The sequence below is a fragment of the Lates calcarifer genome, linkage group LG9, assembly GCF_001640805.2.
Source record: "Lates calcarifer isolate ASB-BC8 linkage group LG9, TLL_Latcal_v3, whole genome shotgun sequence".
Taxonomy (NCBI): Eukaryota; Metazoa; Chordata; class Actinopteri; family Centropomidae; genus Lates; species Lates calcarifer.
In genome coordinates, this window is record NC_066841.1 from 20055675 (window position 1) to 20120579 (window position 64905).

At 39.7% G+C, this 64905-nt stretch overlaps 3 protein-coding genes across 5 annotated transcripts; 1 reads left to right on the top strand and 2 right to left on the bottom strand.

The window, feature by feature from the left end:
• Window positions 1-3652: 3652 nt before the first annotated feature.
• Window positions 3653-16762, bottom strand: crata (carnitine O-acetyltransferase a). Of its 2 annotated transcripts, none has more exons than XM_018667822.2 (14): window positions 16612-16762; window positions 13753-14049; window positions 13458-13576; window positions 13087-13140; window positions 12421-12586; window positions 11772-11946; window positions 11220-11398; window positions 9968-10068; window positions 9630-9749; window positions 8613-8735; window positions 6929-7064; window positions 6019-6081; window positions 5432-5569; window positions 3653-4954 (listed from the first exon to the last, which is right to left on the bottom strand). In XM_018667822.2, the coding sequence occupies exons 1-14, from the start codon at window positions 16636-16638 to the stop codon at window positions 4739-4741; spliced, it is 1914 nt and encodes a 637-aa protein (XP_018523338.1). In that variant the 5' UTR covers window positions 16639-16762; the 3' UTR covers window positions 3653-4738. The 2 variants fall into 2 exon arrangements, with proteins under 2 accessions (XP_018523338.1, XP_018523339.1); XM_018667823.2 differs by lacking the exon at window positions 16612-16762 and adding an exon at window positions 15861-16141.
• On the top strand, window positions 16713-34003 carry ptpa (protein phosphatase 2 phosphatase activator). 2 transcript variants are annotated; one of them, XM_018667824.2, is made up of 11 exons: window positions 16713-16852; window positions 17222-17315; window positions 18204-18301; window positions 18737-18823; window positions 19006-19131; window positions 19221-19338; window positions 20869-20968; window positions 21190-21314; window positions 22502-22602; window positions 28069-28176; window positions 33080-34003. In XM_018667824.2, the coding sequence occupies exons 2-11, from the start codon at window positions 17291-17293 to the stop codon at window positions 33152-33154; spliced, it is 963 nt and encodes a 320-aa protein (XP_018523340.1). In that variant the 5' UTR covers window positions 16713-16852; window positions 17222-17290; the 3' UTR covers window positions 33155-34003. The 2 variants fall into 2 exon arrangements, with proteins under 2 accessions (XP_018523340.1, XP_050928579.1); XM_051072622.1 differs by lacking the exons at window positions 16713-16852; window positions 17222-17315 and adding an exon at window positions 17326-17348.
• Window positions 34004-41281: 7278 nt separating this feature from the next.
• Window positions 41282-44531, bottom strand: ier5l (immediate early response 5-like). The gene has a single exon (XM_018667848.2). The coding sequence runs from the start codon at window positions 44124-44126 to the stop codon at window positions 43233-43235; it is 894 nt and encodes a 297-aa protein (XP_018523364.1). The 5' UTR covers window positions 44127-44531; the 3' UTR covers window positions 41282-43232.
• Between the last annotated feature and the right edge of the window lie 20374 nt (window positions 44532-64905).

Consider the following 64905-nt stretch of genomic DNA (forward strand, 5'->3'; position numbering starts at 1 on the left):
AGCTCAGATAGTGGCTCCTTGCATGTTCACACATACACCAACAAGGTGGGTGGTATTGCACAGGACGGTTGTACAGTTAAATAGTTAAATATTAAAGTACACAGAGTGAGGCATATTGCACAGTCTATGTCTATGTTGATGGTGGGGGTCGTTGTGTGTGAGAGTTCAGGGTGGTGATGGCTCTCGGGAAGAAACTGTTTTTCAGTCTGTTTGTCCTGGCTTTGATGCACCTGTAGCGCCTGCCAGAGGGCAACAGGTCAAACAGCTGGGAACCAGGATGTGTGCTGTCTTTGACGATGTTCTGAGCGCTGCTGAGGCACCGGGTGGTGTAGATGTGCGTCAGGGAGGGGAGAGGGCAGCCAACGATCCTCTGTGCTGCTTTGACCGTCCTCTGAAGCCTTGCTCTGTCTGCCTCAGTGCAACTTCCGTACCAGATGGAAACACAGTACGTCAGCAGGCTCTCGATGGATGAGCGGTAGAAGGCCAGCAGCAGCTTTCTGTCTAGGTTGCTCTTCCTGAGGACTCTCAGGAAGTGTAGACGCTGCTTTGCTTTCTTTATGACCGCTGAGATGTTGTGCGTCCAGGAGAGGTCATCAGAGAGCTGGAGTCCCAGGAACCTGAATGTGTGGACCCTCTCCACACACTCCCTGTTGATGTAGAGTGGGGGGCAGGTCAGTTCCATTCCTCCTGAAGTCTATGATGGTCTCCTTTGTTTTTGTGGTGTTCAGTGCCAGGTTGTTGTCTGTTGTTAATTTCTGGCCCTCCTCTCTGTAGGCTGTCTCGTCTCCCTTTGAGATCAGTCCTACCACTGTGGTGTCATCAGCGTATTTTACGATGATGTTATTCCTGTGGGCCGGACTGCAATCGTAGGTGTGGAGACAGTACAGGAGGGGCTCAGCACGCAGCCCTGTGGTGAACCGGTGCTCAGTGTGCGGATGGAGGAAAGGTGTGGGCTAAGTCTCACAGTCTGGGGTCTGTTGGTCAGAAAGTCCTTGATCCAGGTACATGTGAGAGGGGGGAGGCCCAAGGTGACCAGCTTGGTGGTCAACCGAGTTCACCACTACGGCAAATAATCAGACCCGACCTAGCAACAGAAATGATTTTCTAGTCCCAGATGAGTGAACTCTGAGCTGACGTTAATGCTTTATCGAGGTCTCGGACTTTACCGAACTAAATCAACAGCCTACTGCACAAATAAATGTTACTTTTATCAACCACGTTATAACAAAGACGCTGCATTTATTTACTTACACAGACGTAGCTTCTGCAACCGCAAACTTTTACATGAGTTTTAAGTTGTATGGAGAAAGCCGAGGTGCTTGCGCCGACGTCCGCAAGCGTCACTGAAGTGCTCATATGACGTAAAAGGACACCCTCGAGTGTAACATTGCGATTATATAACTATTACCAAAAACAGTAAAAATGTATATGGCGGAGTAATATTTTTCGTGATGAGTAAGGTGTGCTGTCATGCTGATTTGAGCACATTCTCTAAATGTCTTGTTGACCAATCAGATTGCTTAGTCGGAACTACTTGTTGTATAATTCACTGTTAAACCTTTCAAATTTTTCAAAATGATTTCATCTGTGTCATCTGGAATTACAGACGGCTGGGCTCACAGTTTTAAAGAAGGTTCTCCTCTGTTCCCTGGAAACCTTTGTTATTCAGAAGTCGGTATTGCAGGCCCTGCAAACCTGTTTTCTCAATGTGACTCTTATTATGAGCAATGGGTTCTGACATGAACACAAAATTTTTCTGTAAGGTTAGAGCAGTGTTGGTTATTTTCCATAGGAGCTTCCTGCAATTCTATTTTGGTCTTTGATTCATTTCATTGATTTGAAGTGGACCAGACTCAGTTGGAAAACTTGAATTTGAAACTCCAATGTTACTTGTACCTCACTTGTAGCCCTGTAATATATCTTTTAAGTGCTTCTGGTTATTTTTAGTCAAATGTTGAAAATACTAACATCCAATGCCATTAAAATAAAGTTACTTTTCAATTAAATTTAGTTCAGTTTATAACATGCAACATGATGTCGTCAGCCAGAATGACTGAAAACAAGTCTGTGGGTGCGCAGCAACTGTAAAGCACCTCATAAGCTATTCACAGATTTAGAGGACCATTATTATTTGCCACTTTTATAAATAATTAACCATTAATCATAGACAAGGCAAAAGGTTATACGATTCAACAATATGTATGATAAAACCTACAATTGGGGAACCGGAAAATAAAATGAGGAGAGTTCCAGAAGAGAGTTGCCAAACTGAAAACACTGACAAATATAGCACTGTACAGAGCCATAGTTTCCTGGAATTCAGGAAACAAGACAATACAGAATAGACCCTAGGTTATAATGTACAGTTTATCCACTTTACATCAAGCGCACTTACCTGTTGAACTGCTATAATTATTACGTTGGGTTTATTCATTGATTTTAGTGGCATAAGGTACTTATATATACTTGTACTGGTACTTGTATACTACTCACCTGTAAAGTAATCTATTACTGGAGCTACTGTATATGTTGTTTTATTTATTTTATTCATTTAACTTTGGTTATTAGTTCTTTGTTTCATCTGTTTTGTGAGTTGGTATTATGGTGTGATGGATTCTGAATCTATGTTATCTGTTAATGTAGTGTGTGACTGGACCACTAGAAGAATAGCCTCTGTTATGATAACACTAATGGGGATTCTACAAAATGAAAGGACACTCTGTCAGCCATCATCCAATAAACAGATGCTCTGTAGTTCTGTGGTTTGTCTAAAAAAACAACCCTGATAAAGTGATCAGGATTACCTCAGTAGAAACTACACATTATTAACAGAAAATCTGTTACAAACAGAAGTCTGAAAGATGTGGGTGCAAACAAGAGACAACAAAAAGAACTTGAATTGAAATTTAGGACATTTCAGCATCTGCTTGTCAATTTTTGTTTCTTGTGATTCCCAACTTTATGGAAGTGCAACACTAAATGTCTGGATTAGTAAAACTGCACAAGTGCAAAGCCTCTGCTGATACCAAACATGCCACATACATAAATGCTACTGTAAGGACAAAACCAGTAAAAAGCCACAGCAAGTGTTTTCAAAAAATCTATTTCAGTTAGGAGGAAGTGGAAGTGAGCACCATTAATCACCAAACCCCCACTCCCCAATCACACGGTAAACAACACTACCAGTATAATTAACTTAATTTCTACCTTCATAATAATTACATCTCTTCCATTACACCTACTGTATGTTCACTATCTTGCACAACAAACATAGATTTAATGCTAACTGGCCAACACAAGTCAATCAGTCAAGTCTGATGTCACTATCCAAGGAAGATGATGATTTTCCAATTCAGGGAAAGCAACTTTAAACTGCTAAAATAAAAAGACTATTTGTGGGATTTGATTCTGACCTTGGTGGCCCCATGAAAAAAGGCACTGTGGCAAAAAGCAAAGAGTGCAATGCTGTAGAAAATATATAGTGTAATAGAGTGTAGCAATCTGTTTGCACAGATGAATAAACTGCATTATAGTCCATAGTATACCCACTAAATGTAAAACCAGATTATTAATCCATGTCAGAAAAAAGTGAGAATGCAACAATATGTGTCTGTTGTACCTGCTATAAAAGATCCATCATCAGCCATTCATGTCTTGATTGCTAATGCATGATTTATTCATGAAGACAGAGTGCAGGCAGGAGAGGGATGTAACTTCTGCTGCAACAATTAAAAAGTTAGTGAGCTGAACTTGAGTAACATGCTGTGATTTTACCTTTTAGAAAGTTACAAATCCCTGCTTTTATTCTGAAAGCCAAATGCAAATTCTAAAAAGTCAAAAAAGCAGTGAACTAGTAATATGTTCAGTAAGATTATTAACCTGTGGATGCAGTTTCTTAATTTGCACAGAGAGTTTATTATTAAGACTGAGAGGGTTGTTAAACCAGTCGTATGGTTAACCAGTCAATCCCTGCATGCTTAGTTTGACATCTGTATTTTTGCAGCAACGTAGCAATCAAAAATGCCATCATACACAGACACTGGCCATTTTCACTGTCATGAGGCACAGTGTGACATAATGCAGTAGTTTTTGTTTGTCTGACCAACAGTTCAAAAGTCTTTTGCAATATTCAGTTTACTATAACAGATGACTAAGAAAACCAGAAAAATTCAACATTTGAGAACCTGGGACTTCCTGAAACTTTTTGTCATTTTTGCCTGACAAATGAAGTACTACATACTATTTTATCAGTGAATAAAATAACTTCTTGTAGCATCAGAGCCAAGTGATTGTTGGTTTTGATCCCATCAGGTGATTGTTGATTATAAAATATCCATCTATAGCTATTTCTTAAGCAAACATCATAATGTTTCTGCCAACAACAGGCCCTTGATTTTGAATGAAGATATTTCAGAGTTACACTTCAGTATTACAACAGAAGTGTATGTAAATAATTGTGTGCATCATTGTTACTTAATTTAACAAGTGTGTGTGTGAATTTTAACAGCAAGGAACAGCACCTCCTAGTGACTGCTCTGCAGGAATCACTGCATCATTAAAGTGCATGATGATGGTGAGAAAACAGAACACTGATTCAGACTACCAACTGGAGCTTGATAATTGTGCACCAGGTGTGGGGCACCATCATCCAAATGTCACTTAATCCAATCAGGTCTGATCATTAGTCATCACTGAGACTAGCTCTCTCATGTCCACTTTATGAGAGTCTAACAGAGCTTTACAGTTTAGCTCTTGGGGTTTGTCCCAGCAGAGTCCTCATGTCTAACAGTGCATCCTCCACAGCCTGGGCCAAGTGTGCTGCATTCGTCTCCGCACAGGTGTTGAAAGATGACACAGCAAAGTTGATGTGATCGTTCATAGGGTTGTAGCATACGCCGTATCCATTGGGTACAACTGGACCGAAACACATGACACAGTCTGTCTTAGATGGTACCTTGTGGAGACATGAAAATGTAGTGGTTAGTTAGCAAACACTTTTAGTTACAAGCTTATATAAAAAGAGAATTATTTCCTCTCTGCTACTATTTCTAACAACTGATGTGCATTCATAAAAATGTTTTAGCTCTATGCAATCATTTTCCTCATTAGGAGAAGAAAATATATTTGCCATTGTGCAGTAGAATTTTTCTCGTCTTTTTTTTTTTTTTGGTCACTTTCTGAATTCAGTTCCAAAGCCCTTTAGTGACGCCCACTTATTGAATCTTTAAGTAGTTTGTTTGATGTGGATTGAAAACATCTATTATCTTGACATTTAAGATATACTGCTATTGATATTTAAGAATCTAAAAAGAGAGCTTGAATGAAAAAACCCAATATGGGATGTGTTGGCTGCAGAGCTTAACGAAATACAGGTGTTGGAACTGGAACAAGCTATTGCAACCCCATCCCTAGTTTCAAAAATGGCCCATACCTGACTTGTAGATAGCTGGTAGTGCAAGGCTTTAGCATAGGCAGTGTCTCTGAAGATATCAGGAATGGAGACTTTTTCCTCAACAGCTTGCATCTTAAGGCCCAGGAGGTGTCTGTCTATAGCCTGGCCTCCGATTGCCTGTTAAGAGGGAGAGAACTCATTTGCAATTATTGGTAACTATTGATAAATATTGTATGGCAAGCTTTATTGTATTTTTTCGTCAGCAGCACTAAGAACAGTATTCCTCGAAACAGCTGGAGCAGTGCATTCGTTGGGGTCTATTTTCAGCAGCGGATTAATCCAGGGCAGCAGCATGTTGTACATGGGACTGAAAATAAACTACAGTGTGTGTGTTCATAGTAATGAAGGAACATGTCTTCCAGTGGATCACTGTGATTCACTGACATGTTTTTAATAGCTTTTGGACAACAACTATGTCACACAGGAATACACACAATACTTGTTAGTAGATACATTCAATGTTGGTTTGGATCTGCACATGGAATTATATTGACAATAAGAAAAATATGGAACATAATGAGACTTGTCTTTGACTCTCTACCAAACCTGCTGTAATGAATACTCACCATGTTAGTGTATGACCTGTGTGCTTTTACAGCTTTCTCCATTAGGTCAACCTTCTCTGTGTTCTGTGAAAAATAAGAAGACAGGAATGTTACATCTTATAGCAGATTACTGTTTAACAGAACCAAATATATTTCAAAAGCTGACTTATAACTGCATGTGTAATAGTGAAATTCCTTTAAAACTTTAAAAGCATAAATAAATACGACTCATTATACAGCAACAAGACGAAGTAAGTGAGCCCCTTAGAATTCTCAGCATTTGTGTATAAATTTGTCTTAAAATACGTTAAGATCTTCATCCAAATTACATGAACAAACACAATCTTATCTGAACTAATAACACAGAAATTATTGTATTGATCTTGTACATATTTAAACATTCAGTGTGCGTTGGAAAAGTGTGTGAATCTCTTAGCTAATGTCATCAAACTGGAGTCAGGAGCTAGCAAACATCAGGACATGCAGCACTACAAGGCACACATGGTGTAAAAAGGACGCTGCATACCAACATGAAAACATGGCCCAATGGTGAAATCAGTGGAGGGAGCACCATGATTTGGGGCTGCGTTGCCACTCCGGGCCTGGACAGCTCGCCATCATCAAAGGGAAAATGAATTCCCAAGTTTATCAAAGTATCTTACAAGATAATGTCAGGGTGGCTGTCCACAGCTTAAGCACATTGTGTTTGTTTGTACAGAAAACCAGGTCAATCCAAAGGGTTAACTCACTTTTTCTTGTCACTATATTTTACCACATTGTCTCTGGCTCTTTCTCTGGTTTTAACTTTTCCTAAAATGACATCTCCAATGATGTCTCTCTCTCATGGACCAAGTCTCAGTGGTCAGATACAGCTAGAAATTTTCTTTGGCTGTGACAGCAAGGTCCATTAGAATTTTCCCTCTCATCAAACCTGTTTGCTGGGGTCATCAAAGGCCTTGACAAAGGCAGCTGAGGCATTTGAGGCTGATCGGATTGTATCTGTACGGCCCAGTCTGAACATACGCAGGGAGGCACTTTCATATGTGGCACAGCACCGCTGGTACATCCTGCCAAGACACAAGGTTAGACAGTGAGAGTTCCAATTTAAAGGGTCACTTTGACTGATGCTGCTCAGAGAAACACACTGGTCTTGATAAATTAATATTTGATCTCAGTTCCAAAATAAAGGTCTGCTAACCAAAGGCAACCAGAGGCAGAGGACACACACCTTAAACACACAAGAGATTTGGGAAATGTATCATGATAATGTAAGATAATATAAAGATACATCAAGATAAAATATAGGGGGAAAAACCTCTATCTTCTGCTTTGCATGCATCAATATACAGAAGCATTTCTAATAGTGAATACAGTAAATTATATGTTGTCAGTCTTTAGGTTTAAGTCCTGCTATTTATTGCAATTTTTTTTACTCATATATTTAAGTTTAGGACCATTCTCAAGACCATCACATAAAGGTGCTTTTTGCAGTGGGTTTCAGGAATACTTGCACACTACTGCAAGTACAATGTTTGCTGATATCACAAGGTCTGCTACGATATGATTTTGATTCAGGAGCCAGCGATTGATATGAGACAATATTATTTGCTTCACTAATATTATCACTTCCATTCATATCAAATCACAAACAGCAACTAAAATATCAGACATTTAAACCAGACATTTAAATGAAAAATCTTCTCTTTTAATAAACACAGACCTCCTGTTCACTATGAAGTGCCACATTCTGGTATATGGAGCTTTAAATTTTTCACATTCTATAAAACAAAACTAAAAGAACATTAAATGCTTATTTGTTTACATTTAAGCAGGATATTGTGTAAACCTGAGTACTTTATCTTGAAGTGGCATGGCTTACACACGGCATGCAACTTGTCAGTAGACCTGTCCTTTCTCCAAAATCCAAAATGTTTCCAGACCGCTGATTTACTGACAATATCGTCGTTAACTTCTTTCTAGTTGCCATGGTGCCACCCGCATTTTGTTTGGAGGTGTGCGTGCTCATGCAGAAAAAGACGTGCCAGGGAATTTCAAAATAAGGGCGCGTCTTACAAATTATTATATTGTGACAGTCTGTGATAATATACGTTATGTTAGTGTTGAGTTAGTGAAGAAATGCTGTTCCGACTGTTAAACTGAAGCAGTGTTATTCCAGAATTAATTAAAGTATTTCCAGCTTAGACACTGTCAAGTCTGTCTGTCATGTCAGTCTGTCATGTCAGCTGCCTGTAATCAGCTGGGAGCCGGGTATGAGACGGGCTTTGGGTCTTTCCACAGAAAAAGGGGCTGAAAGTGAGTCGATGTAAATAGTTAAGTTTTTGTTATTTTTGTCAGTGTTGGCTACACAGCAGCCTGTGTTATTGGACTTAATAAAAGTTGTAATGAAACCAGCTGACATCTGTGTGCTTCCTTGGCGGGGGACATTGCAATATGTATGATGAGTGATTGATCTTTTCATTTTGGATTGATACTATTGGATTGTTGATGTATCGATGTATTGTTACGCCCATAGTAGTTAAACTTGTTTTACAGTGCAAAGAGTAAGAAAACAATACAGAGACCATTCATCTCCACACGACTGTTCAATATCTCACCTGTAGTAGGCCAGCTGTAGTGCTATCTGTATAAAGGCATCAGGGCTCATCTTGTGGGTCTTTGGGACATTTTTCCCAAAGTGGCGAAATACTATAACCTTCATATCCAGGTCTTGGGCCAGTCTGTGGTGGGAGAAATGTCAGGACAGTGAGACCTGATGTATCTCTATGCCTTATGACATGAAGTGTAAATATAAACACAGATCAGCCACATTGAAAGCAGGTACCGGTTTTGCTGAATGTTTACAAGGTAAAAAAGGTCAGCGACTGTACCTGTAACAAGCAAAAACTACCTGATTTAAATTTGTCCACTGGCCCCTTCAAAGTAGTGCGCTTGTGTAGCCATATACCACTACAAGCACTTGGAACACTCCCTGGAAGTCTGTGACATGCACAGGATATCCTCTACTGTGTCAAAACAGTAACCCTTCAGTTTGAGTTTCATTTTACAGAAAAGAAAGAAGTCACAGGAAGCCAAACCTGATGAGCCTAGTGGATGGGGAGCAACAATTGTGTTGTTGTGGCCAAAAGCCTTAAACGCAAAAATGCTCTGTGTCTTGTTATTATGGAGCACCAAATCACCATCATGCCTCAGAACAGTGCAGCAGAACTCTGCATTAACAATCTGACCCTAGACCCAACTCTCATTACCGGTGATAATCCTTGACATAAAAGTTGGGTCATCCCGGGCCTGCTGACGGAGATCATTACAGACTTGTTGCTTCTGATGCGTGCCTCCAGTGGTTACAAAAACGCATGTCACATAGGTCCAGACGTTGATCACGTGACATATCTCTGAATACTGACACATGAAAGTTATGCTAGCACCTGCTGCATACTCATCAGAACCAGTCTCTGAGCCTTTTTGATTGCACATTGTGTGTGTGTGTGTGTGTTTGTATGTGTGTAAACCATTCAGCTGTGACATTAAAACCAGTAACTGATTTTAATGTTGTGACTGATCACTGTTTACTTAGGTTACTGGTCACTGCGTGTCGTGATTAAAGCTGCCCTCACATGTTCATACTCTGCTTGGCCTCCTCAATGTCCTTCTTGATCTCAGGCGTGATGCTGAAATGTAGTTTCTTGGGCATAGGCAAAGGCACCATGGGTGGCTGCGTCGTCTCTGGCTTCCTCCTGTTACCAATGGAACAAAGGCAAATGCAGAAAAAATAAAGTACTAAATAAAGTCATAATTTTCTAATTGGGCTTTTCTGTCTGAGGTCAACCAGTCTATGCTAGTAATACGTTGTATGTCTCAGTGCACTCTGTCTTAGTGCAGACTTTAAAATGATATAATACGATATAATAGGAAAAATCCGGACAGGAGTCCAGATAATCTTTAAACTACTTACGTGTATTCTACAACATGGTCAATCAAGGCCACAATGGGTGGGCCTTCAGCTGGGGCATGCTCATAGTTTGCACCACATGTCCCATCCTCTCCAATTATAAACTGAAAGAAAGGGGAAAAAAACAGACAAGCATTGCCATTACATCCTGCCTAAGGAATCTGTTGACTGGGTTAAAGCAGGTGAAGAGATCCAAATCAAATGTCAACTTTTCGTAAGCAAATAAGGATCATCATAATGACTAAGTAAATGCTGCCTCTGTGAATCACCACTTTATTGTGGAGTAGCGTTTTGCATGGCTCTATGACTCTGGGGATGTGATTTTGGGGTCTACAGCTCCTCATGGGTCTCCCAAGGCAATGTGGTTACAGGAAAGGGCCTGGACAAGCAGTATATTTACTATACATGCACTGTAGTAACCAGGTTACTCAGAGAACCACAGTCACGTGGGTAAATAGAGAATATGTTTCCATTCACTGTAATAACCTGGTTTCTGTACTACTTGGTTATAAATCTGGTTAGTCGTATACATAGCAAATGAATTCTGTATTCTTTAGGGGAAATCTACCCTAAGAAATTAGGTTTCCATAATTTATAAATTAAAAGGTTATAAACACACTGAAAAAGAAAGTAAAACCCCATTCATTTCGCCTGGAATAAGGAAACCAAGGCACCCAGCAAGGTACAGGCCTCTGCTTGTGATCATGTTACCGTGGGTTCAAGTCCCAAGTAAGTGATGAATTTTCTATGTATAAGTGCTGAAAATGAACATACAAGATGCATTCAGAAAGTATTCAGACCCCTTCACTTTTTTCATATTTTGTTATGTTGCAGCCTTATGTTAAAATGAAAAAAATATTTTTTCCCCTCATCCTCAACTGCACAAATTCTCCCCATGTGAAAATGTGATAAATGCACTACATGCATATTGACCCAGTACATCAGCACTAAGAGTCTGGTAGATTGAATTTAACACTGAACTCTGAAAACTAACTTGACCAGTAAAAGCTAGTCTAGGGGAATATGTTTCTAAGGTAACTATGGCCAGATTAATAATAAATAGATAGATAAAAGGTGTAAGAGAGCAGAACCTCAGTCTGCAAAGAAAGTGGTATTAGCTAAATGCAACTGTTTGGAAAGGCAGACTAAATATAAGTCCTTATCTGGATTAACATCTATGTGAAACATTATTAGGAACTGCTCATTAACCGAGGAATGTGTATGTATGTGTGTGTATAAAATGTCTGTTAGTTACCTGCAGTGTCTTGTCAAACCAGCGGTTGCCACTATTCCACTGACTTCCTCCTCCGTGCAACATTTGGATGGCAGCAGAGCTACGGTACATCTCATCAGACACTCCAGGCATTGCTCCATCCAAACACACAGTGAAGATGCTTCTTTGGATAGCTGACACAGATTCTTTGTTGGTCTTATCTGGACATGTCACGTACACGCATACAGAGCAAACATACTGTTTTATGCAATCAGACTGCAACAGTTACAAATCTAGATATCTAAATACTGGATTTATTTATAGTTACCTTACTTAAATTTAAGATTTATTCAAGTTATTATAATATATTCCAATCTTATTATTAAAATGACAGTTTTCATTTGAATTCTACAATTGCAACTACAAGCTTATGATTTCCCACTTGAAATTCTTGGAGTGTCACTCTTACACATTCCTACTACCACCTGTTTGCACTAATGCCATCTGGTAGATGCTACAGCCTTGTACTTACTGTTGTTAGCATTCTGATAAGACTCCTACATTCTTAAGTTCAGTGTCAGTCTTTTCGCTCACCCTTGATGAGGTTGATGTAGGCCTTGCCCCAGGCATCGCGATGCTGGGTTGTCAGGATGCCGACAGGCTCCACACTAGTTTGTAGTGAGGAGCTGCAGATCCTCTCCAGCTGAACACAGAGCTGATCAACGGTCAGCGGAGTCCCATCACTGTTGTATACGTCCAGCACAAAGAACTGATTCCAAGTGGAGAAAAGCAAAGCTCAAGCTTTTAATTTTAAGAGTTGGACAAAAGACAAAATAAGCCAGCCAGACCCTATGCTGCATGTATTTCCCTGCTCTCTTTCCCTGCATTTCTACTGTCGCTATCAAATAAAGGCATAAAATGCCCCAAAATAATTTAATTAATTAATTAATTGGGCAGCATGGTGGTACAGCGTGGTCTTCATGCATCCAACTGTCACTATAATTGTCAGTTTGGACTACTGAACATGTTGAAAATACCAACCACACACTGGAGCATCCAGAGTTCATTGTGGCTGCTGATATCCAGCTTCAAAATACCACTCATACTGGATCACTAATGTCAGGCCTAGTAAAGCCAGGTAACCCAAGGAAAGCCAGACCAGGTTAAACTTTCTTTGTGATACAGGCCCCTCATCCCAGAGTATCTCAGACACAGACATGTGGCTTGGACCAGTGCTCCTCACCTGAAAGTTGTGTACTACAGTGATGTGTTTGGGGGGCTGTGAGCTCTTGGCGTGGTTCACCACTGAGTCTCTCTTCAGACCAGGGATACGGCAGGATGACAGCACTTCATAATACTGATTCATACACAGGGGCTTTCCTCCCAAGTACTCCACTGGTAGTGTCTCGCTGCAAAATATTCAAGCTCTGCCATTATACACTAACTTACACAATATTATAAGGACAAAGGGTTTGATGCACACACACAATTACTGACAAAGCTTGAATGAAAACTAACTATAATTGTTCAAGATTGATAGTACTACCTTGGATTGGATTTTTTCATTTTTCTAAAAAAATTTAAGATGCATACAACTCACAACTCTTTAGGTTTTTATATTGTGTGCTAAGGAAATTTAAAAAGCATGACAATCTTTTCAGCAGCAGAAGAAACATCTGATAATTTAACCTGTAAGTGCATGTAATTCAACTGCACCCTTTGGCATTGATTGGACAGTATACATATGCAAATACCTTCAGGAAGGTTTTGATACCATGGTCCATTTTTACATCATTAAAGGCAGCATTTCAAAATTATATTGATTCACTCCTAGGAGACAGAATCTTAAAAAAGCTGCAGAATGATTATGTGTGTGATAGAAGGAGAACATTTTAAGCTCTGTACTTACTTGTCAATCATTGTTTTAAAGTCCAAAACACCCGCTATCAGTTTGGCAGAAAATCTAAACACAGAGAACATGATTATTCATTCAAATGTTGACTTGTAAAAATGAAAATATAGTAAATTTGCCTAAAAGATTTCTGAAAACATCACATCTAATAGCACAGTGGAGCTGTGTGATATAGAAAAAATATGTGGTGGTAATATGGTAATGTACTGTAGTGAAAAGTGATGATACATAGTGTATTTAACTGAAGTTGTTATATATTGTTAAATACACAGTAAAGTGCAAAAAAGTAATTATCATTGGGCCAAATCAAAGGTTTGGGCACCACTGGGTAGATAACATATTTTGCTGATTTAATTGTTACCAATCACCTTATTTGTCCCTGCTTGTCACTGAAGTTCATGCGAGGCAAGACCAACCCAGGACTTGAATGGACCACCACAGGCATTCGGTACTCAAGATAAGCAACCTGCACCCACCACTCTGACAGCTACAGAGACACGTATACAGATAGAGCTTTCAATTAACTTGTGGAGGGAATGAAAGCAAACAGGCATGACAAGGAAGCACTGTCTTACTAAGGTTATATATTACCACATCATATCATCATCACATTATTCTTTTTTTTAATCCACTGTCCACAGCTGGTAGTTTAGTTGAGCTCACCCAGTTCTCAGTATTCTGTGCTCTCTTTTCAAGGCCTCTCTGCAGTCTCTCTCCAACCCCTCCTGCTTTCTGAAACTCCTGCACCAGCTCTTTGGTGTGCTTCAGCTCATCCACCTCCACAATGGGCTCCAGAGCAGTGACGTAGCGCTCACAGGTCTGCTGCAGTGAGGGGACAGGCAGACGGGGCAGGCCCTGCTGGTGGGCAAGGTATCTGCCAGCGACCCGAGTTGCTGATACAGGCTTCACCAAGTGACTTGATTTCACTAAGCCACATGGTTTCGCCATCCCCACCTTTACCTGAGAGACAAAAGAGTATATATTAAATACATGTTTGTACTGAAAGAGTGTGCTGTTGTTATTTCCCCAGTTAACTGGCGGGGTAACCTCTTACTGGAAGTGTGTGCTCCTCAAAAGCATTATATTTCAAAGCCAGCAATTTTGTTGCTAGAGATAGCAGCTGTTGTAATAGGTTTTTTCAACTGTAACGAGTTAAACAAAACTCTTGAGTTTGATAAATGCAGGTCAATGACAATTAAAAACAGATCATGCTGTTTAAAAACTCTGTTTTAAATTTAAATTTCTGTATTTAAATTGTGTTGGAAAAACTACTTGTTTTTAATCTTTGTTGGAATTTTCACTGGTTTCTGCTATTGGTATTTTGAGTTAACACTGTGTATCTAAAACCAATCAAGGAAAATTTAATGTATTGTTTTACAAACTGCAGTGTGTTTGTCTTCTTAGCACTGTCTCCCTGCTTCCATATTTTGTGTGATAATAGAGCAAATCACACAATATACTGTGTTTTGATACAAATGGGTCTTAATGAGACTGCAGTATAATCTTAACTGCCACTGATGGAAACTGAAACGTGCCTGGGAGACACAGCTGCTGGCATACCAACACTGCCAGTTACAGTTGTACATATTGGTTAATTAACACAGCTAAACTCTGTGGCTCTGCTCCTCCTCTGTATGTTTAAAAAGGCATTTATATATTAAATGACCAATGAACATAAATGCATCCAAAAATACATTGATCAGCGACGACATTAAAACCACATGAGTCATCTCATCACAATACAATGTTCTGCTGGGAAACCTTGGGTCCTGGCAATCATCTAGATGTTACTTAACATATACCAGCCACCTAAACATTGTCATAGACCAAGCACACCCCCACCACCCCATGGCAACAGCACTTGCCAATGACAGCAGAGTATCAATCTCCAGAACAGTCAAACTTGGCAGTGCAATATCAGACTGCAAACACCTGTTAGCTTATCACTGTGACAAAGCAGTTGCACAATTGACAGACAAAACTGAGGCCATCCCCTGAATCATCACTTTCAGCTCCTGCCTCCAGGGAGACAGGAAACAATATACATGGATCTCCTTGGATACTCCGGCTTCCTTCCACAGTCAGAAGATATGCAGGTTAGGTTCATTGGTGACACTAAATTGTCCATAGGTGTGTGCGAATTGTTTGTCTACATATATGCTGGCAATGCTGGTATGCCAGCAGCTGCCTGTCTCCCAGGCACGTTTCAGTTGTCACTGGTTACAATTCAGATTTTCTGCAGACTCATTAATGTTTCAATCAAGCACAGTATATTGTGTAACTGGTTGTTTTACCACACAAAATATGGGAGCAGGGAGACAGTGCCAAGAAAAGCAGCACTGTCTGATTCCAATATTTGCGCTATTTCTGAAGGACATCAAATTTTTCATATACAGTAAAAATCATGCCTATAGGCCTTTCATTTTGCATTTTTTTTATTCGTTCAGTTAAGGGAACTTTACTTTATGAAACACCTGTTCCTTCTTGTGAATGTGGCACTTACTGCATCTTTTCAACGAGAGTTTAAAATTGGCCCAGAAACAGCCTTATAGTACTTACAGTACATCCTTTTACATCCTTATACAGGCAGAGAGTACGTCGATGAGGCTTATATAATCTGAAATGACTTGACAGTCCACTCACGAGAAAGGATTGTTGTCCCTACTTTTTCCGTAATGTGTTTTGCGCCTCCGGGATCGCCATAATGTGACGACCTTAAAACCCACATTATGTCGCCGGTAGAGGGCAGTGTACACTCATTTTCAACTTACCACATTCGGGAAAGACAGGTCAACAGAGGCACTGTAAAGAAAAGTGCTTTAAGAAAAGGATCAGTTCAGAAGCTATAAACTATTTCCTGGTGCACGTGCGACTTAGGGTGGCTTAGTTCTAAAGAATCATGGGAGCGAAACTGTTTTTTTAGTAGCTTTAGAGTATCGCCGTTGACTCCGAAGACTTGTGAGAGATGTGAAACTAAAGTAATCAGCTGATCACATTTACAGCTTTTGCAAGTTATTATCTATTATGTGATCTTCAGCGGAATGTCAAAATACATTTCTTCAGACACGTTAGTCGAACACCAACATCAATTTGAATATCGAATAACATCACCGTTATGTTACCTTCTGTCCTTTTCAAACAAAGTGGTTATAGTTCACCATGCAGAGGCTCAACGACAGGTCAAATAAAGATGGTCAATATAGGCCCAGTCAAGCTTATTCTTGGTGTCTTTAAGCTATATTTAATCTTGGCTGACAACAAAATCACCTTTGACCCAGTTACCTTAGCTAACTGTTAACTAGCCGCTACTTCGGCTCATTACGATCTTGCTAACTTGCTCACAGCTAGCTAGCAAACATTCCTTCACCACTTAGTTAGCTTAGTATCGTTACTTGACCGATCATCATAATACTGTCTCGTGTCGTCGTTAGTAGTTCGTGAGTCAGTCTCTTTATTTTTCAGTTGCAAAATTTGGTTTTGTACCAGTTAACAAGCACGGTCAGCTAAAGGTGCGTTACTTACCATAGTTCTGCTGCAAATGCCCCACATTTTGCATTCAAAGAAACGCCCACAGACTCAGGTCTGTCAGGACTCGAGGTCCACTGTGCTTTAGTTAGCTTTTAGTCAGGTATTTCACCGGCGTTTGATCAGACCCACCGGACACACAGTCGAAACACCTCTGCATAGGACAGCTGCTGAACACAGTGGCTGGGTCAAGTTTCTCAGTTGTAAACGCCGGGTGTCTAAATGGCATAAAGAAACGGTGGGTGTGACTGGTAGAGTCATGATATGCACTGTTTACCAACTGTCTGTGGACTGGATACTGATAGGAACAATATTATTATACACTATAATATATTATACACATGTGTCATAATACAGAACTTTGATAGAAACTGAAATTGGGCTAATCTGCATAATGACTTATGTTATATTTGATCCTTTCAGTGCACTTTGGTGATAATACATTTGTGCTTAAGTAAGCAAATAAGTGAGTAAAATGCGTGGCTTTTATTTATTTGTTATTGTAATAATAGGTATCCCAGAGAGAGAAAACAGTAGAAGGTGAACATGTTTATTTTAGTAAGCTACAGAAGTGAACCCGAGCTGTCGTTTACTTTTCCATCAACAGACGGCAGTAGGGAGCCATGGCTGTTTTAAATCTGCCTCAAACCCACGAAGAGGACTGTCAAGCCTCGCCATGGCGGAAACAGAACAACAGTCAGGTAAAGCGCAGCCGAATGCTTCTGCCTAGCTTAGTAAGTTCTGTGTCGGTTGTGCTATGCTGTTTTAAAAGCTTCTACCGTCAAGTGGTATACCACACTACTACACGGGACATTTGGCGAATTCACTTTATATATGTTAAATAAGCCTGGAAGGCATGTCATCGCATCAAGCAAAGCTACCTTTTGTGCTTGTAATATATTTTTTATACCAACCTGAACTCAAGTGTTGTTTTGTAAGCAGTCGTTGTCAAATTCGTTTAAAAATCCTCAGGCGCTTGTTTTACTGTCTAGTGGAGGTTAGCTAGCATGTAGACTGAATTTGCAAGAGACAGGTTCCAGTTTTGCACCACTTCCTTTCACTCAGTCATTAAAAACATTATCAGAGCAAACTAATTCAAAGTCGCAGGGTGAAATCATTCCATCCATGTGCTTTATAAACGCAAACCAACCGTACACACGCGCAGATACGACGAGTATAACCAAGTATTCATGTTATTCAAGCTATTGACTTATCGTTAAAGGGATACTCTAGCAATTTAATTACACTTTCATGTTGTTGGTCGAGTCACAACAGACACATTTCTGCATGAATGTATAACTGAAGCAGAGGCTGAGATGCTCTGAATATTAGTTCTCTCTTAGGGTCAAGCTCCCACAATACAACTCAAAAGCATCTTTCTGTCAGACCGTCCCTGCCTGGTAGACGTACACTCCTCTTAAACTCCGGGTTGTAACACAGGATTTATGGAATATAAAGTTAATTATATTAGATCCAGTAAATACTGAATTGACATAATTGGAAATCTTAATGTTAGCTGCCACAGTACTATAAGATATCTTCTTTCCAACAGGAATTATCTGAAATATAGTGTTTTAAATTCGTTTCAGGAGCCACTCCTGAGGATGAAATACCTGAGGTCACCTACATGGTGCCTAAGAAGGAAATCAGCATGGTGCCTGACATGGGCAAGTGGAAACGATCTCAGGTAGGTTCCTGCCTGTGACTGCGTGCACATATGTAACAATCGCATTAGCTTTCGTCTGACTTGCCATGTTGTGTGCAAACAGTTCCAAACACAAAGATGGAGGTTAGTAATGAGACCAGTACAGATTTCTCAAATCTGCTTTTAATGCACAGTGGCCTCTTACAGGTTACAAGTGAATTTGGCATTAAATTTGTTTCTCATCAACAAAAATATCATAGGTTTTGTCCACATCTGTAGGTGTTTTCATAATTAATGGTTTGATTCCTGTCATTCAGATTGACTCCAGGCAAATAGTAATAACTAGTATGTACAGAAATTATTGATGTTTAGTTCTTGAAGGGCATGTGTGAATAGTTTTGTCAGTGTTTTGTGTGTAGTTCATCTGATTACATATTCTGATACATTCCAGTTTTCAGCACCTCTCCCCTTTTCCAGGCATACGCTGATTACATGGGCTTCATTCTGACTCTGAATGAAGGTGTGAAAGGAAAAAAGCTGACATGTGAATATAAAGTGTCTGAGGTATGTTGCCCTTAAATATCAAAAATCCTTAACTCAGAGTGAGAGTCTCTCTGATAATACCTATCCCTGAGCTAAATGTGCTGCTTTATTGTTTTCAGTTTATTTCTCTTTATGCTAATTAAAACTATCGTGATGATGTTTATTGATGAAAATGTCAGTTACAGTGTTGTCTTGTGTGACAGACAGTGGAGAAGTTACTAGATCTTTTGGGGACTCTGGACCGATGGATAAATGAGACTCCTCCTGTTGATCAGCCATCGCGCTTTGGTAATAAGGCCTACAGAACCTGGTACGTCAAACTAGACCAGGTTAGTACACACACACTCACTTTCTCACACAAATTCCTGTATACACGCTCTCTATGTAGAAAATAATTTTGTGTGTGTGTGGTGAGTAGGAAGCAGAGGCCTTGGTGTCAGCAGTGATTCCTCCTGACAAAAGGGCAGCAGCTCCAGAGATAGCTGTCTATCTGAAAGAGTCTGTGGGAAACCCCACCAGGATAGACTATGGAACAGGTAACAGTGCTGTGTGTCCACATATTATTTAACTATAGAAGTATAGAAAACCAAACCAAGCCATGGGTTGTTAGATGATTCATGGGGTAGGGAGGAAGAAAACCAATTCCCTGCTACACACATTGATATTCTTATTTTGGGCTTTTCTCTAATGACCTCCCTAACTTTTTAGTTAAATGAAACCATCTGAGAAGTTTACAAAAACACAAATTTTGAAATCTTTCAATAGCAGGATCCCTGTTCAAAAGGAGTTGGTGGCTACACAGAAGGCATAGTGTGAGCAGCAGCAGGTCTGGTGCTCCATGTGTGCCTACACATGAGGCTTTGGGTCACATTTACAGGGTTTTTTGTAAAAGTAAAATAGGGGCTGTGACGTGGCATGTGTAGACAGCTTGACTGATTTAATAGGAGTATATCTTTTCTGTCCGGTGCTCATGAGATGGAACAACTAAAAAACATGGCGGCATGTGTGTTCTTTTTCTATATCAGTTGTGTAGGTTTTTTAGATATCTGTCTGATATTTCTGCCTCTGCTAGGCTTGGGGTCAAAAGTGTTCTATCATTTGTCACACCTTCCCACCATTATTACGTTTTGCCGTTGTTTCTTTGAGTTTGGAGAGTTTGAGCCTATCCGATATATTTGATAAAAACCGTGTCGTTGAGTTATCACGTTTGTCAGCCTAAATAGAACCAGCTATTGGAGCTCATCCCTAGCCTCTACCAAATATAATCCAGGTGAATGGAATTTAGTTTGTGATGTTCACACCAATGAAATTTTTTATTTTAGAAAACACAGCAGCAATGTCTTTCTTTAGAATCAGTGTTGCTGTTACTGTGGATTAATACAGAACACAGTTTTAGGGACTGTGTTTGAAAAGTTGTTCCAATTGAAACTGTTGGCAGTTTGTGAATGATCCACAATGACAGGGACACTGAAAAGAAAATGTTGTTAATTTTTAAAAAATATTTTTCAGTGCTGTGTGCTCCAGACACTGGTATCTCCATTGCCAGATAACTACTAGAAAAAAATTTCAGTATTTAGGAGGACAAACCCTTTGCACCAAACATTTTATGATTTATATATGTGTTATATGACTAGAAAGTTTCTTATGTTTAGCTTCTCTGTTGTTCTGCTTCGAAAGTGTAGTATTATTGTAAATCAACACCAACTATTTCAGGCATCAGATCACTATTATATGTTTGACCAGTAGGAGGTGCAATGATACACTGCAACTCCACTATTTTCGTACAGAGTAGCTTAATTCAGATGCCTCTTTGTAGAGGCAGCAGCCATTTAGTCCAACAAAAGTGACTAACCCTAACCCATGAGAAATCAATCTAGACAAGGAAAAGGACTTAAAGTTCAGCCCAAAAGACTGCACTCAGTGAGTAATATTTTTAAAATGTAAGTTTCTTCTTGGCTTTTAAGCCACGTAATCCTGTAAAAAGTATGAAGCAGGGGTGTAATTCACTGCACACAGATCATGTTGATGTTTGAAGATCTTTTCTGTATGTGTGTTTGGATTCTCAGGCCATGAAGCTGCTTTTGCTGCATTCCTCTGCTGCCTCTGTAAGGTTGGAGCTCTCAGGGTGGATGACCAGCTGGCTATTGTATTTAAGGTTTTTAATAGGTGAGCTGTTGCTGTTGTGATCTTCTCTGTGGTAATGTGGTTGGTTTCTTGTTTTGATAGTTGATTGTTTTTTCCATCACCTTGTTCCACAGTAAAAACTCAACAACTTTTGGATGGGTTGCCTCTGGTGATCCTCTAATTTTTCATGTAATGTCCACTAGATTGGGTCAGTTCAGGCCATTCTGACTATGGTTCACATGTTTGTGTGTTTTTTTTTCCAGGTATCTCTCAGTGATGAGGAAGCTGCAGAGGACCTACAGAATGGAGCCAGCTGGAAGCCAAGGGGTGTGGGGACTGGATGACTTCCAGTTTCTGCCCTTCATATGGGGCAGCTCCCAATTTATAGGTAAGAGCTTTGCCATAGAAGGACAGTAAAAGCTATAAAATCAAACAAGCACGACAGTGTTGTCTGTTTCTGAGGAGATACACCTAGAGTACCTCGGGTTGGCAGTGATGTAGTGTAGTGATGTTGGTGTTTACACTGCCAGAATGGGAAAGAAAATGGAATCAAACCCATTTACACAAAGACTGGTATATGTATGAAAATGTGGAAGGAACCTAAGGTTGACATTAGTAAATATGTTTTACTCCCTTTACTCCCTTTTTATTGGGAAACTGCTCAAATAGGCAGAGTAAGACACAGTCTCAACGCACCTCTGGTTTAGCTCTCTCTGATCAGGGAAAATCTCTGCACTAGTGATGACGCACACATTGTATGTGTTACCATGGTTATCAAAAGAGCTTGCATTAATATAGGCTATACATTACTTAAAGCGTACAGATCAGGAGATCACTTCCTTAGCCGTTCATGATCAGTGGATGGATTCAATAGTTGTGTAGCTTTTGAATTCATGGTATTCATCCGGGTTTAGTCCACACCAGGGTTCAGCTGACACCAGGATTTGCTTTCACACTGGCTGGAACAGAAAAAACAAATGGGCTGGGTATGAAAGCACCTTCAGAGGTCCCTCTCTAAGGATCTTGACCTACATGAGCAGTTTATATGGAATTAACTGAAGTTCTGTAGTGTGGCTACATATTAGGACATTTTGTAGAACAATGATGCTTAACATTTTTTTTTTTTCAATTGAATCTAAAACAATCAGGCCAACAGTTTGGGTGGGCTAAAATAGGTCTTTGGTGATCACTTAATTTTTCATACAGTCCCATCAGCAATTTCAGTTTGTCCAATACTTTGCTTTTTCTACAAGTATAATGATTCAAGGTCCAGAGAATAATCAAAACATAAGATTTTAAAGGTTATATTTGCTGTTTGTTCTCTGTTTCTGTGAAAGCAGAATGAATAAAAACTAAGACAACTGTACTATCTTCATAAAATGTCAGTGCTGTACTACAATTGTGGCACTGTTCATCCTAAACAGTCCTTCTGATTTTAGACCACGTGACACTGATAAACGTACAAGTCCCTGCATCTTTACAGTGCTGGGGGATGAATCTGAGCTCATCTAATGGGAAGGTGAATGGTGACAGCTGGTGGTGAACATGTGCACTTACACTTTTATCTCCCTCCAGATCACCCAACACTAGAGCCTCGCCACTTCATTGATGAGAGGGTGGTGAACGAGCATCACCAAGACTATATGTTTCTGGATTGCATCAAGTTTATAAATGAGGTGGGACGATAAAACTCCCTTCACACGCTCACAATTTTCACATTTATTATATCTGCTGTTGTGTTTGTTTAAACAAACTAGATTTTACACATATTCACTTGTATCTGGGACGTGTGTGATTTGTGTCTTTACTGACATCATATAAACAATAGAATACTTTAAAACTCCAATTAATGTTTGGACGCTGGATCCAAGGACTATGTGTAATCTGAAAGTTTTTGCTCGTAACCCACAAGGAATTATCACCACTCTGCATTTCCCCTTAGCCCTCCAGAGCAGGTTTTACTCCCATTTCAAAGTATGTCAGCTCATTCTTTTGGTTTTAGCCTGTAACTTCACTGTTTTGGTTCACTCTCGCCACTCTGTAAGGTCTAAAAATCCACTGCACACTACCTGGTCAGCAGGAAACAGCAGACAGATACAGTGAGAGACTAGCTGGTGAAATAGTGGAGCGTGTAGTGGAAAAACAGAACTAAAGGGACAATGACTACTGGAGTTACACTCATCAGATGGACAGAAATACAACTCCAAATGAATGGTAAAGTTGCGTTGTGCATGTTGGATGTCTAAAGAGGCAACATTCTGCTTACATGTTTGACAACTTTATAAGGTGGTGATGTGCCAGTGTTGTGTATGCAGCTTGTTGTGCTGCCCTCAAGTGGCCTTACTTTCTACGTTTTTTTCTAGATGTGATTTAAAATTGATTCAGTATACATTTAGTTTCTTTTTGTTGGTAACTTTAATTTGTCTGTTCACCCCAGTTTCAAATGTATTTTACTGACTCACTTAGCTCTCAGTGCAGATAGTTTTGGTTTTGAGATATCAGTCTTTGATATCAAACAACATCCCATTCACCTCCACCCCAGTACGGTGGAGGTGAATGGGATGTTGTTTGTGGTGTACACTTCACTGAAAAACATTCAACAGCAACATCTTTTTACAGAAACCTTTTACCTCTCTGGGCAAATGTGCAAGGATGTTGCTCAGATGCACATGGGTTTCTTTAGTACTTTACTTACTCTCTAGTACTTTTACATTTGTTTTCATGTCTGTTTGTAACCCAAGTCCTGACATGAGTTGAATCAACCTATTAGCTTGCTTGGCACACAGGTATGCATGACACATGGTTGAGATTTGGGAGGTGTTGTTGACCTAAGATTACCCAATACACCCTTCCCTGCATAGGTCTGAAGAGACATTTACATGTATCTTCAGAGAAGGGGAATTCTGTCTTTACTCTGGATAATCCACAGAACACAGTGTGTGCAGTTTTCTTGGCAGTCCCAAAGCTTTTGATGGTCAGATCTCTGTATGTGGTCTACGTAATCTGGGTAAATCAACCCTTAGTCTCAAAATGTGAACTATAAACATCTTTCTGTGTTACATATTAAGCAAAACTAGTGTTAATATCCTTCCTTGAACACAAAATAAATTTCTAATTAAAACAATAAAAAGACAAAGGAGGCACAGGAATATCAGTGCATCAAAAATTGGATATAACCACATTGGGAGATTTCCAAATATGGTCTACTTACTCCTCCCTAATGACCATGACCCTCACATAATTATTGAAAAAAATAATTTGAAACATACAAATTTATTTCAAATAATATTGTTTTTCTTTGGTGTATCCTTTCACTGTTCACGTCTATTACTCCCCCAACGGGTGTGTAGAATAATAATAATGATATATTTAACATACATGTGTAACATGTAATGTGAACTGATGGACCACAGCTGAATGTGGTTTTGTTCAGGAAGACGGGAAAAAGGTAGATGGATTCTGTTGGTGGAGTGCCAGAGCAGGAACCCTGTGCTTTGTTTTTGGTTTCTGGAGGAAAAGGAGGGGAGGGAAGTGGGGAAGGGTGTTGGTGGAGCAGCTACATCCTTTTCCTCCTTCCTACTCAGACACAGCACCTCCCTCCCACTCTTTCCTCCTCTTCCTCCTCCTCGTCTTCCCTCCTCCTCACATTCATGCTGTTTTGTCAAGAATGGTGTCCAGGGTGCCCCTCACCCATTCCCTGTGGTTTTTGCTTTGTGTGACTTTGCTCTGCCTTTTTGTATTTTTCATCATTTTGTCTACTTTAATTTGTATCTTTGGCATTACTGTTTTAAGAATTGGAATAGCTGATCAATTAGTCATTTTAGATCATTTTTCCCAGCAAAATGCCAAACATTCACTGATTCTAGCTTCTCCAGTGTGAGGATTAGTTGCTTTTGTCTGTTTAATGTCATTCTAAACCAGATATCTTGGTTTTTGTGCTGTTTGTCAAAACAAATTATGCCTGATATTGTACGACTTAAAATCTTAAAAAATCACAAGTGGAGTATTTAGTGACATATTTGATGTCCTAGAATAAAACCTGAAAATGTCTTGAGAATGTGTTAACCACAGACTGTGCTCCAGATATCTCATGAAAAGCCCATTCAAAATACCCATCAACCTCAGGATGAGAAAACCGGAAATTCAAAAATCTTAACTATTTAACTAGGTTTTAGGACTCATTCCTGCAGCACTCTATTCCGCTAAACTGACACTTTATTTAGAAGTAAACATTCATCAGCACTGATTTGATTAGCTGAGTGCTGATTATATGAGTGATTTGTCAGTCATGTTCTGTTCTCATCTGAAATCATAATTGCATCAGCATTTTCCACCAAATGTCTGAGAAAAGGAGTCATGAAAATGAGTTCATCTGTAGGGCAAGTCTATTTAATTAGCGGCCCATGGGCTGGATATAACTCCCGTTAACTAAGCTAACAATAAGCCAAAACTAAAGAGATGTAAAGTATTATCTTATAAAAATTGCCTCTTCCAGAGAATATGGACTGACAGGTATTTATTTACTTTGTCAGTTGCGATAAGTAACAAACTAGTGTGTTTATTGTTCATCAAATGCATCACTGTGATGAAAGAATAGAATCTGGAGATACATTAAAAATCTAATTCTGTTGTTCATAGTTGTCATTGCAAAATGTTGCAATGTGAGGGGCCATTGGTAGCAACTTTTTCCCATGGGGGCCCCAAACATATGTCTGGTTCGTGTCTCCTGATTGTGCACCTCTGGCTTTTGGGAAGAACTTCTAAGGCTTATTCTGTTGTAGGGACACATTACAGGTGAAGTGATTTTCATTTTCTAATGAACGTGTACTGTATTTACAAAAAGTTTTCCTGTTGGTTACTGATCTTGCTCCAGCTATGACCACTTGAGTGCAAGGGCTGGTGGTGGGGCCATCAGAATGGACACTGTCATGAACTTAGTGAATTTAATTCACTCAACCTCCAGCATACAATGTCACCTTTTCTGTCTGCTGCTTGCTGACACATGGTGAAGTCACTGATTTACTCGTCCATAACAATCTGCCAGCGGATTGTGTCCTTCCTTCACAAGTATAAACACACATGGGTAACAAACTCCTTGGAGCAGATGTGGTGTGAACAGTATACTTTCTGTGTGACATTTTTGGACATTTGAACACTTTGAATCTCAAAGTGCAGGGGCAGAAAAAGTTTGTCACTGATTAGGTTGAGAGGCTTTGTGTCTTGAAGACAAGGCTTATTTTCACAACAGACCAAATGACAACAAAATTGCTGCACCTCCCACAACTGCATTCATGAGCATAGCACCTGGGGCACACCTAACGGCCATCATGACAGCCTTCATGACCAAACTGACTCAGAACTTTACTGAAGCTGTTTTCACTCTCTGAACTCTGGACAACGTTGGGAGAATCAGGTCCGGACATTCTCTGGAGTTGCCCTTTCACACATGCAGCACACAGACAGACTGGAAATATTCCGTTTGGTTTAGGTGAGGGTGGCACCTGTAGGTAGAGGGAGAGGAGACCAGTGCTGCCCATTCTCTCTTTTTGAATTCTCCAGACAATTGCCTGCTCTGTTCACACAGACTCAATTGGACATTACATGGGCGTTAGACAAGGGAGCAGGAAAGATAATGTTTGGTTAATGTCAGGTGCAACTTATTCGGACATTTGCTGTTTTAAGTGCTGGTATGAACAGGCCTCAACCTGCACACTGACTCCAAACTACAAATACATTTAATTAGAACAACATTTCAGAGTCACGTCCTCAGTCAGGTCAAAATCCTTGTTTTGACAGTTCCTTGTCATTTAGCCTCGCCTTAGTCGGCCCTGACTGCAGGCCTGTTTTTCCTCTTTTGTTTACCGTTGCTCATTCAGACCTGTAAGCATGTATTTTCCTCCTATTCACACACACATATGGATACTTCAAACTCATGTTCTTTTTTTAATTCACACACAAGGCTCTAGTGTGCGTGCATGTGTCGTCCTAAATATGAGTCACTTCCTTCACCACATGCTGCTGTGAATCACTCCTTCCTCCAGGGAATATGGGCTGTCTCCACCCCCCTTTCCTCCCTCTTCCATGCCCTTCCCCCACGTGTTCTCATGTGAGGCCCTGGAAAGTGTCTAGAGCTGTGTGTGTGTGTGTGTGTGTGTGTGTCTGTGTGTTCGTGTGTGTGGGTGTGGGGGTTAGGGGGTGGGGGGATGGAAAATGGAGAGGGTTGTTAGATTGATGCCCCAGGATCTAGGTTTGGGTTCCTAGGCCTCTTGGGAGAAAATGGTGGGAAAACAGTCTGTAGTCTTCATTCATACATTTGTAAATTCCTACATTTGTTTTTGTCAGTCTTGTTACAGTGTATCTACCTATTGTTTTTCTGCTTACTTTTACCATTTGTTGTATGTCTGTAAGCTAACACTCTCCCTGTTCACTCCAGAATTTATTATTGTCATTTAGGTGATTGCTAGAACAACAATCAGCCTTTTACTTCTGTATGGTCTTGATTTTATTACTGGAAGCAGCATAATTAATGTAAAAAGAAAGCAGTGTAATCAGTAGCTTTTTGCATTTATGGGCCAGAAAACCAAAACAGTGAGCTGAAATGCTATAAAACTGTAATGCTACAAAACTATAAACCTTCCCAGAACTAAGAGGAACTGCAGTGAGGTGAGAATGCTCTGTGGGTTTGTCCCTACAAGGGACCTCTTTCAGGTAGTCATGAGATCCATTATTAATATGAAAATATTGGTTATAGCAGCTGTAAAGTCTCAGATCTCCACAAATCAGTACAAATCTTTGATCATTTGCTCAGACTTAAAGCCGCTTTTCCAGCCTACTGAGGGAGTGTTTGATATTCTAAATACCCTAGATACCCTGTTAAAAATCATTTAAACCTTGTGATGCTCCATCACCTTGTGATTTAGCAACATTTTGTGACAGTGCCTACTGTAAGGCAATAATGGACAGTCTTAATTTTTTTTTTGTCATCCTTCAACTTAATCAACAGTGTGAAATCCAGTATCAGTATGAGATTTCATTTGGAACTTCAAATTCTCTTTCCTTTGTTACGGTATGGATGAATTCCACCAGTCTTGTTCCCTTTTTCACCTTGGCTTTATCACTCTCTCTCTCTCTCTACTTTGTAGATGAAGACGGGTCCATTTGCTGAACACTCCAACCAGCTGTGGAACATCAGCGCTGTTCCTTCCTGGTTCAAAGTCAATCAAGGCCTGATCAGAATGTACAAGGCAGAGGTACTCCTTTGTTCTCTCTCACTCTCAATCAGTCCAGTTAGTCCAATAAATAGGTTGATGGGGGAAAGAGTACATGCAGGTTTTAAAGCAAAAAACAAAACCAGGTGTGAAGATCACAAATTGCAGCTGAGAAAACCAAAAAAAAAAAAAATAGAACTGTACAAATATAAACTAAAGAAATCAAAACCATTGCAATCCATTAGTTATTATTACCTTCAACCAGGAGGAGTTTTGGACCAGTGTGCTTTGTCAGGAGTTTGTTGCTAATGTTGGTGTTAACCTAGTGTAGAGGTAACTTTATCACTTTATCATCAGCACGCACATATTCTAGATAAATAAACTGTGGTGTTCATGGGTATGTAGCGGTATGAGTTATGATATTTCTGCATGTTTTGTGGACTGAAAGTGCAGTATGATTCATTCAGACAGTCGTGAGGTCAGTAGAAACCCAACAATTTTTACAGTGGGGTTACTGGGGGGGGGTGCACAGACACAGAGAGGCACAGGCACATACAGGGAGAGAGAAACCAGCTGGACTTGGTCGAGATCAGAAACTGGGGGGGGGGCTCAGTCAAGTCCAAGTCATAACACCCCAGAGACCAGTCTGAGATCTTTAAAAAAAAAAAAAAAAAGACTTGAGACTGGACTCAAGTACTGTAGCCCCTGATGGTGCTAGAGGAAAAGTGAAGGATCACCAAAGTCCTTCAGATGCATCCTCTGGAAACCACGAAGTTAGATATTTTGTAGAAAGTCCCAAAGAAAGCTAACTACTAGATGGATTCCTATGAAATTTGTATGGATGTTCATGTTACCTTCAGAATTAACTGTAATATTTTTGGTGCTCACTTGACCTTTCATCTAATGCCGTCACTAGATCAACATATTAATTTGTTCCATACTTTGGTTGATGACCCAGAGACCTGGAAAACTAAGGCTGATGTCATTCCCATTAGCTTCAGCTGTAGTTTGTATTTAGTGCTAATTAGCAAACGGTAGCATGCTAACCTAACATTTTACCTACGTAACATTTTTACCATTTCCAGTTACCATGCTCTACCACAGCTCTGTTCAGGAACAACCTCACAGAGCTATTAGCATTGGCTCTAGACTCTTGTTTTCATCTTATAAATCACTAAGATTGCAAGCATATTTTGTGACACTGAACCTTGAAGAATTTTCTTACTAGTTTCAGCTTTAACTCCAACTGGTTTTCATTTGTTCATTTAGGATACAAAGCTGCATGTAATGATGTTTCCTTTCTTCCCACTGTACTGCTTTCACAGTGATATTTTTCCTGTGAAGACTTTAAACTGTGTCAACTCAGACTTCTTGTAAGCCTTCACCGTAATTATGGAAACTGTATTTTCTTGTTTACATGATATTTAAGAAATGAGCTTACTGCAAAACACCAACTGTGGCCAGAGCAAAACGCCCTGACTGACTCGATCTTTGGGTAGTGGAGGAGAGAGGCAGGAAAGGGTTAACAGAGGAAAGGAGAGAGAATGGAATCGTGTGTGTGTGTGTGTGTGTGTGTGTGTGAGTGTGAGAGAGAGTGAGTGTGAGTGTGAGTGAGAGGGCGGTTAGGGGTGGGGTTGGGGGGATGTCTAAGCCCGTTCTTTCCCGCCTGCATGCCCACATCCTGTGTTTTCCAGAGCAGCCTGTGAGTCTTCCCAAAGAGCTGAGGGGCCAAGCTGTCTGCTCCCCCCCTCCTCCCCCGCCCCAACCCCCACCCCCTTTGCCGTTCTCTTCATTAAATCCTCCCCTCTCTCTGTCCTGACCTTCCTCCAAGCCTGGAGCAACCATCAGCAGACTTGCATTCTTCTCTCCCTTTTCCTGGCCCCACACAGGGTTTCGGGCAGAGAGTTGTTCTAGACCTAGAAAGAGCAGAATCCACTGCTTTCTTCCTGAGAGAAGAGTTGATTCTGGAGTTCAGTGGCCTGTTTGGAACATAAACTGAATGTGTAAAATTACAAACATGCTCAGTGAAACAATGGTAAATGGACTTGTTATATATTGTACAGTATATCTTGTCCATACCCTCAATTAAGAGCAGCTACTTCTCACCTATAATGTAGATCTTAAATGCTTCTACTAACATACTATTTCACATATCATAGCCTGTTTATGTAAGTGTCTCCCCCCCCAATCTCAAACACAACAGTTCATTTCAGTGCACTATAAAAGATCAACTTGCACAGACATGAAACTTTCTTGAGATAAATAATTTATCACAGTGAACATCAAGTCTGCTTTTATTGTTGTCAAAGACAAGTTAGTTTTAAGTCTTAACAAGTTTATTTACATAAGTGAATGGAGACCAGACTGTCTGGAGGATCAGAAAAACATTCAAAAATACTTACAGGAGAAGACTTTTGTCATATTTGTGTTATTGTTAAATTTCATAGAAACTATTAATTTTGTCAGCTGTCCTTAGATTTAGTCTTAGTCCTCTGACTGAAAGTCAACCTCATCCTTTTTATTTTTAGTCAACTAAAACTCTGGACATTGCAGTCTCATCTTAGTTTTACTCTCTCTCTTAGTCATCAGAAGATTAGATGGCAAAAATGCTGTGAACATTCTACTCTTACTTGGTTTTAATCAAGACCAAGAATGAGTATTTTAGTCAAGCTTCATTGAACTGCTTTCAAATATCGTTTAATCCAACTGATTATTACCTAAAAGCAAAGTAAACATGTTTGATGCTTCAAAATAAACAAACTTATCTTGGAAATAAAAGGTCAGTCAGCTTAGCTGGCTGGGATTCTGACTTTTCAGTGAGGCTAAACCTCCCATCTGCAAGTAATGTCCCGTTGTTGTGAGATGCTAATGCATAGCATTACACCACTGCCTTTAGTAACTGGCTTAACATGGCTCTCAGAGAAACATAACTTGCATTACTCAACATCTTAACATTTGATTACCTTAGTTTCTGTGGAGTATGATTTTTGTAGCTGCGGGGTTTCTCTTCTGACTACCCACTTGATTTTTCTCTCCCTGGCATTGTATTGAAATGGGTGAATAGACTGCACTTAAATAGCGCTTTTCTAATCTTATCGACTACTCAAAGTGCTTCGCGCTACAGGTCACATTCACCCATTCACACACTGATGACACACATCAGGGGCAAATCAGGGTTCAGTATATGTATCAAGTGGACTGGAGGAGTCGGGGATCGAACCACTGACCTTCCAGTTGGTGGGCGACTGCTCTACCTCCTGTGCCACAGCTGCCCGGGTCTGACCCGTTTTCTCCAACCAAATCCTGCTGTTCCTTTCCCATCACTGTATGTTGTGTGGACACTCATAGTGTTAAAGGGCCTACAGTAGCTCCAGGATGGCGCTGTTGGCAAGGAGTTCATGGGTGAACTGCTGGTGTTCAGTCACTAGAAAGAAGATTTGGGCATGCAGGAAGAGAAATGTCTCATGTATCAATCCAATGAAAAAAGGGCATTTAGATTAAGTCATTATTTGGGGGGAAAAGGCCTATAATTTCAATGAAAGATTCCCTTACAGTTTTTATACTTAAACTCAATTTTAGTCACTTCTTTTCGTCAATTATATTTTACACTCAGTTATTATTTAATGAAGTCAGTTTTGTCTTCCTCATATATCATTGTTTATATATCATCACAATTTTTCTTAAACAAAATTAACACTACATGAAAAGGCCAAAATCAAAAAAGCAAGATCATCTCTCAGTACTCTCTGACTTCCTTACTCTGTGACTCAGCACAAAGACCACTGGTTCCTACTGAAGATATTAATCTTTAAAAAAAAAAAAAAAGCTCACAAATATATAGTTTCATTTTTTAAAAAAAGGCTAAATAACTTTCTATAAGAGCCGGACACTTTTGTTTTCAGCAGGAGAAATATGTTGGGCCTGTTTTTTGTGGTGGATTTATTCACATTTGGTGCTTCAGTGAGTGCACGTCAACCAGTGCAAGTGTGTCTCTATGTATTTTTTTGTTGTGTTCAAACAATGGAGCTCTATGGCACAGAGAAACAAGCTATATCAGGCTTTGGATACACATAAAATACTAGGTGGACACATTTATTGTTTTTGTGTGTTCATCAGACATACTGTGTCCATTACAATATGGTATTCTAAGGAAAAAGGTTGAACACTGATTCAAAGTATATATGACGCAAACTTAATTTGCCAGTGTTAATTAATCTATATTTTTGATAGACCAGTTTCATCTTTTTTACTGACAGACATATGAATGATAAACTATAAAGGCCTTTAAATGCCTTTTTTCTATGCAGAGTTTATCTCTGATCAGTGACCCTGTGATGGTTTTGTAGTTTTAACATTATTAAATATCTGTTTAGACAAAGGTTCTTGGAGGCATGTTTTCCACCCCAGATCTGCCCAAGATGATCATGACCAATAGTGTCACCACACAGACAGACTGTGCACAAGAGTTCAATTCCACTGTGTTCCTCCAGCACAGTCTCCCAACCCCCACTCCAGACTCCCAAAACCCCCACCCCTGCTCCCCCAAAACGGGGTCCATGTCGATACGCACAAAAGGCCTTCCCTGGGCCGGTCACCAGCCATTTTGAACATTTTCAACATGAAAGGCCAGTAGGAAGAGTTAACTGAAACACTCCCTTTAGGTCAAGGTTAAAAGGTTTGGGCTTCAGTGTACATCACTGGCTGGTTGGCTAGTGTCTTAGTGTTTATCTTGCCAGCTACAGCAGTTAAGCAACTAGCCCTAATAATTAGGCACTATGTCACATGCCGTCTGTGCTATGTGCTAATAACTTCTGCAAATTGTGAAGCATACAGAGGCATCTGTCATCTTTTGAGTGCTTAGAGTGTTTACTTATTTATTTATTTATTTATTGGTTTTTCTCATGTTAGTAATAGGTCCCTCCTTTCTTTCTTTTCTCCTTTGCAGTGTTTGGAGAAGTTCCCTGTGATCCAGCACTTCAAATTTGGTAGCCTGCTGTCCATCCAGCCAGTGAACCCATGACTCTGACGGAGGAATGCCATACACACAATGGAAAGACCAAAATCCCAACAGTTGGAACCAACATTTTTCCCCTTTCTTTGGCATCCTCACGTACAAATACAACAGTAGCAAGAATCAACCACATGTAGTCTGACACGCTTTACCACATGTGCACGCATGTGGTCATGAACGCTTATAAGTCATCCACAACAAAATGCAGATCATGTTGTGGTTGTGATTTTGGAGCATCCTCTTTCTTTTTTTTTTTTTTTTTTAGAAGTGTGCTCATTAATGCTTATGCTTGAATTTACCTCAGAGTTTGGATCCTCATGAGCAGTAGGCTTATTCACAGAGTGACATGATACAAATAAGACTGTGTGACTTCTCGAAAATCTTTTGTGATAGTTTCTTGTTTAGTTTCTTGGTTTTGCTTTTAAGGCCAAATGTTTTAATTTAGTTGCAGATGTACCTATATTTTAATTGCCCACTTCATTTTTATCACTTCAGCTGTGGTAAAAATTGTAAATTGGCAAACCAAACTTGAATAAATTCTTGTGGTTGTGCTGTGCAGCTTTTTTTCCTCGAAGTTCTCAACCCAAGTGGAATATTGTAGGTTTTTTTTACTCCAAATTTGACTCCAGTTTAAAATGACTGTGCGCTGTTAAATCCTGGGTGTGGCATTGCCACATTTTTAAGACTCCCTCACATGTTTCTTAATTTAATAAAAGAGAAGTTATTTTGTGTTATTAGATTGACCTGCCATACCTGATTTAATAAATTCATGTTTTCTCATCCTTTATTTTATGTCCCAACCATGTACTTGGATTTTATTCTCAATTCTATGTTGCATTAAAGCCACCATGCATAATATTTGAAAATGTCCTACTTTGGTGCCACTGTTTGTGCTGTGATAAAAGACAACAATGCTCGCTCCTAATTTGAAAGATGTAAAAAAAAAAATTCTACACAGAGCAGCTTTAAGTGAGAAATTGTCTGTTTTGTCTCTTCATCCTCACTTTTCATTAAATTGTCATATAAAGCCATACCTATTCACTCAAAGGGAAGAGAAGAACTTCACACTGTGGAGCTTCAAGTCCTGCTGCCTGAAATCAACAGACACAATGATAACAAATTTAGCAGTGCAAGTAGAGGACCAGGAACAGTTAGAAAATATTAGTTCTAAAGCTGTCAGTGACATATTGTCAGAGAGTAACTGTTACAGAAATAAAGAGGGAATGGTTTAGGTGACACGAATTCAGATGCTAAGAAACACCTTTTTAAAGAAAAGCAGTCCATGACTAATATCAGAGGTGACCATGTCACAGTCCTGGAGATATGACAAAAGAGAATATTACAACCTACAGCAGGTGGCGTTACACTATTGGGTGTGACAAGTTGATCCTGGACAGAGGCCACAGTCAGAGTGAGTGAATTTTTCAACAACCCAGTTGCTTTGCTGACACATGCCAGTAAAAATTCTAAAATTTGAATTCTATATTTTATGTTTGTTGATTTTCACATGCTTAAACCTTAAATGTATTTATATTAAGGCATGTAAGTGAAGTAAAAGAAGTAGGTTTTTTGCCTCCATACTATCTGTACATTACTCGTATGACCTGACTAGACCACTGGAAAATTCTGTGAATGACTACGTGCCACTTAAGAAAATACCTGTTTGTAAGAGATTCTTGAATGAGGCCAAATGTTTCATTGGAAGTAGACCGTCTCTCATGTGACCCAGAGATGAACCCAGCAGTGAGGCAGATGGATTTTGAGATGAGTGGATAAAGTGATGAATATTGCATGAGTCAGGATATTTTATACAAACCCCTCATATGAAGGATGATTTAAAAAAAATAAAAAAAAAAACAAATGTGGTTAACAGGAGTAGGGGAATGCCAATTAATTAGAAAATTATAATTCCAAAACAAGGTTTACTACCAGCACTCATAAGGACTGCAGTGGAATTCCCCCTTACAGAATGTTGGACTGCAGAGAGACGGAACAAGACACAGCAGTCCAAAGGCAAGCAAAGGACTTCATAAATGTTGTTCAACCAGAATAGCAGCTGTGTCCCATTTCAGATGAAGTCTCTGTTATACGACATAGCCTGTGAAGACTGAAAGCTCCCCAGATGAGACATGCTACAGATGAATATCATGCACCCCTGCCCCTTACAGAAAGAAAAGGCACTGGTGCTTTCAGGTGGTTCTCTTTAACTTACAAAGTACCAAGTCTTGGTGTGGTAAATATATCACATGAACTAGTCTACTGAAAAAGCCATCATGAAAAAAAAACTGGAGGCCAGGCATAAACTCCACTGTTACTTCTTTTAACAGCCTGAATATATTGCTCAACACGTGGGCTGTTAAACTGGCAGTCTACTCTCAATTTGGTGTGTTTTCACAAGCTAATTGGTGAATTTGTTGACATAATAATATACTAATTTAGCTTCAAAATCTTATTTGCAAAGTATGACACAGAAATTAAAATTACACTGACAGTGGTTTGCCAGTTGCCCATCAAGTTGAAGAGAAATATCAACCAAACTCAGGTTATCACACAACCTATCTATCTCTGAGTTTTATCACTCAGGCGTTTCTTGGTGAGCACACTTTCCTGGATTCTGTCTGTGGAAAATGTCAACTTTATGAGTTGATGCTGACTGCCTTAATTCACTGTTCACAAGTGGAAGTACACGATAGAGTTGGGGTACAAATCTGAAGGGAAAAGAGGCTCAGTTTCTTGGCCAAACATTTGGAAGAATGTTTGGAATGGGACAGCTGTGTCGACCCGTTCCGACAAGTCTGGGCTTGAAATGTGGACTTCAGATGTGGAGGCAGTTTCCGAAATGGGATGCAGCTACAAACCTCAGATAGTGGAGAGCAGTGGTAGAAGGTAACAAGCTACATTTACTTATGTACAGTATTTAAGTTCAATTTGAGGTACAAGTGGTACCAGTTTAGTATTTAATGCCACCTAAGACACTACTCACATTTCAGAGGGAAGTATTTTACTCCTCACTCCACTACATTTACCAGAAAGCAATAGTTGCATTCCAGGTTAAGATTGTACATAAAAAGCTTATCGCATACAGTTCGTATGTATAAAGTGTTTCACAAATATACAAGTTGTCAGCAGTTCCACCAGTTCCAGAATGATTTTCCTTCCAAACATCTTAAATAGCTGTTAAAGGCTAAAAATTATACAGTCATTTGTGAGAGAAAAGCAAAACAAACAAAAAAAAAAAACAACACTGAACTAAACAGCCAATAAAAGTGTAAGTAAAATTAAAACTAGTCCCATGCTACTAAATGTACACATTAATACAAGCAAAAAGCTAATAGTATGATATTGTAGAAAATAACTCTCACAGGAGTTATTTTTCCGCAGAACAAATACTTCTGCTTACAGGTACAATTTGCAGATAATACCTCACCACCTTTCACATAAATGGCAAAAGACATTCTTTTGTTTGGAATGGGAGCGGGACATGTAGAACTATCATACCAGTGAAGAATGGCCAACCCTGTCCACCAGCCAAATACAGCTATTTTACACTGGTTTGAGGTTAAACCACAGCAGGGATGGTAACTGCTACAGGTGGTGTGTACAATGTGTACAAGTACAGTTGTTGAACGTCAGACTTTTAGAGCCACTGTAGATGAAAGAATGAAATCAAAGAAATGAATGAAATAGAATTAAAAAAAGAAATGAATGAAAGAATAAAACAGTTAAGAATTATACATATAAGGATATTACTTGATTTCATATTTTTGTAGCTAAATGTTCCCTTCTGAAGTATGCAAAGATTTTAATAAATTTGCGCATGGGTGAGACCTTTTTTTTCCTAATAGTGTGAATAAGACTGACCCAGTTTGTTATTATTGTTATTATAGTTATGACCCAGTTATTACAATATATACATAAAGTATTGCAGTTTGTCTTAAATATGCAAATAGGCTAGGCTAACCTAGTTTTCAGTATAATAAGACAGTGTTCAGTGGGCAGTTTAATATTCAAACAGGGGTGTGGTTTGTGTGTGTGACAGAAGCACACAACCTTGCAGAAGACGTGATCTGTTTTTGCCTTTTTAACCTATGCAAATAATGTTGTCGCTATGCAAAGTATATGCAAATAGTCTAAACTCATTATGCAAATAAGATGAGGGTGTGGCTCATTTTGTTGTGTTAATTGGGGTGTGGTAGGAAATTCAGTTAGTCTGCAAATATGTGTATAAAGATTGGGGTTTGGTCTATTTTTACAGTATGGACAAGAATATAGCCCAGTTTAGGTAAGGTAATCTATGTCATCTTTAATACGGAACTAGGAGCATGTCCTACCTTTAATTAAATATGTAAATAATTCTGTTGCCCGTATTTTACTTAAATAAGGATAACCCTTTTTACTGTAAACTGTGGTAAACACTGTCTTGTAGCAGAAGGATACACAAAATGAAAATCAGTTCTGACTGACTGCTCTTTAATAATTTTGGAATGTTTCAGTGAAAATTGGTAAAACCCAAATCATTGTTTCATATGAGTAGAGCAGTGTCAGTGTGTGGTTTAAAGCTTCATCATGAGCACCACTGTGAAACCAGGTTGGGTCACATGTTTCACGTTTGTTTGTTCCCAGAAAAATCCTGTTTTCTTCTTGATAATAATATTGCTAATAATACTTATATAGAGTAATTTTCTGATCAGAAGTGCTTCACAACATAGAAACACAACTGAGATACAATGAGCACAACTGACACCACTATGGTGACTTACAGTCATAATTCAGCCAAGGCTAAGGGTTAGTCTTAGGCTGTGGTGCTGACATCCTTTAATGAATCAATCTGCTATGGTCATTATTTCATTCTGATGCAAACAAATGAAAACAGGAAGATACAGTGATAACACACTGTGTGCTCGACTGTCAAAATAACAGCGTACAGAAAATCAGAGTCAACAGAAACTAGCTAAAGGATAAATCAAAATACAAAAAAAAAAAAAGTTTCTCACCTCTGGTGGCAAGTAGTGCACACTATTACACTGTAAATCAGTTTTTTAGTAGAAATCGTTCCAGTCTGTGGATTATCCAGAGTGACCTCGACATTGTTTCTAGGAAGTCGTGTTTTTGCTGAACACACACTAGAGGCAGGCCTTCAGGGGTGGCAGTGTTGGTTGGTCAGTCATTTTGATCCAGGCTGAAATATCCCAGCAACTACTGAATGGATTGCCATGTAATTTGGTACAGACATTCATGGTACCCAGTGGATCTAGGTTATGCTAATAGCTCTGTTGATCCCTTAACTATTCTTCTAATGCCAACAGTAGATTTCACTTTGTCCAATACTTTATTTGTTTATGATCAAACACCTGCAAGACCACCAGCCTTCACTTTATGTTCATCTGTGAACTTTGTGATGTATTTCCTGCTTGTCATCAGCACGTTCATATTAGCATTTAGATTAAAGCATGACTGTGCAGATTCCTAGCTTTGGTTAAATATCATTTTGCAATATAATGAATACCACCAAACAAAATGCTATTCAGACAGATATCCCCAAACAAGTGAAACTAAAATGATCTCCATGGCTAGATACCACTAAAGAAATGTTACAAAGTACCTTTTGTAAAAAAAAAAAAAAAAAAAAAAAAAAAAAAGAAGAAGGATAAAAGAGAGAGGAAAAAAGGATATATATTTATAATAGTAGTGGAAAACATTAGCTTAGTTTGCATGGTAGACCAAAACTGGTGAAAACATTGAGAGTGTTCAGATGTGTCCACATGAGCCTGGACCTGGTCTGCATCAGATCCTCCCCCCACAGACCTCTGTGCAACCTGGCTGACCTGTGCAATCACTGCTGCCACAGTTTGCCTCCCCTTCCTATCAGACCTATTCCCTACAGTACACCCCCATCCCCCAACCCCCCACCCGTGCCACAGCAGACACCCCTCCCCTCTGCTGTCAAATGTGGCCTCCTCCTCCCCCCTCTGCAAACCCTCTAACACATCAACCCCTTCTCTGACAAAGCATGCCTCCCTGCCCCCCTGCTAAGCCCCCCCACCCCCACCCCAGACTGCACCTCTCACCCTCCCACTGTTGTCTTCCCCTCCTCCTCCCAGTACCCCTAAACAACAACGCCAGTCACCACACTCACCCCACCTCCCTCATGTCACCTCCGCCACCTGGTATTGTCCTCCAATGTGGATCAGGTGATCATTAATTAAATAATAAAAATCCTCTGGAAACAAGTTAAGTTTTAGTATTTTTATCCTGTGTCATGCTTCACATTCACACTTTTTTTTCAATTTTATGTCTCCCATCCATATTTTACAGTTATGAATCTGTGTTCTTTGTTTACGTATTATGCACATTTTTTCAAGTGTGTTTTTTAATGACTGAATAAAACAAAAAGCATAAAAGCATAAAATCATATCTAAACAAGAAATGAGGGAAATTACATTTTTAAAAAATCACTGTTGCCCGAAAGGAAATCAAAGATTTTGTGTGTGTGTATGTGTGTGTGTGTGTTTGTGTGTTCACATGGGTGTCAGTCTTTCCCGATCCAGATGGAGGAGCTGTGTATACACCATGAGGCAAAACCATTGTCCACAGAATTTCTCAGTAACAGAGAGGGCTGAACTATGGTTTGTTTCTGCTATCATTCCATGCTTTTGTTTTGTTGTAAACTTTATTTCCTAGTAAAGGTTTGGTGATTTAATGCAGTAGGTAGATGCTGTCTGTGAATAATCAGATATTAAATCCTCCTGCATCCCATTTCTGCGTAATTACACAATGCATTGTTCACATTGCATCATCATTTCCATTACAACCTACCCACTGCAAGTTATTATGGCTACCGGCAGCTGCAAAAAGCCTGCAGAGCTCGAGGAGCAAACAAGCAGCAGCGATGGATGTCATGCGTTGGGGTAGAACGATGCTTCACTCCGAGAGGCAGAAAAATGAACCAGCCAGGAAGAGGACGAGGACGAAAGAGAAAAGGAGGAGGGGTGTGTGGAGAGTGAGAGGGGAGTCTGAGGCAGGGTCAGCTTGATGTGGCTCTACTCTGCATACACAGTCCCACCTGATATCTTCATTCATTGATTTTAAAGAACACCACCAAGTGGCACAGAACAGAGATAACAGGGCTCGAAGTTTTGTTAGGGGGAGGAAATTCCAGGCTGAGATGAAAAGTGTAGGCTAAGTTACTAATGGTACAGATCATGGGGGCAGACATTATAAATGAACAATGAACCTTTTCATTACTTTTAGCAAATATATTGTATGACAACCCAAATCTTTATCATTAGATCATCCAGGATTGGATGATTCATCATCTGTAATACTGGCTCATTATAAATAATAAAATTACACAGTGAGGCGCCAAAATTAAGTATCTGGCAGTACCTGATAAACTGTGTGTGCTGAAAAGCAAACCCCTGGTATTTTCTGATGTAGACTGTTCAGTTTGGAAGAGAGAGGAGTTGGTTGAACTCTGTGTGTTTTTAGAGGCTGGTGTTTGTGGCAATTTAAAAAAACAAACAAAAACAACAATAACAAAAAACCACTGGAAAAAGCTAGTAAGCTGATCTTAAGTTGAAATAGTGTTGTATTGTATTGTATATACATTTTGCATTATAACGGTCCCACTTTATAGGTTTACAGGTTGTTACTAATACCTTTATTAATGTTATTTGATTCATTAATGATCATGATAAATCAGTTATAAGTCATAAGTTAACAACTATCAGGCTGCCAGGTTGTAAAAACTAATATCTGATAAAGGCTTGTAGAGAAATAACGTCAATAAGCATAATGTCAAACAAATTTCTGTAACATTTACCACTGCAGACCTGATGCATTATTGAACAAAATGACTTATTAAAAGTCATAACTCTACTATTACCAAACAGAAAAGGTAAACACTAGCCAAAGAAAGTTGTTCTCAGTGATGTCTTATAGGCAATTTCTAAGGCATTACTATTAACTATTAATAAAACCATTTGATACAATGTATAAAACCCTTTCTAAAGGGTCATTTGCTTGGGTTTGTTACAATCTCTGCAGCTCAGTAGCTGTAGCTCTGTATCTCAGTTTATGCATGACAAAAGGCTTAATGAGTGCAGAACATCGGCAGGTCAAATAAAACAATTCAAATGAAGATTTTTATTTTTTATTAAGATTATAATTTTCTTTACAAATCTTTTCTGAAACAGTTTTACCCGGAGAGCTACAATTTAATAAACACAAAAATACAAGAATAACAACAAAATATGTAGAGAATGGCTGAATACTCTCTTTATTTTGGTACACATAGTGCTCATAAAGCTAATGCATGGATTCTGAGGTTATGGCTAATTCATGAGTTTGCCTTTTTAAAACAAAAGGACTAAGATCACTCTTTTACAAAACAAAGTGAAACTCACAAAACCAGGACATGTTTTAATTTTGAATTGCTGTGAAGGCTTTGAGCAATAACCATGATTAAGAGAGGATGTCAAACTGCTAAAATAACCCAGACCATTTACTATCACATGCTGGGAGTGGAGGTGTAGTGATGACCACAGTAATAGCCCAAAAAGTGTTAGAGAATTAAAGTGTTGGCACTCCATCAAGTCATATGAGCTGGTTAAGAGTCCATGTACCTCAGAGGTGTTTAGGGAGTCTATGCCATCAAACTGCTGAGAATGTGCAAGGTCCATTTAAAACTGGAGAAGGTGTTTTTTCCAAAAGGCTCCTCAGCCCAGGAGACAGCAGAGACATTCAGTCACTTTCAACGTACGTTCAGCTATGACAGTAGCTAGCAGTAGTGTGCATTGGATTTAAGGCAACAACAGTCAATCCGTTGAATCAGATTTAAGTCACCAAAGTGTATTCTTTAGATACGTATCTCCCATTCTGAAAACAGGAACGCCTGCACAATACATATGGCACAAACGCTTTCCCCTCCCTGTTAAAATTATTGTCATTGAATAGCTAAACTTTAAATACCTTTTCTTTTTCTTGAAAAAATAAAGTTGATTTATACATTATTGGGGAGACCAGATCCAATTGTAACGCCTACATTTCTTCCAATCAGAAGCAAGTGTGAGTGATGTCGCCCAGTGCACACCAATGAATCAATCGCATATTATTGATTTTTAGGAACAAAGTGTGCCTTCAGGTGTAACCTTGATCATTTCAGCTCATGTACATTTTGAAACACTGTTTCTGTTACAATTGTATGAAAGAGTAAAAGTTCTTGACGTTAGCCAGTATCAGAGTTGTTGTGATGTTAGTATGCAGTATTTTCTACAGCTGAAACTTCTGGTTTAGCTAAGTGTTTTTATGAGTGTTGAACTTTTCCGATGAAGAACACTTGCAGTTTTCAAAGCTGCAGCTCAGAGAGGAACGATTTGTTTAACTTTGATGTTTTTACAGATTTTTGCAGCTGCCTCAGTGTTAATGTGATCACTTTATCAATAAACCTGTTTTTATCAAAGTGGGCGGTTGAATGAGATCTTCTGCTGACCACACTGGTACTGGTCACAAATAAGGGTGATTTTTTTTTTTTTTTTGCAGTGTTACAGCTGCCCAACTCAGGTTCTATTGATAGCAATGCACAATTTCTGATTTGAACAATTTTCACTATTTGCACAGAGAGAGGATGTGAAATTGCGTTTCCTCTCTTCATTTGCAGCCTAATGTTTCCATAATGTTGCCATTTGGTCATATTTGCTGTTACCTTCCCAGAAAGTTCTGGTTTGACTTAGGCTACCTGTTAGAAGAACATTTATGGAGCGTTTCAGATAACTTGTCAATGACTACATAAATACTGTCAGGGAACATTTACTCATTCTTTTGTGGTCATTTTTTAAAAAAGGGTTTCAACAGAGCATTTGCTGAAAGTTCCACAGATGACATCTTTTTCTACACAAAAACGTTGTATCTATGTAAACTGTCAGGCGGAGCTGTATGGGAACTTTGTGTTAACATTCAGGAACATGCCCTCACTCAAACGGAAACTGGCAGTAGAAAATAGTTCTCCATTTGGTTTTGTTTACTAATACTTTAGTGGGGAAAACGTGTTACAACTGGCCCCGGTCTCCCGTTAAACAACGTGTTTGATTCAAAATGCCACAATCGCCCGGGTCCATGCCCCAAGACTGGCCAGGGCCTGTTTGCTACAGATCTGTTCCAAGTCCGCCTGTCTGCTCAGCAGCCCAGAAAACCCCGAGCCGAAGATGGAGATCAGGTTGGAGATATTGGAAGTGTCCGTGTAGTCTGGGTTGGAGTAGGAACAGTCCTCGCGTTTAGCTCTTTTGCGAGCCGCTGTAAAATCAGATATTTCCTCCATGTCGGATATACAACAGCCGAACTCAACCTTACGTTTCTTGCCTGGCGACTGCGCTTCCTGGCCGCACTGGGGCGGGTTACAGCAACAGTCCTGGTGGAGGTAGCCGTTCTCCACCGTGGTCACCACATGCGTGTCCAAATCCAGCACTGTGGTTTTGTTGCAGTGCCTGTTGTTGTCTGCAGAAAACTGGTCAAAGTGTGACACGGGAGAAGCCTCCATGCAGCAGCTGCGGTAGTCGGACGGCTCCGCTGCTTTGCTGCCGTCCTCGAAAGGAGAACAGCCGAGGAGAGTGCTCGCTGTCCGGACGTGCGCCGCTGACTGCGCCGCGCCTTTGTGGCACGCAGGGTCGCACAGACTCATCTCCTCGCCGCAGCAAGCAGCCCGCGCCTGCTCCTCGTTGTCGGCGTCCTCTGCGTCCAGATCCAGCGGGTTGAGCTCCTGGATCTCGTTGCAGACCGTCATCACCTCCTCGTACTGCTGCATCCTGTAGATCTCCGCGTATTTCTCCTTGATGTAGACCTGCCTGGCGTTCCTCAGCACGTAAGAGACCAGCAGGTTTTTGTGCAGCTTGATTCCCCCTCTCTGCGTCCTGGAGTTGTGGATCTTCATTAAGGAAATGGAGATCAGGCTTTGCGCGTCCACTGCGCATTCCATGGTGGTAATCATTGATATGTTCCCCCGGCCCACCCCCAGCTCCTGTCCGGGAGAAGAAAACCGACTCTCGGCTGTCTCGGTAGGAATCGTTTTGTTCGAAGAGAAAGGTTCAAGTCAGCTCTGTGGAGAAACATTGGACACAGCGCTTCGCCTCCCTGTGAAAGCCAGCGATCACTTGCAGATGCCCTGAGCACAGAATATGTATATAGTCAAGATGGTGGGTCCGCCCTCTTCAGGACGAGCCAATCATCTGCCTGAGGTCTGTCGAGTGACAAGGAGGCGCGCTGGAAATATTCCTCTCTCGGCCAATCAGCGTGAGGCGGTTCCTCTGTACTATTCAAATTCCACCCAGCCTGTGTAACAGGAATGTCCACATCTCAGCTGCCCTGTAGCTGGGACCTCCAAAAAACAGTTAGTTTCCCGGGTATTCATGTCACAGAAGAGATTTTTCTTTAAAATTCAACTAATAAAATTATCACAGTTCATTTTCCAATTTGGTTTTCTGAGTAAAAATACTCTTTTTAACCTTTTTTTAACCAGGATAGCTGAAGCATAACTGTTAATTTTGTCCCAAAACTGTCACTAAAACATGACATGACAAGAAACAAACAAATAGGAAAAGACATTTATAGCAACTGAAGCATGTGAACATTGCAAACTGAGTGAATCTCCTGAGGCAAAAAGGAAGATTTGCATCTTTATAATCCCAATAAGTCATTTTAATATAATACATTACATGTGTTGTTTTTGTGTCAGTATCTGATTCGTTTTATGTGTTTAATTCAACACACACACTTGTTAAAATTGTGATACTGATTTGTCTTTGAATGAGATTGGTTGATTGTATATAAGCAAAATACACAGTAATACCACCTTATTCTTTAAAGAAAAGGTCAGAAGCCAGTATCATGCTTGCAATATTAAAAGGACAGGGCTGAAATTGTACAAACAGTTGAGAGCGTGCTATCAGTCCAAAACAAATCCAGGCATTACTCGATTGTGTTACACATTAGCTTATTATTTGTTCAAGTGCTTAGATAGCAGTCACTGAGTTTTCTGCCTCCACAACAAAGGTGAATGGAAATTCATTTGTGATGTTCACAGTTTAGAAATTCTAAGTGTGTCTTTCTAAAAACTGCTTCTCTCAGTATTCCACACACTTTACTGTTAACACTTTTCACTGGAGCTACTTTCTATCAAAGAATAAGTTCCTATGGAATTATTTTTAAATTATTAGTATACAAAATTCCATTCCCATCTATTATGTTGGGGTAGAGGCAGAAATCCCCAAACCAGGACACTATCACGGTCAAAACCTGATGCAGAGTCAGAGTGCCACTGATGGCCACTAGATGGTAGGTCCAAAATAATCCTCAAGGGGTTGTGCGTACAGTGCCCCAACTTCTCTTAAAATATAATGCCAGCATGTCTTTAAAATATTAGAGAAAGCTACTGAGGCTCTGAATTCACTTCCTCTTTATGTCATGGTGGCAATTTGAGGATGAAGCTTAATGCACCTCATGCACTAATGTGTAATATGAAAAAAGTAACTCTTGGTGAACTTATTTCCTTAATTTGTATTTCAAATACTAAATTAGAAATACCTTCAAAATGATGTCCTGTCCCACACCAACAGTAACACTCAGAGTGATACACTGGATGACTTTTTATTTTACCTCACTTTCTATATTAGTGTCATCCCTCTGAATTTGGTATAAAATGTCCCCATAAATAAAAAGGGGATAGCTTCTTGAACCATGAGGAGTTAGGGGGCAGTTGAAAGTAGCATTAGCTGCTGACACTAGCGCTACTTGCCTTGTGTTGACTGCTCGTGTCAATAACTTTACTGTCAGCACAAATGTTGTTTTGCTAAATGAGTAGCAGGATTTGTGGTTTCAGATTTTGGGATACAATTTTGTATTCATTTCATTTTAGGTTGGATCGAGGGATGTTTAGTGATGAATCTTTACCCCCCTGGGAGATGTTCACACCCCTGTTCACTATAATAAGTTTAGCCTTAAGGAGATAACGTTTTTGGGGCATTTGCAAGATTGACAGGTGTCTCAGCCTATCACAGTCAATGGTTTCCCTGCGCTCTTCCCAACCAGACTGCACAGCCTGCAACCAAATTAAGGTTTACTGGCTCTAGGTGGCCATGAGCAGTAAACCTAAACACAAGACTCCAACACAAGCCCTCACAAACTTGTCAGCAACATCACAGACACTATGTCAATGTATTTATTTATTTATAAAATATAAGGCAGGAGCTCAAGTGTAATAATATCCTGCATATGCACAGACAACAAGTTTGATATGACGTCACAGTAGGCCTATAATAGTTAGAAATTGTTCTGCTTCCTCTATGTTACCCATGTTCCTGAATATTCATGATCTGTCTTGCAAGGAAGCAATAATGGAATAATAATTGATGAATAATATAATTTTCTATCATTAACACAGTCAGAGACACAATCTAATTCTAAATGAATGAAGGATGGTAGAATGTGACTGAAAGAAAACATGTGTTGAGTGGGTTATGTGTATTTGTCTGAGCAACACCACACAAAACCCCACTTAGTCACATAGTGTAGGAAACCAGCATTGCAGTTGCCTCCACAGATTAATCATAGGTTCAAATGCTTGCCAAGCGAGTGCAATAACCTGTGTTGAACCTGTAGAGGCCAGTGCAGCACTAGTTTTCTGCCCTGGGTGATTAGTGTTTTGTTACTGTTTCCATTATTCTCCCTCTGAGGTGGGACAGTGCTTCTACAGCCTGCAGAGTGTAGCAAGATAATTATTTTCATGCAGGATTAACCAGAAGTCATGACAACGTGGAACTCCCTCAGGATAAGACCAAGACCACACTGAGGGATGTCTGGAGGACGCCTGATTATAATGTGCTCTATGAATGACGAATGTGTGATCCAGAGTAGGAAACAGAGTCATCTTTTCTTCCAGAGGGGGTAGCTGTTTGCAAAGAGGAGTGCGCCAGAGGGTCCCTGTGATGCAACAAGTTTCCTCCAATTTAATATATAGAGATCACCACTCACTAGATAAAGTTTTGTTGGAGATGATGGAGCTTAGATTCAATGTGCAATGAAAGGAAGAGCACTCATGCATTCCTATGCTTTATTCAGTGACTGAGGAAAGCTTTGAGTCTGCAAATATAATATTTTCAAATGCTTGAATGAAATTGCATGTTTGTGGACAAAAAAACAAATTTTCTATTAAGTCTATTAAGTCTTAAGTCTTTTTAAAAAAAAAAAAAAAAAAAAAGAGCAGAAATTCAACAACAGACAATGAAAATGACCAAATACATACTAGTGGTAATGTACTTTAATAGTACACATATATAGCCACATTATGACAAATGGTACACAGTGGTAGGAATCCCAAAGTTATGAGTCCACCAACAGAGTGGTAGATGGCACCCAAATGCCATACTCTCTTAAACCAAGAACATGCTGCTAGTAACAGCAACAATAATAATGATAGTGTACCTTGAAGTGTACCTTTCTGTGTTTGTATGACATCCCAGACAGCCCAGCTTCCCTCCTTTTCCCTCCCCATCTGTGTACATTTATGAAATAGATTCTAAATCCCCATGTTAACAGCAAATTCTCTGCTCACAATGAAACATGTTTAACTTGCACAGTGGGTGCTTTGATGCCACATTTTGCCTCTGGGTGAACTTTTAACAGAGCCAGGCTAGTTTTCTGCTTCCTTAAGTGTTTATGCTAAGCTAGGCTAACCATGTCTTGCACTTATAATTTAAGCATACAATCAGTCACAACTGCATTTTGACTGGTGAGTGTAGTGCAATTTTTATTCTTGTAGCAAAAAGGAATCATTTTAATTAAGACAGTATACCTGTATCTATATATATTATTATCAGATACCTGTATCAGTATGTATTGTTAATCCCAAAAAAGTATCCCCTCAAGACCACATGACATTTATTAATTTTTTTGTATTATTAATTTTCACAGATATGTGAAAGATATGTTTTTATTCCATTACAATGCACTCTGTCACTCCTCACATTATTCCATTGTATTGTAGTCTCTTTCTATTTTCAGTCTTTCCTCATTATATCTGCATTCCTCTGTTCACAGCCATTCTCCCACCCTCACGCATCTCCTCTGTTTTCCCCTCATCTTTTCAGCCTCACTGCTCGATATTCTCTGGCTCCTTTTTACCACTCCTCTGCTAACTCTACTGACATCTTCTTATTTTTTTGCCCCTCTGTTTCTTCCTAAGACTGTTTGTTTCTTTTCTCTGCACCTCAGACAGGGAGTGCAGCATTGCAGCACAGTTGCAGGTGTCAGCAATGCAGATGCTGTTTTCTCTCAGCTTCCTTTGCATGCATGGTCAGCACTGGATCTGTCTGTGCTACTGCCATAGTTCTACATCCATACCCAGAGTTATTATACCCATGCCTTTACTTCCTTATCTCAGTTTTTTCAAATCTAGAAGAGCAATTATTTGCAGAAGAGCTTCCAGAATCTGCAACATTATTGCAATGTATTCCAAAGTCATTCAATGAACTGTAAAAATTGGGAGTATGATAATTTATTGAATTGAGTCAGTTGGTGAAGCTTGGAAGGAACCATGATGCCTGATTTCTTCATCTAAAATATATCAAGTTTTGCTGATTGTTGATGGACTAATGCATGTGAGTGATTGTCCTGTGAAATGTAATCATAAATGATCGGACCTATGTAGTATTGCCTTTATGGTTTATGGACAGCTGCCAATTACAGTAAAATCAATATTTAAAGCAATTACAGATATTTAAAGGACTGGGTCACCAAAGTTGCAAACTTATCTTTAGCCTTGCAGAATCCATATGTATCCATTCAGATTCTCCAGGTTTTGAGAAATTAAATTTCTATTTCCATTCCCAACATTTCCACATCAACATCCCCTCACTATGAACAGCTTCCATAAGGACTATTTTTTCAAAAATGTGTGGCATGGTGGTGTGGTGGTTAGCACTGTTGCATCACAGTAAGAAGGTTCTGGGTTCAAACCCCAGTTCACCCAGGGCTTCTCTGTGTGGAGTTTACATAGTCTGGGTGTGCCTGTGTGGGTTCTCTCCGGGAACTCCGGCACTCCCACAGTCCAAAGAGATGCAAGTTAGGTTAATGAGTGACTCTGAAATTGCTAATAGGTGTGAATGGTTGTTTGTCTCTATATGTCAGCCCCTCTAAAATAAAAAAAAAAATTAGTTTTTGTCTCATCAATCTACATTGAATATCTCATAGTGACAAAGCAAAACCATAATGTTTGATTTTTTGCAAAGTTGTTAAAAAAGAAAAACATAAGACATAAGTATTCAGACCCTTTGCTATAACACTCAGGTGCCCCCAGGTGCCTGATTAGTCCACCTGTGGTAAAATCAATTGAATGGGCATGATTTTGAAAAGGCACACACCTGTCTATATAAGGTCTCACAGCTGACAATGCATATCAGGCAAAAATCAAACTATGAGGTTGGAAGAATTGCCTGAAGAGCTCAAATACAGGATTGTGTTGAGGCACAGATCTGCAGAAAGCTACAAACATTTTCTGCTGCATTAAGGGCTCCCAAGAATACAGTGGCCTCCATAATTCTTAAACTAATGAAGTGCGGAACAATCATGATCATTCCTAGAGCTGGCTGCCTGGCCAAACTGAGCAATCAGGGGACAAGAGCCCTGGAAAGAGATGTGACCAAGAACCCGACAGTCACCCTGGCCGTGCCACAGAGATCCTGTGTGGAGATGGGAAGACCTTTCAGAAGGACAACCAATTTTCAGCATCATGTCTGGTTTCCTCCAAACACATTGCTGGTGATTCACAGAGGCAAGGAAGGTAGGCTATGTGAAAACAAACAAAAAAAGGCTGAAACCAGACAAAAATCAATATAAGCTTCTTTTCTCTGCAAATGTATGAGTTACACAAGTGCTCTTAATGCCCAGTTGTGTCTGTCTATCCATTAAGTTAGACACTCAACCTAGCAGTCACACCTAATATAATGCCTAATGATAATAACTACAGTTTATGAAAAAGAACCAAGAGACGCAAGAATCCCTATTGGATTCCTGCAACATGTCACTATTATTTGTGCCACTGCATGATCATTTATGTTTTGGCTGCTCTTAATTGTTTTTACCAGTTGATAAAAATTATTATGAGATATTATTTTATTATATTAATTATTCAACCACTTCTAAAAAAAAAATCACACCTTGATCTCTCTATACTCCAAAATTACAGCCTCATCTTCAAGCTACCCTTTGTAGCCAAAATTTTATTTTAAAAAACATGGTTACAAAGCAGCAACTGTAATGGATGAGCATAATATCTTTGATAAGTTTCAGTCTGGCTTTTGCTGATTGGCACTTAACAGAAACAGCTCTTTTCAAGTCTTGAATGATATTTTTGATGCATGGGGATTCAGTAGAATGTTTGGTGTTAGTGCTGCTCTATCTCAGTGCTGCTTTTAGTACTGTGGACCACAGTGGTGGACTGTGCTTTTCACACCTAGGCCTTCACTGGTGTCCTACCTGCATTAACCCACCTCTTAATACCGTCATTATGACCATCAACAATATACAGAAACAGAGTATAACAGAACTTTGTATGACAGAGAGACGTCATATAGCCAGAATAAAGCAATGCTATAAAAACCCAATTATTTAATTGGGTTTTTATAGCACTGGGTTTATATTCAATAGGTCTCCAAACACTGTAGCCACATAAACAATAAAATATAGGTTAAATGCATTTTACTCACTGAAACTGCTAATTATTTGTAGACAAATTTTAAAAACTGCTTCTGTCGAGAGGACATTCACAGCCCTAAAGTGAATTAAAATTTGTGCGAGAAATACGACTGGGCAGATTCAACTTTAAGCACTAACCTCAATAGCAATATAATAGACTGTATCGAAAGCAGCTGCAACCAAGAGGAAAGCTATCAGAGAATAGACTATTGGGAATAATTGAATACATACAGTATTAATGTAAAAAAAAAAAAATGTATAAAAATATAATTTATTGATTGGGACAGTGTTTAAGCAAGCAGAGAAGGCCTTGCTGTCCCTGACAGCCCACCACTGGTGGACCACTGTGTCTTGGTTGATAGGCCTGAGCAGTGGGTAGATATCTTTGGTTCAGGCTTGAAATGGTTCTACTCCTACCTCTCTGATAGGAGTTTTGCAGTTTCTGTTGCCAGTTTCACCTTCTCATCTGAAATTCTGTCTAGTCATGCACTTAGGTATCTACTATCACTTTTATACTGATGATCTTCAATTATATGTCTCATTCAGCCCTCAAAATACGGACAAATTGTGTTGTTTTAAATAACTGTCTAAATGCTATAAAAGATTGGATGGCTGCTAATTTCTTTCAGCTAAATGCTGAAACACCACGACTGGCTGGAATGGGTCATGCTGACCCATTTCATTTATATCCAATTCTAGAGACGGGGCTGTGTAGAAATACTGGATTTTTTTTCAGTGCACACACAGGAGGAGCAGTTAGTGGACAACAAGGTGATATTCCCTGAATATGACTAAAAATGCATTAGATTGTAATTGCTAACCCTACCTTTAATGTTACTCACTGATGGACCAAAATTTATTATCGGTGTTGTATTGTGTCACCAGATCACTGTCAAGGATGACAATCTGAATAATTGTGTACACAACATGATGCACATTGTAATCAGTCACTTGCATTAATTAATTATACACACATGTTGAAATGTGAGCAACAGTAGAAACATTGCAGAACAACACAGAGCACACAAGCAGAAGCAGCAGCACAGCAACACAGCTAAAAATAATGATTAATAATGTTGAGTCCATTGCCCCAGTACATCAATTCAGCTTGTGATTACTCGTGATTACCTCTGCTGTCAGCTTAACGGTGGAACAGCAATGCACCCATTTTCATGGTTGTGCCTTTTATACAGAATGGTGAGGCGGAATAAAAACACAACATTCCCTCCTTGAACAGGCTGTACAAAAGGGGCTATGCAAGTCACAGCATAATCACACACTTCACACTACTGGAATCGTACTCCCTGACATGTCCAGATATGGATATCTTTCAGGCCTCTGCGATGCATTGGTAAGGATCACGTCTTTGAAAAGTTCTCAACTTCTGAGCAAACAACAAATTTGCCTCTTATCTGAGAAATTATGCAAAAAGAAAAGACTTCTTGATTTCACAGGGACAGATTTCACCTCAGATTTGGAAAGGTTATGAAATCAATTTCTTTTTTATACTGCATATCCATATGTATTTGACAAGTTAGATGACAGATGACTGGGTAAAGGAGACTGTTGGTTGATGCTCTTGGTCTCTTGATTGCCTTGGGTCAGTGAAGTTCTGGGTCTGAATTGTGCTAGGGTGCTTGGACCCTGTTATACTTGCCCACAAGTCTAGTTATTATCACACATATTTTGATGTGTACATAGTCCTGCACAGTTTGTGCTATAAACATAATTCAAACACCAAAATGTGCCACTCACTTGTGAGACAGCTGCCATGGATTCAAGGGATTCAACTCAGTTGGGACCCATTCAACTTTAATGGTCTAGACACATGCCCTATGACAGCAAGATCACTAGTTTGAATCCAGCTAGGCAAACCTGCTGCATGCATCCTGTTGTGACCTGTGATCTAACACATGTTGACACTCGTATAATGTACATATGTCAAACTATGTTTTGGAAAGCTATACTCTTAAACTTGTGTTCTTCCTGTCCCTACTTTTTGACAGTGAATTCTCTTCGTTATATATAAACATAGGGGTTCTTTCCTTAAGGGTTCTTTCCAAGCTGCTAGTCGAAAGAAAATCTGTTTTCTTTCTTTCTGTCTGGGTCCCTACAGCCTTGCTCTGCTGCTCACCACCCCTCCCTCCCTCTTTCCCCTCCTCCATTCCTTCCTCTGCTTTTGCTGGCTCTGCTTTCATTCTAGCCTCCTCCCCCCTCAGCTCTTCCAACCCCTTCGTCTTTCCTCTGGAGAATAGGGGTCATTGCACAAATGATTACTCAGACCCCGGTCGCCATGGCAATGCTGCCGTGTAACGGGCGACAGGCATGGATCGAGCACAGCAAATATGCCGATTAGTAAGCTGGCGATGGAGAAAGCAAGCGCTGTCTTTGTGTAGCTTCGTTTTGCCTCAATTTTTTTCCCAAACAGCCTCTGTTTTTCTGTGTGTCTCCAACTAACTGGGGTGGAGGGAATGAGGGAGGGGAGCTGTGGAACAGAAAGAAAGCCTGCAAACATTCTGCTCACAGCCCTCCAGCTTTGTCTCCTTTTCTTGCTTGCCTTCTGTGTGAATGAAGACTGCTGATGGTTTATTTCAGCAGCCGTTTACAAACAGTTCTAACGGTTCTTTTAGCATTTATGAAATCTATTCTGAAGGTGGCAAGCATGTACATGAAGGGTTTAAAAAGGAATCCTTTTTCCCCCCAAACAAATGGAATAACCCTATTTATCAGTTTCCCTGGCTCCTCATTGTTCTTGTAAGTTTACCCTCTTTAGGCTTGTCTTGCTTTTTCTGCAGTGAGACTCATGAAGCACATAGAACCTGTCCATTTTTAAAAGGTAGGGTTCACCCAAATAATGAAAAATTATATTCTCTCACTTACCTCCAGTGGTATCTAGCCATGGAAGTAGTTTTGGTTTTATTTGTTCAGGTTTTGAGATATCTGTCTCTGAGATTTCTGACTCTACCCCAAATACAATGGACGTGAATTGGATCTAAGTTAAGGTGCTCACAGCACTGACAAATTACATAAAAGCAATCTGGAAGTCTACAGTCTCTTTCAACAAGAAATACCCCTATTTGTCAGGGCAATCCAAATAAAGAATTTTGATTAGAACTATTTTCCACCAAAAGTGAAGAGAGCCAAAGTCAAACCAGAATATCCAGATCCACAGTATGGCAGCAACAGATGTCAATGGAAGGCTCTTAGTGGATCATTTTTGTTTCAGGTCTCACAACACAGACTTGGACATTTCTATGGGTTCAAATTAGTGAAGAGAAGTTTTCAAGGGTTGTAGTTTTAAATCAACCTTTGTAAACCTCTAAAATGAATATGCATGAGAAATTCAGGTTTGTGACTCTGCTTTGTGACTGAGTTCTCACTGTCCAGTCAGATTCAGGGGTAAATTCAGGGTCAAAGTTTGGACTTGGTGCTTCAAGTTACAAATAGAAATTTTGAGTGCTGAGAACAGCTTCTCTGTGTAACTGCTGGACTGAAAGATTTAAATTTAATACTTTTCCAGTGTATTTGGTCCCAATTGGAATTTGTTTCAGTTTTACTCCAGTGTTAAAAATTTAGACTTAACTCTAAATAGAGTAAAAATTTAACACTACCTTACACTGTATAGTGTTTTTAAAATGTAACACTACAGTTTCAAGTCTGGAGAGTGCAAATATTATTCTCAGTGGTGTTGATAATTTACTCCTCTGTCATAATAAATGAACTCTACTTGAGTGAAATTATAATACTCTATAACTATTAATTTACTCTATTACAGTAAAAATCCAGCACTGATGGTGTAAAATTCTAGCATCTATCAACACTGCACAGTGTCACTGAAACTTTGACGTTCATCATTAATTTTACTCTTTTGTAGTACCAAATTACACCCATAAATTTGTTTTCAATGTTGCTTTTTTTACCATCAAGTGAAGAAAAAAAAAATCATCAGTTACTACAAGATAATGCATCTAACAACTTTATTGTCAGTCCAAAAATGGAGGATACAATATCGCTTTAAAACACTGACCTTAGGTCTGCATAAAATTGCAATATGGAACAATAGATGAGGAATCTGTTGTTTAATACTTCATTTGAACATCGAATGGTTTAAGTAAAACAGCTCATTTATGTGCAGCACCTTTGGAAGCCTATCAGGATGCAGTCTGACCTTAAAGGCATGGATATAAGGACCACAGAGCAATACACTGTCATCTTTCACAACAATAGTCTTGATCTTACAAAACGCAGGCATCTCAAATGCTACCTCAGTACAGATAATAAAGTCAAAGCAGTACTCTGTGCCATGATGTTTTATCCACTTGGCAGAAAACACATTGGCAGACAATACATATTTGGACGCAATCTCAGGACCTTCTTTGAATTCACTACATGTCATAATCTTTCCTGGACCTAAAATTAATCTTCCCTTGCTAAAGAACTCCTGATACATGGTCATACAACTTTGGTGCTTTTTGACCAATGTTACTGTAATGTTTCTGAAGCTTTTTAGCTGTTTCTTGAAGAAATTATGTTTGGCTTCATAAGCAAGCACCATTTCAACAGGATCAACATTTCCCCATTTCTCAGTGTTTGTTTCATTTAGCTTTTTAATTTAAGGGTGTGAATGGATTTTCTAACTTTTGGACTTTTGAATTTTGTTCCTATTTTCTGTGTCTTGTGGAGATAAGGATTGTAAAGCTGCATCTTTAGAACAGAGGCACGTATATCTACTGTGGTCCTATTAGACTTGCTCAGCAGTTCATATGTTGTGACAGTCACATCAACATTCATAAACTCTCCTGTACTGCTTAAATTATCATCAGTGTAAACCTGTTTGGTGTTTCCTAAAACCAGTGAAAGTACCAAACACCCAGCCTGCTAAATGTAAGGCAAAGATTTTTTCCATGCAAGTAATTGTGAACTAATCATAAATGCCTAGCAAGCATGTTTGAACTAATTAGCGTGGCCTGACAAACAAACAGGAGAAACTTCCAATACTAATGAAGCAACCTCGCTCTAACATCAGCAAGATGAGGACTCCTCTTGACTGTGTACAACATCAGTGTTCATACAATGCTTTGGATGAATGTGTACTTGTTGTGGAGTATGGTGTTGTATGATGTGCTAAACACAAAATGTGCCTTAAACAGTTTATCAAAAACACCAAAAGAGTTTAACCTGCAAGTATGGCATTCTTGTCAAGGATGATGAAGAACTGGTGGACTGTATTCTTCCTAGAATACTGCCAGGAGATAGGGTTGAGTGCTGGTAGTAGAATGGTAGAATGCAGACACAATTCTCACCTTGGTTGTACAAGGACCAGATGGTTACTGAATGATCCCTGGTACCCCACACTCCTGCAGTACCCCAAGTCCCCCACAATTCACCACCATCCCACCCCAGGGTCCCCTGGGGCACACAGTCATAGGACGTCTCCCATTCCATAAGACACATGTAAACTGGAAGGTCAAAGTGACCACCCCAGCACTCCTGCAACGGTACAGAGCTGGTCCACTGTTCCACTGCCAAGATGGAATCCACATTGTCCTTCCTGAATACAAGGTTCAGGGTAAACGTTCCCCAGGAAGCTGTGCAGTGTGATGCCTGACTCAGGTTGAGATCAGGCCATTCCTCCCAGTCACCCCCCTCCAGGTGTCTCCATCATTGCCCACAGGTGTCCCACACTAGACCTACACAGTCACCAGGTGGAATCTTTTCTCAGATACCACCCAGAGACTCCAATAAGGCCACGTACTCTGAGCTGCTGTTGGGTGCCTAAGCACACAACAGCCAGAGTCCTCCCCTCAACAATTCACAGTTGCACAGGGGCAACCCTCTTGTTCAGAACTACAGGCCTGGTATTGTGGTTTGTTTTTATTCTCAACAGGTACCTGAGACTCACCTGTGATCATCATTGATTCCTTCCAGGTGTTGGGTGCCTTCATAACAAAGGCTACACCCACCCCTGTAACATAATAGGGACTTGTCTATATATTTAGTAGGTTGCTTTTTGTTGTTTTCCCCTAGATTTATTTGTGGAACATATTGGGTAGTTTTGTTAGTTTGTGGAGGCTGCAGTTTTGGTGTTTCCCTCCCATATTACTTCAGCTTGGTAAGTATGTTTGTTTGAGTTGCGCTAATTAGAGTCAGTGATTGACCTTCCCTGGTAGGTAGGTGAGTGTTACAGGTGGACATTGATCTTTGTTGTTTTGATTTTTTAATTTTCGAGACTATCCCAGGTGGGAGTACACTTTAGGTTGCTGCAGTAGGCTGGGTCTATGGCTTATTGTGGGACACTGAGTTCAGCATTTAAAGCTGCCTCGAGCCTGGTGGGTCTCAGAAGATAGAGTTTATGTAGGCAGGTGTCCAAGGATTGCACTGTTTTTTGTGCTTGGCACAAACAAACATACTCGATTGTTTCTTTCGTGGGGAGGGGAGCATAGGGAGCATTTGTTTTAAAAAGTTAAGTGAGTGTTGTGCTCTTTATGAGACACTGTATGATAGGGATAGACTGATTATCGGCTGGGCCACTTATCGGCGCCAGTATTCACCATTTTGAAGCATATTGGCATCAGCCTTTTTTCAAATCTGATGGCCAATAAGAGATCAATTTAAAACTGGGTTATTTTGGCTCTGATGCACCTGTGCCTCTTTGTCTGCAGTCACTTCATAATCATCTCATAAAAGATGCTGCTGACCCTGGGAACTCCCTGCACTTTTTGTTTTTGTTTGAACTTAAAACAAAGATAAGTGAAAGATAAAATAACATTTAAGTTATATTGAAATTTTGGAAAACTTTATTTACTGTAGAAAACTTTAGGAAGCTATTTATTTGTTTAAGTTTTCATTTGGCACCAATATTTTCACTTTTACTGCAAATGAATATCAGCTCCAAATATCAGTTATCAGCCTCCTTGACTACTAATAATCGGTATCGACCCTGAAAAAAACATATCGGTCTATCTCTAGTAAATGATCCTAACTTTACTGCGTTTAGTGGCTTTTGTGTATGTCCGGTGAGGATTTGTGTAGGTGTAGTGTTACCCTGAGTTTGATGCTGTTTGTGCATTATTAGGATTAACAGCAGGTTCCATTGTGTGCCTGTGTGGGGCAGGTAATCTTTTGAGTTATACCTTAGTGGTATGAAGGGTAACTTTTGGGCCTACTTTAGTGTGTGGTTTTGAAACAATTTTGTGTATTTTGCCACTTTGTGTAAGCTGTGTGCTCTTTTTGGACCCGTTTTGTGCTATGTGCATGCAAATCAGCAGCAGTGGTTGCTTGCCCCATTCGTGTGTAGCTAAGTTAATAAGTGCTAAAGAGTGTTAGAGTGCTAGAGTGTCTCTACAATATTAATTCACTCTTTAAAAAAATGATTTAATTGTTATGACATTGCCAAAACTTTGTCAGATAATTACCAAGCCTTTGATGTCTTTAAAACATGGAAGGTCAGACGGTATGTTGCTTGACAGCAGGGGGTTGTGTGTTGTTGTGGAGATAGACAAATGTCAGCTTTATCTTCTTAACTGTGATCTCATCAGCTGAACATTTCATCAGTGAGATTGCTCCCTTGCATTTATCTTCACTTAAAGCAGTCTCTCGAACAAATTGGGACTCTCGTCTGATAGTTTGTCATTCAGTCACATCTCCAGAAGATGGCGATTCTACACAATATGGCAAAATAGCTTTTACAGATTCTAACAATGATTGGAGAAACAGATGGTAAATGGACTTGTACTTGTATAGCGCTTTTCTAGTTGTATTGACCACTCATAGTGCTTTACACTACGCGTCACATTCACCCATTCACACACACATTCATACACTGATGTTACAAACATCAGGGACAACATGGGGTTCAGTACCTTGCCCAAAGTTACTTCGGCACGGACTGGAGGAGCCGGGGATCGAACCTCTGACCTTCCGATTAGTGTGCGACCCGCTCTACCCCCTGAGCCACAGCTGCAAATGGAAGTAAAAACATTATCCACAATTTCCTCAAACCTGTCCCTTATCTAGTGACCAACATAAGCTTCACATGATGTAGAGGAACATATTTACCTATTAAATTAAACATTTAACTGAAACAAACCTGTGTCATAGTTGATGGTAAGCACCCCAGTTGAGGTATCCTTTACTATGTCCTTAAAAACATCTTCATCCAACTCAGTCCCCAAACTGTCCAGCCAGGTCAGCACACCTTAAGAGAGTTGAAGCTGTCACTAACCTCAGTGCTAACCCCCTACAGCAGCAAGCAAGACATAGGGGCTTGGATCTTGAAGAGCTGTAGTATTTATTCACTGACAAACAGCCTGAACTACACTAAACACACTGCACTGCAGTATCTTCTTTGTTCCCAGTAATAACATCACACACACTCTCACTCTGTTGGTTGCAGGCAACTCACTACAACCTACACCCTGAATTATTTCTTATAGCAGTTTGCTACTTGTTATGGAACTCTTTTGTGTAAGTAAGCATTATGATGCTTTTTGTGGGTGGAGCTTAAGTGGAGGCAAAACGTTTCCCTACACAAGTTAGCTAACGCTAGCAAGCAATTTGGCTTGTTTTTTTTAGCAATGACTGAAGAAATGTGAGTTTATCTTAATAAGTCACTCACTCTGCACAACTGCGTGTTACTTGAAAAATATGGACATATGGACATTACAAAAAATACAACACAATCACCCCTCCAGTTTATGAACAATGTTTATGTCGCCTCTTGCAGTCTAATATGCTGCTAATTAATTTGTTTAATGTTGCTTGCACATTTAAGCTAGCCATCAACTCGGTCATGTTAGCCCTTTCAAATTTGGTATTTTAAGAAAAAAAAACAGCCGGAGTGTATAGTGAACAACAATATAAAGGCTGTTGTTGTTATAATATTGGAATTATTTGTGAACATGACTACAAGTTCAAAGTCTTTTTTACCCAGATTTGAGCCCATACAATTATGGACTGTTTCATTGTAATGTATACATTCTTACCTGGTCTAAGGTCTAAGATCCCCTCCGCAACCATATGGCCTATGAGCATCGTATTGTTACTTTTAATATAAGACACCATCTACAAATTTGAGTTAGTTCCACTCCTCTAACAAGTCAGGGACTTATTTTCTTAGGGATGCTGAAAGTTTCTTTACCAACATCTTCTGGTTGAGCTTCCTGGAAGAGCTTTGGGTTGATAGGCTAGTGACATGACCAAACTAGCGCTGGGCAATGTTTCTGCCGACTAATTCTTTTTAACTTGGTGAAGTGCTTCTCACAGGTGGTTTTGACTTAATTTTCATTATCAGGTCTTGGTTTTCAGGTTCCAGCAAATGTACTTTTGCAAATTTTTGTTTACTTCTCAATTCCCTCTGTAATGACATATTATCAGGTAATCTGTTGTGTCAGGTAATCTGTTGTGTGGGTGCATTATTGAACGCTGATAACCAGCTAACTATCTACTGTATAGCTTATAGCATCAAGCTGGGCAGCAGTAAGGATGTATGTTAAATCAAGGCTTCCACAGGGAAAATCCTGACATTTTTACCAGGAACAAGGAATTCTAATTTTCAAACAAGATACCTAATTTCCCATTTTGACAGACCACGACTTGCATAAGCGATGACTTGCTCCTGTCAGCATTGAGGCCTGAAGTGCTCAACGATTGGCTGGCAATAGTTGTGCAACACCTCTGTGTCTTGTGAATGTATTGATCTTGCTCTGTATATGAATGCTGCTTTGTTACTGAGGTTTATGTTTGTTTGTTTGTTTGTTTTTTCTCATTTTTCAGTTATTCTCGCTTTCCACTCATGGGGTACTGGAAAGTTTCCAGAGTCAAAGTTTGGTTTTGGTTTATAGTCAGGTTCATTTGGAGTGTTGGAGCTATGGGAGTTGATAGCCTGTATTGTCCTGATGATGTGTAGTTCTGCAATCACTGGTTTTGGCAAGAGAGTGATATCATGGTCTGAGTCATTCTTGAGGATGAGGAGTACGCAGTGTGATAGCTTGGACTGCAGACTTGCTATAGAATCAGTAACAAGTACGACACCTGGCAAGGAACTTGATTTAGGAACATTTCAGCATTTGCTTGGAAAGTGGGTGATGGTTGAATCCACTGATCACCTCAGTGCTCCCTCAAACACTTTGGTCTAACCAGTTGCAATAGTCTCATAGCCACTGCTATGCAATCTCACATCTCACATTTTTAAGCTTCAATGCTCTCATTGACAAGTTTTTAGCCATGTGGCAGTGATTGGTAATTCTAAGGTGCAATGTCCAAAAACTGCTGATAAAGGACATCCACAGCATTGCCAGTTAACACAGATGAGTGGTACACATCAGGTATAATCAAACCTTAAACTGAGCCACACCAGTCCTGTCTGGTTTGCCAATTTAATTTTCATGTTATTGCTCTGCTGTGAGCAAGATAGTTGCTTCTCTACCTCAAACAGACAGAGGGTCTGAAAATAAATATGTGGAAATATTAGCAATAACAATGAGGACAGGTTTTAAGAAAATAAACTATGTTATTTGGAAAGAGAGCCTTAGTGAATACCCATGTAACATTTGGACTTCAAGCACAAGTGTAATTATTAAGTTCAATAATATGGCTGAATTCTATTCAGGTGTGTCAGTTTGAAAGTCCTGGTATTGTGCATGCTGAAATCAGTGACATGCCTTCAATCAATTAATGAATTAAACTTTATTTGTACAACACCCATCATACATGTTATTGTAGTTCAAAGTGCTTCACATAAAGAATTTAAATCTGATAAAATGTAACAACATAGAAAAAATAAAAATAAGTGAATAAATAATGTCCAAAGACCATGTCAAGAAGTCTCCATCCAAGAGTTGCCTGATTGCACCTGAGGCAAAGAGGATAGCACAAACATTCTGTCTGGAAAGACAGTGCCCCCCTCATGTGCAGCCACTTCACCAGGATGACAGCATACTACTAGACAAGCATACTAGCATGCTAAAACTAACCTTCTGTAAAAGCACTTTGTTACACTGTTTGAAAAAGTGATATGATAAAACATTTCAGCACGTCCTAATATGTCTATGTTCAAGTGTTAAAGGCTTCTAGAAGTCTTAGTGATTATGACGGGAGCAAAGAAGGTAAAAGGTAATGAGGAGGAATTATTATGGAGTAACAAAATTGACATAGGGAGGTCACTGTGGATGGATGGGTCACCAAGACATTGGACTTACACATGACAAGCTGTTGTTCATTTCCCCTTCACAACTGAGAGTCAGGGTTGGTTTTTTAAGCATGACCATAATTATTATCTAACCTAACCGTGCCATGTGATTATAGTAATCATGACCATGACAATGAGGGTCTTCATATCTCAATTAAGTAGTCATTTTAACCAAAACTGCAATCTCCCCCCTAACCTAACCTAGTCTAATGTCTTCTGAGGGTCTGGAAGATCTTTGTTCAGTCTGAGAAAATAACCTAAATTAAGATTAAAGCCACAGAAATATTCTAAATTGTATCAGTGTAGGATGCAATCTTTTTGGAGATTGATATATAACGTGGACTAGAATTCAGAATATCTCAGTCCTGCTTCTTCAATTTAGGTCATTCTCATCTCTTAATGACTCTATTTCTCACAAGTTCCCCACTTTCAATACTAAACTGGTGGAGTTTCCCTTTAACTAGATGATTGAAGTGATCAAAAAACATACTCTCCTCTGTCACTAAAATCAGGGATGAGTGACATACAAAAAGTAAAAGAAAGCAGAAAAAGAATGGCAGATGATGCTCAGTGTTCCTGCAAGAATCCAAATGCACAGCAGGCTTTTTCACATTTGGTGCTTAGTTCAGCTTGGTGTATTTGTCTGTGTGTGGTTCTGTCAGCTTTGTCCCTCAAAGAGTTTTTTTCCCTCTCCTTTTTCCCTTGCTGTTCTTTTCCTAAAAAGAGAGAGAGCAAGAAAGGGTGGGGGTGGAGGGGGGTGGGGTGGGGGGGCTGGAGCCAGCAGTCTGGAACAACCATGACAGAATTTGAATTATAGAAGCAGCACAGCAAAGAGGAGAGGGAGCAGGAGAGGGGGTGGAGGGGTGTTCAGTGTGTGTGTGTGTGTGTGTGTGTGTGTGCATCTGTTTCTGTGTGGCAGGGAAACAGAGAGAAAGCGAGAGAGAGAGAATTATTTTCAGCAGTGGAGGCTGTTATTTCAAAGGCATTGTTGAAAAGCAAGTATGGAACTGTCTTCTCCTCACTCTATAATGAGGGGTAGAATGTATAAGACCTAAATGTGTTCAGTACAATATATGGTACAACACCGGTTTAGTGTTTCAAAACTCTCAAAACCATGTTATGAAAATACTGAGAACATAGTGAAGCAAACCTAATAACACGATTTCATGGCAATCCATCCACTACTTGTCGAACAAACCTGCAAACCTTATGGTGGCAACAGAGAAATTTGTCAGGAGATCACCAAAGTTTTTAGGATTTAACCTCTGCGCACTTTGAAGGTACACTTTTGCAGGAGGAAAGATAATTTCATCCTCTGGCCCTTGTGTTGACTTCATATCTGGGCTCTTTTTTTGTTATTGTCAGTTTTATTTTTAAATTACTTTCCTGATGTGCCTCATTTTCTTCATTATAAGCAAAAATTGAAAGAAATGGCTGATGAACAGACTATGTGCATAATATAGCATATGCTTGCATTCCTCAGATTTCATGTACTTTTTGTGCATCACCAGTGAGCCCTGTGTTTAAACCATGACTGTATAAAAATGGACCCGGGGTCTGAAAAGTGAAGCCAATGTGGAGGTGCTTTAAACCTACATTCTCTCTGATGGCCAGCAGGGAGTGGTGTAGAGAATAACGACAGAAGAACATAGTATGACACGGGTTCCATGTAAAAACAAAATGTGAAGTGATACCAATAATACAGTAGTAGTAGTAATAGTGATAGTAGTGATAATTAAAGTTAAAATTGCAAAAGTAGCAATAATACTAGAAGCAGTACTAGTAATTTCTAATTGTAACAGCAGCTGTTAAGTGGGGCTGTAGGAGCAGCAGGAGGCTTGTCATCACAGATCAGACTCTACAGCTCCAGAGGCAGAAATACCTGCAGAAAGTGACAGGAGGGAGAGACAGAAGAGCACAATACTACGGGAAAGGGAAGATATTGAGTTAGTAACATGTAATATGGGATATGAATCCATACTGATACTGGAGAGAGAGAGAGAGAGAGAGAGAGAAGCTCAGTGCATCATGGGAAATCTCCCGGCAGTCTAAGCCTATAGCAGCATAACTAAGGGATGGTTCAAGCCTGAGCCAACCCCTAACTATAAGCTTTCCCCAAAAAGAAAGTTTTAAACCTATACTTAAAAGTGCAGAGGGTGTCTGCCTCCCGGACCCAAACTGGGAGAAGGTTCCACAGTAGAAGAGCTTGATAGCTGAAGGCTCTGCCTCCCATTCTACTCTTGGAAACTCTGGGAACCACCAGCAAACCAGCATTCTGGGAGCGCAGTGGCCTAGTGGGACTGTGGGGGACTATGAGATCTTTGAGGTATGATGGTGCCTGACCATTAAGGGCTTTGTAGGTGAGTCGGAGGATTTTAAATTCTATTCTGAATTTGACTGGGAGCCACAGGAGAACTAACACAGGAGAAATATGGTCTCTTTTTCTAGTTCCTGTCAGTAATCGTGCTGCAGCATTTTGGATCAACTGTAGCGTCTTTAGAGATTTGTTGCGGCAGCCTGATAACAATGCATGGACTAGTTTTTCTGCATCCTTTTGAGACAGAAAATCTCATTTTGGCTATATTGCGCAGGGGAAAGAAGGCAGTCCCTAGAAGTTTGTTTTATGTGTGAGTTAAAGGACATATCCTGGTCAAAGATAACTCCAAGATTCTTTACAGTGGAGCTAGAGGCCAGGGCAATACTTTCTAATGTAACTACATCATTAGAAAATGTATTTCTAAGGTGTTTGGGACCAAGTACAATAACTTCGGTTTTGTCTGAATTCAATAGTAAAAAGTTGCTAGTCATCCAAGTTTTAATGTCCCTAAGGCAT

What these genes read in the sequence shown, in the direction of transcription:
- crata (XM_018667822.2), bottom strand. Translation starts at nt 16,638, where the DNA reads ATGTGGGGCATTTGCAGCAGAACTATG. An exon ending in CTACAGCTGGCCTACTACAG is followed by an intron (nt 7,065 to 8,612) that starts GTGAGATATTGA and finishes GTGTCTTGGCAG; the next exon opens with GATGTACCAGCGGTGCTGTG. An exon ending in ACAGGTCATACACTAACATG is followed by an intron (nt 5,570 to 6,018) that starts GTGAGTATTCAT and finishes CCCTCTTAACAG; the next exon opens with GCAATCGGAGGCCAGGCTAT.
- ptpa (XM_018667824.2), top strand. Translation starts at nt 17,291, where the DNA reads ATGGCGGAAACAGAACAACAGTCAG. An exon ending in GGTACGTCAAACTAGACCAG is followed by an intron (nt 19,132 to 19,220) that starts GTTAGTACACAC and finishes TGTGGTGAGTAG; the next exon opens with GAAGCAGAGGCCTTGGTGTC. An exon ending in CAGGATAGACTATGGAACAG is followed by an intron (nt 19,339 to 20,868) that starts GTAACAGTGCTG and finishes TTGGATTCTCAG; the next exon opens with GCCATGAAGCTGCTTTTGCT.
- ier5l (XM_018667848.2), bottom strand. Translation starts at nt 44,126, where the DNA reads ATGATTACCACCATGGAATGCGCAGTGGACGCGCAAAGCCTGATCTCC.